General features: G+C 43.6%; 1 protein-coding gene, 1 long non-coding RNA gene and 1 pseudogene across 7 annotated transcripts; all 3 read right to left on the bottom strand.

The window, feature by feature from the left end:
- Window positions 1-17,033: 17,033 nt before the first annotated feature.
- On the bottom strand, window positions 17,034-18,175 carry LOC121840569. Its single transcript, XR_006079692.1, has 2 exons — window positions 17,740-18,175; window positions 17,034-17,120 (listed from the first exon to the last, which is right to left on the bottom strand). It is a non-coding gene; the product is annotated as an uncharacterized LOC121840569 (long non-coding RNA).
- A 2,140-nt stretch (window positions 18,176-20,315) lies between these two features.
- Window positions 20,316-30,500, bottom strand: LOC112223187 (regulator of chromosome condensation). 6 transcript variants are annotated; one of them, XM_024386234.2, is made up of 12 exons: window positions 30,359-30,499; window positions 29,358-29,489; window positions 28,973-29,166; window positions 27,548-27,727; window positions 25,501-25,597; window positions 25,160-25,282; window positions 24,862-25,008; window positions 24,366-24,485; window positions 24,084-24,236; window positions 23,877-23,924; window positions 20,718-20,920; window positions 20,316-20,368 (listed from the first exon to the last, which is right to left on the bottom strand). In XM_024386234.2, the coding sequence occupies exons 2-11, from the start codon at window positions 29,431-29,433 to the stop codon at window positions 20,763-20,765; spliced, it is 1,296 nt and encodes a 431-aa protein (XP_024242002.1). In that variant the 5' UTR covers window positions 29,434-29,489; window positions 30,359-30,499; the 3' UTR covers window positions 20,316-20,368; window positions 20,718-20,762. The 6 variants fall into 6 exon arrangements, with proteins under 6 accessions (XP_024242002.1, XP_024242004.1, XP_024242001.1 ...); XM_024386236.2 differs by lacking the exon at window positions 20,316-20,368 and having other exon boundaries at window positions 20,484-20,920; window positions 28,973-29,160; window positions 30,359-30,500; XM_024386233.2 differs by lacking the exon at window positions 20,316-20,368 and having other exon boundaries at window positions 20,485-20,920; window positions 30,355-30,499.
- Window positions 30,501-45,636: 15,136 nt separating this feature from the next.
- Window positions 45,637-60,948, bottom strand: part of LOC112223188 — a 24,692-nt pseudogene continuing 9,380 nt past the window's right edge.

The raw sequence follows: 60,948 nt of genomic DNA, 5'->3' as shown, positions 1-60,948 counted from the left end.
GGCCCATGTCTCAATTCTGCACCCCTTACCCTTAGGCCTGGACTGTGATCCAGCTCATCTAGGTGAGTGTATGGCGTGTTCTGGTTTGTCTGCTCTGCTACGCGCAGATCCACCCGATTGCGACGATAGAGGGAGCCACCAACATCCACCAGGTAAGAACGTGGTGCAACTCTCTGCAGGCATGTGCCCAGCCTCCAAAGTCCTGTGTGGTCTCCCGGCAGCGGTTTCATCCTTATCGTTTCACCCACCTCCAGCTCTAGTAGGTCCCGAGCAGTCCGGTCGTAGAAGCACTTAGCGAGCTGCTTTCTGTGACGCAGTTTGTCCGTGACGCCAACCTTGACGCAGGGCTCAAGTAAGCTTGTTAGCTACGGGGATGGTAGTCTTCAGACGTCTGGACAGAAGGCGTTGTGCTGGGCTGCTGTCCATGTTTTCAGTGGGTGTGTTCCTCCACTGTAAGATCGCTTTCCATGGGTCGTTGCTGTCGCGCAAGGCCCTGCTTAACAGGTTTTTTGCAATCTTGACAGCTGATTCTGCCTTGCCATTTGCTTTTGGGTGTCTTGGAGAGGAGGTCACGTGGTCAAACTCCCATTCTGAGGCGAAACGCTTGAACTGTGCAGTGAATTGTGGGCCATTGTCCGTGATTACCTTGTCAGGCTGACCTTGCCTTGCAAACTGCGCCTTGCAGCGCTTTATGACCGTCTCTGCAGACAAGTCAGGGAGCAGTTCAATTTCCCAAAAGTCAGAGTAGTGATCAACGATGAGAAGATAGTCCTTTTGTCTGTGGCTGAATAAGTCCATGCTGACGATTTGCCAGGCCCTTGTGGGCAGTTCGTGTGACATCATGGTTTCCTTTTGCTGTTCATGAGCGTACTCATTGCAAGTGGTACAGTTGCTGACAAAGTCTTTAATTTCTGCTTGCATGTTTGGCCAGTATAATGTTTCACGAGCCTGGCGGTAGCATGCATCACCTCCAACGTGACTGGAGTGTATGGAGTGTAAGCATCTCTGGACGTAGTGATTTGGGAATAATGACCTTCTGACCTCTGAACAAGACGCCATTTTGCACGCTGATCTCATCTCGAAAGGTCCAGTATTCTCTCACTGTGAAAGGTGTCTCCTCTTTCAGGTATGGCCAACCTGCGAGAGCCATGGACTTCAGTGACTGTAGGCGTTCGTCCTTGTCAGTGTGTTGCCTTATCTGGGCTAGGCGGTGATCTGTGACGTTTAAGTAGTCTGCCTGATTGATCTGTTGAACATCTTGTTGTTCCTGCTGTAGCGAACAGATGGCCTGCCGCTGATAGACAGTGCCTCTGCCTGTACATTGTGTTGTTGCCCTGCTTAGTGTGTCGCTGATGTACATCTCTGGTCCTGGCTTGTAAATGACCTTCAGGCTGTAGTTTTGCAGAGTCAGGAGCATGCTTTGAAGCCTCTTGGGCGCATTGAGGAGAGGTTTACTAAATATGGCAATGAGTGGTTTGTGGTCAGTTTCAGCGATGACCAGGTCTCGCCCATATAAGTAGTGATGGAATCGCTGGCAGGAGAAGACGATGCTGAGGCACTCTTCCTCAATTTGTGCATAGTTTTGTTCGGTGGGGGTGAGCGCTCTCGAGGCAAACGCAACGGGCTGGCCTTCCTGCATAAGGCAGCCTCCAAGTCCCCTTTGGCTGGAGTCGCTCTGGATTGTGACAGGCTTCATGACGTCGTAGTAGCGCAACACTGGCACCAGAGATTTCATCTCCTGCACTGCGGCCTCGTGCTTGGGTAGCCAGTGCCATGGTGTGTCTTTGTCCAGCAACCGGCGCAGAGGCTCACAGACTGCTGATAGGTGTGGCATGAACTTTGCAAGATAGTTTGCAAAGCCGATGAGACGCTGTACTCCTTTTGCATCAGACGGGTTTGGCATGTCGAGGATTGCTCTGACCTTGTCTGGGTCCGGCTTCAGGCCTTTTGCCGAGAGAATGTGGCCATGGAAGTGGACGTCTTTCACCTTGAACTGCAGCTTCTTCAGGCCAAGGCGAAGCTTAACTGATCGGCAGCGCTCCATCAGTGCCAGGAGCTTCACATCGTGGTCGCGTACTGCTTCTTCGTCTGTGTCACCACAGCCTACGATCAGGACATCATCTGCGATGGTTTCAATGCCCTTGAGCCCAGCCAGTAACTCGTGCTGCTTACGTTGGTATATCTCAGGCGCCACCGAGACACCAAACGGGAGCTTGAGCCAGCGTTTCCGACCCCAGGGGGTCCAGAAGGTAGTCATGAGGCTGCTTTCTTCATCCAGCTTGCATTGAAGGAATGCATCTCGGGTATTCACCAAGGTGAAAATCCTGGCCTTGGGAAGCTTATAGAGGACATCCTCTAGTGTCGGCATGATGTAGTGGGATCGTTTCAGTGCTTGGTTCAGATGCTTTGGGTCGATGCAGACCCTCAGCTTCTCTGGTTTTTTCACTATGACCATATTGCTGATCCAGTCAGTTGGTTCAGTCACAGATGTCATGTGGCCATCAGCCTCATACTTGTCCAGCTGGGCCTTCACAGCCACTTTCATTGCAATGGGCACATTGCGAGGAGCACACTGGACTGGAGTGATGCTCTCATCCACTTCAAAGTGTACCTCCCCAGGCACAGATTCAACGGGCATGTTGAATACATCGTCATATCTGCTAAGTAGTTGTTCTTTGGACAGGGGTCCATGCTGGACATGATCCACAATGTGCAGGTCATTTGGTACAGTGAACTGCATCAGTCCCAGGCGTTCGCATGTAGAGCTTGAGATGAGAGGATTTTGGTTTTGTCCGTGACGCCAACCTTGACGCAGGGCTGGTTTTTACAATCTCAAACTCCAGCTTGTGTTTGCGTCCCCGAATAACACATTCGGTCTCAAAGGTGCCCATAGAGCTCATTAGCTCTCTGAGTAGAGCTTTAGTCTAGTATCGCTGGGCAATAGATGTGTGTCAGGTGCCAGATTGATTTTGTCTTTGTAGCTCATTACGTTGCATGTAGCACCAGAATCCAGTTGACATTGTTGTTGCTTGTTGTGTAATCGTAGTGTCACAAACCATTTCTTCCCTCTTGAGTGTACAGCCCCAATGGATTCATGCATGTAAATGTCACTTTCACATTTCAGCTCTGAACATTGAATGACATCATCAACACAGTGAATCTTGCCCTCACTCACCCTTCTTTTGCTTTTGAGACACACTTTTGCAAAATTATTATTAGTTCCACAAGTTCTGCATGGTTTTCCGTAGGCAGGGCAGTGCTCTTTGCCACGTGTGTGTGTATTCCCACAGTATTTACATGCTACGGGGCTCTCTGTGTTCACCGTTCGTGGTGAATTGCTCTGCCTCGATTGGTTTAGTCTGAATGTCTGCCTAGCAACAGCATGAACGGTATCAACGTCGGAGCGTGGGGTTTCGATTTCCATTGCTCTCATTCTCATGTCAGTGACTTCAGCAGTGCGGCACATTTCAATGGCAGTTACTAATGTTAAGTCTCTCCCTCTCAGTAGACGCCGGCGTGTATCCTCATTTGCAATTCCCAGCACTATTTTGTCACGAATCAATTCATCTTTCAATCCCCCGTATTCACAAGTGGCGGATCTCTCTCTCAAACGGGTTACAAAGTTGTGTACTGACTCACCCTCTTCCTGTTTACAGCTTCCGAAAACTAACCGCTCGGTCAGGGAGGCGACAAAGAACCCGATAGTCACTGTGACCGAGCTCCAGAGTTCTTCTGTGGACATGAGAGAAAGTTCCAGGACAGCCATCGCTGCAGCACTCTACCAATCAGGCCTTTATGGTAGAGTGGCCAGACAGAAGTCACTCATTAGTAAAAGGCACATGACAGCTCGCTTGGAGTTTGCCAAAAGGTACCTAAAGGACTCTCAGACCGTGAGAAACAAGATTCTCTGATCTGATGAAACCAAGACTGAACTCTTTGGCCTGAACTGCCAAGCTACACATCTGAAGGAAATCTCTATGGTGAAGCATGGATGTTTTTCAGTGGCAGGGACTGGGAGACTAGTCAGGATCAAGGGAATGATGAATGGAGCAAAGTACAAAGAGATCCTTGATAAAAACCTGCTCCAGAGCGCTCAGGACCTCAGACTGGGGTGAAGGTTCACCTTCCAACAGGCCAATGACTCTAACCACACAGCCAAGACAACGCAGGAGTGGCTTCGGGACAAGTCTCCGAATGTCCTTGAGTGACGCAGCCAAAGTCCGGACTTGAACTGATTGAATATCTCTAGAGAAACCTGGAAATAGTTGTGCAGCGATGCTCCCCATCCAACTTGACAGAGCTTGAGAGGATCTGCAGAGGAGAATGGTAGAAACTCCAAATACAGGTGTGCCAAGCTTGTAGTGTCATACCTAACAAGACTTGAGGAAGTAATCTCTGATAAAGGTGCTTCAACAAAGTACTGAATAACAGGTCTGAATACTTATGTAAATGTGATATTTCACTTTATTTATTTGCAAAAATGTATAGAAACCTGTTTTTTCTTTGCCATTATGGGGTATGTGTGTGTAGATTGATGAGGGGGGGAAACAATTTAATACATTTTAGAATAAGGCTGTAACTTAATATGTTGGAAAAGTCAAGGTGTCTGAATACTTTCCGAATGCACTGTACAACATGATTGACATGACCGTAATAATCATCATGAAACGGCCTTGGAAGTGCCATAAGTGTAAGCCAACAGTTCATTATTTTACATTAACCTGTTTAACTGCACTAATAAGGCTTAATTGATCAGTTGCACCAGGGGAATTTAAAGCAAACCAATTTTTTTTCAGTTCTACTGTTTCTACTGATGACTTTAATCCCCATTCCCCATTCAAATACCTTCATTGATTTCACAAAAAAACCTGACAAATACAGCTTTTACTCCAATCTGGGAACCCTCATAAAATCCGACATAGCACTAGAATCCCAAAGTATTAAGCAAAAACAAGCATAGAAAACAGCATTGGCATTAATAAATATAAACGTATGGCTATTATATTATACATTTTTCAGTGACAACCTGCATGATTAACACGATTATTTCTTAACATAAATGTGGGACACAAAAAGAGTGTAGAACATCATTGCCAAAAATGCTTTATTCCAATAACTTTCATAAGATTGTTCCAAAGTTTGCCACCAAAAAAATAGATTTTCATATTAATGAAGTCACATTAAAATGTGTATTTTCCTACGAATTAAGCCACAGTAAAAACACACAAAAAAAATGCACGAAATCTGCTGAAATACTTTTTGTACATGTTTGCACAAAATGAGTGTGAGATTGTGTGGTCTGAATGGTACACCTACACAATCCATGTCTCAAGGTTTAACAATCCTTCTTTGTCCTGTCTTCTCTTCATCTACACTGATTGAAGTGGATATAACAAGTGACATCAATAAGGGATCATAGACTGACCAGGTGAAAGCTGTCATGGAAAGAGATTATGAGTGGCTGCTGCCAACACACTGACTCAACTCCAGCCACTTTAATAATGGGAATTGATGGGAAATTATGTAAAATATATCACTAGCCACTTTAAACAATGCTACCTAATATAATGTTTACATACCCTACATTATTCATCTCATATGTATACGTATATACTGTACTCTATCATCTACTGCATCTTTATGTAATACATGTATCACTAGCCACTTTAACTATGCCACTTTGTTTACATACTCATCTCATATGTATATACTGTACTCAATACCATCTACTGTATCTTGCCTATGCCGCTCTGTACCATCACTCATTCATATATCTTTATGTACATATTCTTTATCCCCTTACACTTGTGTCTATAAGGTAGTAGTTTTGGAATTGTTAGCTAGATTACTTGTTGCTGATTACTGCATTGTCGGAACTAGAAGCACAAGCATTTCGCTACACTCGCATTAACATCTGCTAACCATGTGTATGTGACAAATACATTTTGATTTGTTTTTAATATAATACATAAATATCTATTTAGTCTCAAATAAATAATGAAACGTTCAATTTGGTTTAAATAATGCAAAAACAGTGTTGGAGAAGAAAGTAAAAGTGCAATACAGTGGGCCAAAAAGTATTTACCGTAATTGCTGGACTATTAAGCGCACCTGAATATAAACCACACCAACTGATTTTTTATTTTTTATTAATATTTTGTACATAAATACGCCGCACATGTCTATAAGCCGCAGGTGCCTACCGGTACATTGAAACAAATTAACTTTACACAGCCTTTAAACGAAATACGGCTTGTAACAAAAATTAAAAACAGTAGCCTACCAGTAAAGTCATTGGTCACTATCTTCCTCCTCCTGTGCACTGAAACCACTGAAGTCATCTCCTTCGGTGTCGGAGTTGAATAGCCTCAAAATTGCTTCATCCGATGTTGGATCGTTTTCATTGTCGCTCTCGTCACTTTCATCCGGAGGCAAATTCCCCGCTGAACTGCCCTCAACAACACGCAGCAGTCCAGCCTTTCAAAACCCGTTGATGACAGTGGATTTTTTGACAATGCTCCACGCTGTCAGGACCCACTGGCAGACTTGACCATAAGTGGCTCTTCGCATGCGGCCCGTTTTAGTGAAGGATTTCTCCCCACTTGTCATTCAAGCCTCCCACCGAACACGGAGCGCCACCTTAAATGCAGATTTTTGGCGGCATGAATCTTGTGAAAGCGGGAAAAATCCATAAATTAGCCGCGTCATTGTATAAACCGCGAGGTTCAAAGCGTGGGAAAAAAGTAGCGGCTTATAGTCCAGCAATTACGGTAGTCAGCAACCAATTGTGCAAGTTCTCACACTTAAAAAGATGTTTTTAAAAAATCCAGAAAAATCACATTGTAGGATTTTTTATGAATTTATTTGCAAATTACGGTGGAAAATAAGTATTTGGTCAATAACAAAAGTTTCTCAATACTTTGTTATATACCCTTTGTTGGCAATGACAGAGGTCAAACGTTTTCTGTAAGTCTTCACAAGGTATTCACACACTGTTGCTGGTATTTTGGCCCATTCCTCCATGCAGATCTCCTCTAGAGCAGTGATGTTTTGGGGCTGTTGCTGGGCGCACGGACTTTCAACTCCCTCCAAAGATTTTCTATGGGGTTGAGATCTGGAGACTGGCTAGGCCACTCCAGGACCTTGAAATGCTTCTTAAGAAGCCACTCCTTCATTGCCCGGGCGGTGTGTTTGGGATCATTGTCATGCTGAAAGACCCAGCCACGTTTCATCTTCAATGCCCTTGCTGATGGAAGGAGGTTTTCACTCAAAAGTTATATTTTTGTTTCATCTGACATATGACATTTCTCCCAATCTTCTTCTGGATCATCCAAATGCTCTCTAGCGAACTTCAGACGGGCCTGGATATGTACTGGCTTAAGCAGGGGGACACGTCTCGCACTGCAGGATTTGAGTCCCTGGCGGCGTAGTGTGTTACTGATGGTAGGCTTTGTTACTTTGGTCCCAGCTCTTTGCAGGTCATTCACTAGGTCACCCCCGTGTGGCTCTGGGATTTTTGCTCACCGTTCTTGTGATCATTTTGACCCCACGGGGTGAGATCTTGCGCCCCAGATCGAGGGAGATTATCAGTGGTTTTGTATGTCTTCCATTTCCTAATAATTGCTCCCACAGTTGATTTCTTCAAACCAAGCTGCTTACCTATTGCAGATTCAGTCTTCCCAGCCCGGTGCAGGGCTACAATTTTGTTTCTGGTGTCCTTTGACAGCTCTTTGGTCTTGGCCATAGTGGAGTTTGGAGTGTGACTGTGAGGTTGTGGACAGGTGTCTTTTATACTGATAACAAGTTCAAACAGGTGCCATTAATACAGGTAACGAGTGGAGGACAGAGGAGCCTCTTAAAGAAGTTACAGGTCTGTGAGAGCCAGAAATCTTGCTTGTTTGTAGGTGACCAAATACTTATTTTCCACCATAATTTGCAAATAAACTCATTAAAAATCCTACAATGTGATTTTCTGGATTTTTTTTCTCATTTTGTCCGTCATAGTTGAAGTGTACCTATGATGAAAATTACAGACTTCTCTCATATTTCTAAGTGGGAGAACTTGCACAATTGGTGGCTGACTAAATACTTTTTTGCCCCACTGTATGTGCCATGTAAAAAAAAACTAACGTTTAAGGTCCTTGCTCAGAACATATGAAAGCTGGTGGTTCCTTTTAACACGAGTCTTCAATACTCCCAGTTAATAAGTTTTAGGTTGTAGTTATAGGAATTATAGGACTATTTCTCTCTATACCATTTGTATTTCATATACCTTTGACTATTGGATGTTCTTATAGGCACTATAGTATTGCCAGCCTAATCTTGGGAGTTGATAGGCTTGAAGTCATAAACAGCGCTGTGCTTCAAGCATTGCTAAGAGCTGCTGGCAAAGGCAGGAAAGTTCTGTTTGAATGAATGCTTATGAGCCTGCTGCTGCCTACCACCGCTCAGTCAGACTGTTCTATCATAGACCTAATTATAAAATAATAAAACGCACAGAAATACAAGCCTTAGGTCATTAATATGGTCAAATCCAGAAACTATAACTTTGAAAACAAAACGTTTATTCTTTTAGTGAAATACGGAACAGTTACGTATTTTATCGAACGGGTGGCATCAATAAGTCTAAATATTGCTGCTACATTGTTATGTAAAATTCTGGCAAATTATGGTCTTTGTTAGGAAGAAATGATCTTCACAGAGTTTGCAACGAGCCAGGCAGCTCAAACTGCTGCATATGACCTGGCTCTGCTTGCACAGAATGCAAGGGAAGTGACAATTTCCCTAGTTAATATTGCCTGCTAACATGAATTTCTTTTAACTAAATATGCAGTTTTACAAATACATACTTGTGTATTGACTTTGAGAAAGGCCTTGATGTTTATGGTAAGGTACATTTGTGCAATGAGTGCTTTTTTCGCAAATGTGCTTATTAAATCATCACCCATTGATTATATGCAACGCAAGACAAGCTAGTTAAACTAGTAATACCGTCAACCATGTGTAGTTAACTAGGGATTATGTTAAGATTCATTGTTTTTTTATAAGATAAGTTTAATGCTAGCTAGCAACTTACCTTGGCTCCTTGCTGCACTCGTGTAACAGGTGGTTAGCCTGCCACGCAGTCTCCTCGTGGAGTGCAATGTAGTCAGCCATAATCTGCATCCAAAAATGCTGATTACCGATTATGAAAACTTTAAATCGGCCCTAATTAAATCGGCCATAATCGGTCGGCCTCTAGTCTCAGACAAGTTCTGTGTCACTAGGTTCACAAAGTGGGAGCTAATGGGGTCACGGTAGAGGCTGCACCAAATATTTGATGTATTATAATAATTGATTATGCTTATGTTGTATTAATAGAAGGGTAAGGGCTGTAAGACCCCTCCCCCACTACATTTATAGGGTCCTGGACTACAGATTAGCAATATATATATATATATGCATTATAGTCTCTGCCTCTTATAAGAAACTGTCTGAGAGATGTGAGAGTTATTGCAGTCAAAACAGGGCGTCTGTGAGAAAACGCCTCAAGGCTAAAAGAGATTCATAGATACAGAACCGACATATCTATAAAGCAACTTGGGGAGTGGAAAATTGCCGCTGAGCCCTCAGAAAACACTGGAACTATTGTTCTCTCCTGCAAGTTTGTATAACTGTATATGCATGGGCTTGGTTTCATGAGTAGAAAGTGTTGACGTAGGCAGTTACATCACTAGGGGTTGACTGTAAGCATATTAAAGCAACTTGGACCTTTCCTTTTTTGCACTACTCAGGAGAGACTTGTGATTGTTTGATCCTTGACTTCTGTCTGCAGCTGTATTTTTGTTAAAATTGATATGATTTATTTTGAGTATTCATTACTAAATAGAAGCCCAAGAAAAGACGACCACAGAGCCATTGTCGCTGGTTAATTTAGATGGTAACCCCCACCTTGGGATGATCTCCCTAAGGAGATTCTTGGCTACTGCCATAGCAGTGGAATGTCGACAGGGGAAAGCCTCTACCCACTTGGAGGCATCCACTATCACCAGACAATATTTGTAGCCCTAGCAAGGGGAGAGTTCAATTAAATCCGACATTATGTGTTCAAATTGTCCTTCAGGGGTTGGATGAGCCGACATTGGCATGAGAATACCTCTTCCCATGTTGTTAGTCATACAAATCACACATTTAGCAGCAAACACAGAAAACCCAGGTGCAAATCAACATGTATTTACAAAATCAACTACTCCTCTGATATATGATCCTCGCCATGTGACAACTTAGCTAAGTAAGGGAAACAAGAATGTGGTAGGACTGGTAGCCCAGCCAGGGTTTCTGCACCTGGTCATAGGTGCATAGTTTTTTTCCACTTCCTCAACTCAACAGGACCTACAGAGGATTGTAAGTCAGAGATATCAGTGGGAGAGAAAAGGTTAAGCAAGTGAAAGAGCAAGTGAAACCATCTGTAACACAGGGGCCTCTACAGAGACAGCCACCGCCTTAGCATTACCTTGGGAGACAGGGTCAGAAGAGTTAGTTTGAGCGAGGCACTTCCAAACATCAACTTCAGAAGGGCGCAAAATAGCCTTTAGTAAGTTAACAAGTTTTTAATGAGAGCTTGTCTTACCTGACTTAGTCAGGAACCCACGCTGTAGCCACAGAGTACCAAAATCATGTACCTGTATCGATAGTAGCAGACTGGCCTTTAGCTAATATGCAAGCTCTGGTGAGTGCAAAGAGTTCTGCTGCTTGAGCAGAAAGGTGGGAGGGTAATTTAGCATTTTCCAGTGTGGTTAAGGCAGTAGTAACCGCATACGCAACCAATGGTTCTCCTTTCTCAGAACGCTGAGCAGAGCCATCTACAAACAGTTCCAAATCAGCATTTTGCAAAGGGACATCAGTTAAATCTGACCTTGGTTTAGATACAAGCTCCACCAGAGCAACACAGTCGTGCGGCTCTCCATCATCCTCGGTAGGCAACAAAGTAGCAGGATCTAACACAGTGCACCTCTTCAGTGTCGCATGAGACATTGTCAAAATAACATTCTGATAATGGAGCAGTCGAGCTGGTGTTAGATGGGCCATCTTTGCCTGTGAAATAAGAGAATGTACAGCATAAGGAACGTGTACAGTGAGTTCACACATGGTAACAATGTCTGCACAAGCCATCACAGCTTCAGTAGCAGCAGCCACAGCTCTCAAACAACAAACCAGACCTCTTGCCACACTGTCCAGCCGTTTGGAATAATACCCAACAGGACGCTGCTTTCCTCTTTGATCCTGTGTTAGAACAGAAGACATAAAATCATTTTTCTCAAAAACAAAAAGGTTAAAGGGTTTAGAATGGTCAGGGAACCTCAAACAGGGAGAAGTAGTCATGAGTTGTTTTAGTATGGTCAGAGCCACCAGTCCCTTGGATATTCACTTAATTTTGTCATTCATAGCCATTTTGTGGCCATAAATAAGGTCAAAAAGAGGCTGCACCATCTCACCATAGTCAGGTAACCACACCCTACAATACCCTGCCATACCAGTCATGTGTTGTTTAGTAACCGGCTGTGGGACGGAGAGAATAGCCTGTATCCTCTCTGTACCCAGTTGCCTGCCATTGGGAGTGATGTCATGACCTAGATACTTCACTATCTGTGAAACTGTTACGCACGCCTCTATGAAGAGGGAACGCAACTCCCTGCTACAACTAAACTCTCCGTGAAGTGAAAAAGGTATGGACTGTAGGTGCAAGTAAGAATGACAACAGGCAGAATGTGGTACCGTTTACAAGGACTTTATTCCTTTACACGGTAATATGGGGAAAAGGGGCTGGACGGAACCAAAGCAAAGAAAGTAAATCTCAAAGCCCCCCCCTCTCCTATCTTACCTGCCTACCCACTACTTACCTAATTTAGCACTACCTGGTGCCCTAACCAAAATACAGGGGGTGGTCCGCCCAGGTCTTACCTAGTGTGCCTAGACAGTGAATATACTACGGGTATATGTATGCCCGCGGGCCTCTTGCCTAGGCACTCCCAAGGTGCCTTCCCCTTCTCCCCTGGGAACAAATGAAACAGAATATTAAACAATTTCACAAACAAACTAAGAAACAAAGGACATCAAATAAGCTCCATCTGAGCAACAAACTCAAAAAACATACCAACTTCCCAGCAATGAACTCCCAGCAAGATCAACCTCTAGCAAAATCTCTCTGCCATGACCTCCCAGAAATCTCTCTGCCATGACCTCCCAGAAATCTCTCTGCCATGACCTCCCAGAAATCTCTCTGCCATGACCTCCCAGAAATCTCTCTGCCATGACCTCCCAGAAATCTCTCTGCCATGACCTCCCAGAAATCTCTCTGCCTGACCTCCCAGAAATCTCTCTGCCATGACCTCCCAGAAATCTCTCTGCCATGACCTCCCAGAAATCTCTCTGCCATGACCTCCCAGAAATCTCTCTGCCATGACCTGACCTCCCAGAAATCTCTCTGCCATGACCTCCCAGAAATCTCTCTGCCATGACCTCCCAGAAATCTCTCTGCCATGACCTCCCAGAAATCTCTCTGCCATGACCTCCCAGAAATCTCTCTATCACAATCAATCTCAGCAACCCCTACCTCCAAATATCTCTAGCAAATCTCTCTAGCAAAATCTCTGCAATGACCTCCCAGAAAATCTCTCAGCAACCCCTACCTCCAAATTCTCTAGCAAAATCTCTCAGCAACCCCTACCTCCAAATTCTCTAGCAAAATCTCTCTAGCAAAATCTCTCTAGCAAAATCTCTCTAGCAAAATCTCTCTAGCAAAATCTCTCTAGCAAAATCTCTCTAGCAAAATCTCTCTAGCAAAATCTCTCTAGCAAAATCTCTCTAGCAAAATCTCTCTAGCAAAATCTCTCTAGCAAAATCTCTCAGAAAATCTCTCCCTCCTGAACAGAACACTGGCTTTTATATAGCTTCTGAAGGAATGGGTAATTGGAGACAGCTGTGTCTTGACGAGGGGGCGGGGTCAGCTCTCCAATTAACCATGGAGTCGACCAATCAGCTGCTTGAGGGATTTCAGGAAGCCATTTCCTGAAATAAAACACATGCAAATACACAAACTACAACACATAAACTGGGGAACGTAACAGAAACCAACAGCAACTTTTTCTTTGAAACTTCGTGGCCATTTTCAGCAAGGAATATCAACAGAGCATGAGTATCAGTTTCACAACCTTCCATTGAGCTGGAGCACAACAACATATCATCTACATACTGAATCAGAGTGCTGCCCTCAGGGGGTATAAAACCATCCAGATTTTGCGCTGAAAATAATTGCAGTGGATTCCACGTAGCCTATAGGCATCGCTGTCCACATAAATCTCTTATTGAGAAACATGAAGGTGAACCAGAACTGAGACTCTGGTGCCACAGGAATACTGAAAAACGCATTAGCCAAATCAATCACAGAGAACCACTCTGCTGTGGGTGGTACCGCCCCCAACAGAGAACATTAGGAACCACCGGGGCACGGGCAAAAACTGCAGCGTTCATAGGCCTTTAAGTCCAGGACAAATCTCCAATCACCTGAAAGTTTTCAAACAGGCAAGATAGGGATGTTACAGGGTGATTCTGGACAGGGAATTAAAGCGCCATTAGCTAACAGGGATGCATGAACAGGAGTAATAACTGCTATTGCCTCCCTACAAAGTGGATACTGTGCTCTAGATGGGCGCCTGGTATCTTCAGGAGTGACTACCATTGGCTCAGATCCCTTCATCCTCCCAAAATCATACTTGTCCCCTAGCCCATAGGCATTCAGTCTTCACTCAACAACATGATATTGGCAGAAAAAGAAACCTGATCAACACCATGCACACCCCTCTCAGTTGGCATTTCCCAACGGTGTGGGTAACAACTTGTCAGTGTGCTCGGTGAATACGTTGAGCCATCAGGGCGCATCTCCCAGTCAATAGCATCAACCAAGCATTTCATCCATATACCAGTACCCGCCCATTCTACTCTGATTTTGCCAGGGACACACGCAGTGCGCTATCGTCAAACAGGTAGGGCTCTTTCTGTGCAGGGGTTAGATTAACCCATAAGGCACAGAAATCACCGCTACAGTATAAACACTCACACTGCACTGATTCATCCTGTAATGTAGCACACAGCCATTGTTTCTCATAATGGCGATCTCTTGTCAATGGTGAAAAATGGGAGGTGCAATGTAAGCCTGCTTCAGACATGAAAAAATCAAATCAAATTTTATTTGTCACATACACATGGTTAGCAGATGTTAATGCGAGTGAAGCGAAATGCTTGTGCTTCTAGTTCCGACAATGCAGTAATAACCAACAAGTAATCTAACTAACAATTCCAAAACTATTGTCTTATACACAGTGTAAGGGGATAAAGAATATGTACATAAGGATATATGAATGAGTGATGGTACAGAGCAGCATAGGCAAGATACAGTAGATGGTATCGAGTACAGTATATACATATGAGATGAGTATGTAAACAAAGTGGCATAGTTAAAGTGGCTAGTGATACATGTATTACATAAGGATACAGTGGATGATATAGAGTACAGTATATACAGTGCCTTGCAAAAGTATTCGGCCCCCTTGAACTTTGCGACCTTTTGCCACATTTCAGGCTTCAAACATAAAGATATAAAACTGTATTTTTTTGTGAAGAATCAACAACAAGTGGGACACAATCATGAAGTGGAACGACATTTATTGGATATTTCAAACTTTTTTAACAAATCAAAAACGGAAAAATTGGGCGTGCAAAATTATTCAGCCCCCTTAAGTTAATACTTTGTAGCGCCACCTTTTGCTGCGATTACAGCTGTAAGTCACTTGGGGTATGTCTCTATCAGTTTTGCACATCGAGAGACTGAAATGTTTTCCCATTCCTCCTTGCAAAACAGCTTGAGCTCAGTGAGGTTGGATGGAGAGCATTTGTGAACAGCAGTTTTCAGTTCTTTCCACAGATTCTCGATTGGATTCAGGTCTGGACTTTGACTTGGCCATTCTAACACCTGCGTATGCATATGAGATGAATAATGTAGGGTAAGTAACATTATATAAGGTAGCATTGTTTAAAGTGGCTAGTGATATATTTACATAATTTCCCATCAATTCCCATTATTAAAGTGGCTGGAGTTGAGTCAGTGTCAGTGTGTTGGCAGCAGCCACTCAATGTTAGTGGTGGCTGTTTAACAGTCTGATGGCCTTGAGATAGAAGCTGTTTTTCAGTCTCTCGGTCCCAGCTTTGATGCACCTGTACTGACCTCGCCTTCTGGATGATAGCGGGGTGAACAGGCAGTGGCTCGGGTGGTTGATGTCCTTGATGATCTTTATGGCCTTCCTGTAACATCGGGTGGTGTAGGTGTCCTGGAGGGCAGGTAGTTTGCCCCCGGTGATGCGTTGTGCAGACCTCACTACCCTCTGGAGAGCCTTACGGTTGAGGGCGGAGCAGTTGCCGTACCAGGCGGTGATACAGCCCGCCAGGATGCTCTCGATTGTGCATCTGTAGAAGTTTGTGAGTGCTTTTGGTGACAAGCCGAATTTCTTCAGCCTCCTGAGGTTGAAGAGGCGCTGCTGCGCCTTCTTCACGATGCTGTCTGTGTGAGTGGACCAATTCAGTTTGTCTGTGATGTGTATGCCGAGGAACTTAAAACTTGCTACCCTCTCCACTACTGTTCCATCGATGTGGATAGGGGGTGTTCCCTCTGCTGTTTCCTGAAGTCCACAATCATCTCCTTAGTTTTGTTGACGTTGAGTGTGAGGTTATTTTCCTGACACCACACTCCGAGGGCCCTCACCTCCTCCCTGTAGGCCGTCTCGTCGTTGTTGGTAATCAAGCCTACCACTGTTGTGTCGTCCGCAAACTTGATGATTGAGTTGGAGGCGTGCGTGGCCACGCAGTCGTGGGTGAACAGGGAGTACAGGAGAGGGCTCAGAACGCACCCTTGTGGGGCCCCAGTGTTGAGGATCAGCGGGGAGGAGATGTTGTTGCCTACCCTCACCACCTGGGGGCGGCTCGTCAGGAAGTCCAGTACCCAGTTGCACAGGGTCTCGACCCCGCCCTGAGCTTGGAGGGTACTATGGTGTTGAATGCCGAGCTGTAGTCAATGAACAGCATTCTCACATAGGTATTCCTCTTGTCCAGATGGGTTAGGGCAATGTGCAGTGTGGTTGAGATTGCATCGTCTGTGGACCTATTTGGGCGGTAAGCAAATTGGAGTGGGTCTAGGGTGTCAGGTAGGGTGGAGGTGATATGGTCCTTGACTAGTCTCTCAAAGCACTTCATGATGACGGAAGTGAGTGCTACGGGGCGGTAGTCGTTTAGCTCAGTTACCTTAGCTTTCTTGGGAACAGGAACAATGGTGGCCCTCTTGAAGCATGTGGGAACAGCAGACTGGTATAGGGATTGATTGAATATGTCCGTAAACACACCGGCCAGCTGGTCTGCGCATGCTCTGAGGGCGCGGCTGGGGATGCCGTCTGGGCCTGCAGCCTTGCGAGGGTTAACACTGCCATTGAATGTGGCTGAGTGTTTGGCATGCCATCAGAGGGTACTGTTGATACATATCTGGTGCTGGATCATATGGTGAGGGTGTCGGCGGGATTATCTTCCTTCGCAGACGGCTCTTGAGTGGAGGGGAAGAGAGTAGGGGAGCTACTGCTCCATTCTGAAAGGAGGTTTCACTGCTGTCGTCATCATCCTCCACAGGGGTGGCTGGGGGTGGTTGTGAGAAGGGGTTGCTGCTCCTCCTACCCGCTGCACCCTTTCTGATTGGTTTTGACATTCCACCCAGCATAGCCAGTCCAGAGAGCATTTTGTCCACCGCTGCTGCTAGGGGAGATTCATATGGGAGGAGAGGCACAGGAGTGAACTGTGGAGTTGGGGGAGGAGACAGCAGAGTGCAGAGCAAGGGCATCCACTGGGTCGTTTGGATCAGGCGGAGGCAGGAGAAGGAGGCCGACAGCTGCAGCAGGCATCGGCAACACTGGGTGGAGATTGTGAGGAGAAGAATAGGGAGGGGGGAAATCTCTCTCATCGTCTCTTGCCTATTCTTCCTTACTGTCTCATCTGTCTGTGTTCCCTTCTTTCTCAGTCTGTACTACCATATTTTAACGGGGCTTTCCCTGAATGGGTTAAATCAAATCAAAGTTTATTTGTCACGTGCGCGGAATACAACAGCTATAGACCTTACAGTGAAATGCTTACTTACAGGCTCTATCCAATAGTGCAAAAAAGGTATTAGGTGAACAATAGGTAAGTAAAGAAATAAAACAGTAAAAAGACAGGCTATATACAGTAGCGAGGCTATAAAAGTAGCGAGGCTACATACAGACACCGGTTAGTCAGACTGATTGAGGTAGTATGTACATGTACATGTAGATATGGTTAAAGTGACTATGCATATATGATGAACAGAGAGTAGTAGTAGCGTAAAAGAGGGGTTGGCGGGTGGTGGGACACAATGCAGACAGCCTGGTTAGCCAATATGCGAGAGCACTGGTTGGTCGGCCCAATTGAGGTAGTATGGTCCTGCCTTTGTGTGCGCCTGTCTGCCTCTCTTTCCCATTTCCGAAATTTAACCCAGTCTACCTTATCTTTCTTAGTTCCCTCATGAGCTGTTAATCTCTCCCTAACCTCATCCAACAGTGTCACACTCAGTGTCCCTGTCAAAGGAAAACCTCCTTCGAAATGCCACAATTTCGTCTTGTCCAAAATATCCCCCTTCCACTTATCTACTATAACCTTCAGGGCACCCGTTGGGGGATGGAAAATGCTGTGTCCTTTGCTCCCGTGTGCTCCCATGGTTCCTGCTCTTTCAATCATACACACTCACAGAAAACACAAACATGGACACACAGAGGACGAGACAGACAAGATGAAAAAAACAGTTAGCGCTGTTTTTAGATTTCAAACCCTGTCTATATGAGCAGGATACCCCATACCAGTTATCAAAATGATTGCCTAATTAGTGGTCTCAAATAGAGGTAGACCGATTAATCGGCATATTTCACTGAAAGAATAAATGTTATGTTTTCGTTATAGTTTCCGGACTTGACCATATTAATGACCTAAGGCTCGTATTTCTCTGTGTTTATTATATTATAATTAAGTCTATGATTTGATACTTGATAGAGCAGTCTGAGCGGTGGTTGGCAGCAGCAGGCTCATAAGCATTCATTCAAACAGAACGTTCCTGCGTTTTCCAGCAGCTCTTCGCAATGCTTGAAGCACAGCGCTGTTTATGACTTCAAGCCTATCAACTCCTGAGATTAGGCTGGCAATACTATAGTGCCTATAACTACATCCAATAGTCAAAGGTATATGAAATACAAATGGTAGAGAGAAATAGTCCTATAATTCCTACAATAACTATAACCTAAAACTTATTAACTGGGAATATTGAAGACTCGTGTTAAAAGGAACCACCAGCTTTCATATGTTCTGAGCAAGGAACTTTTTACATGGCACATATTGCACTTTTACTTTCTTCTCCAACACTGTGTTTTTGCATGATTTAAACCAAATTGAACATGTTTCATTTTTTATTTGAGACTAAATAGATATTTATGTATTATATTAAGTTAAAATAAAAGTGTTCATTCAGTATTGTTGTAATTGTCATTATTACAAAATACACTGCTCAAAAAAATAAAGGGAACATTAAAATAACACATCCTAGATCTGAATGAATGAAATATTCTTATGAAATACTTTTTTCTTTACATAGTTTAATGTGCTGACAACAAAATCACACAAAAATTATCAATGGAAATCAAATGTATCAACCCATGGAGGTCTGGATTTGGAGTCACACTCAAAATTAAAGTGGAAAACCACACTACAGGCTGATCCAACTTTGATGTAATGTCCTTAAAACAAGTCCAAATGAGGCTCAGTAGTGTGTGTGGCCTCCACGTGCCTGTCTGACCTCCTTACAACGCCTGGGCATGCTCCTGATGAGGTGGCGGATGGTCTCCTGAGGGATCTCCTCCCAGACCTGGACTAAAGCATCCGCCAACTCCTGGACAGTCTGTGGTGCAACGTGGCGTTGGTGGATGGAGCTAGACATGATGTCCCAGATGTGCTCAATTGGATTCAGGTCTGGGGGACGGGCGGGCCAATCCATAGCAACAAATGCCTTCCTCTTGCAGGAACTGCTGACACACTCCAGCCACATGAGGTCTAGCATTGTCTTGCATTAGGAGGAACCCAGGGCCAACCGCACCAGCATATGGTCTCACAAGGGGTCTGAGGATCTCATCTCGGTACCTAGTGGCAGTCAGGCTACCTCTGGCGAGCACATGGAGGGCTGTGCGGCCCCCCCAAAGAAATGCCAACCCACACCATGACTGACCCACCGCCAAACCGGTCATGCTGAGGATGTTGCAGGCAGCAGAACATTCTCCACGGCGTCTCCAGACTCTGTCACATGTGCTCAGTGTGAACCTGCTTTCATCTGTGAAGAGCACAGGGCGCCAGTGGCAAATTTGCCAATCTTGGTGTTCTCTGGCAAATGCCAAACGTCATGCACGGTGTTGGGCTGTAAGCACAACCCCCACCTGTGGACGTCGGGCCCTCATACCACCCTCATGGAGTCTGTTTCTGACTGTTTGAGCAGACACATGCACATGTGGCCTGCTGGAGGTCATTTTGCAGGGCTCTGGCAGTGCTCCTCCTGCTCCTCCTTGCACAAAGGCGGAGGTAGCGGTCCTGCTGCTGGGTTGTTGCCCTCCTACGGCCTCCTCCACGTCTCCTGATGTACTGGCCTGTCTAATGGTAGCGCCTCCATGCTCTGGACACTACACTGACAGACACAGCAAACCTTCTTGCCACAGCTCGCATTGATGTGCCATCCTGGATGAGCTGCACTACCTGAGCCACTTGTGTGGGTTGTAGACTCCGTCTCATGCTACTACTAGAGTGAAAGCACCGCCAGCATTCAAAAGTGACCAAAACATCAGCCAGGAAGCATAGGAACTGAGAAGTGGTCTGTGGTCCCCACCTGCAGAACCACTCCTTTATTGGGGGTGTCTTGCTAATTGCCTATAATTTCCACCTGTTGTCTATTCCATTTGCACAACAGCATGTGAAATTTATTGTCAATCAGTGTTGCTTCCTAAGTGGACAGTTTGACTTCAAAGAAGTGTGATTGACTTGGAGTTACATTGTGTTGTTTAAGTGTTCCCTTTATTTTTTGAGCACTGTGTGTGTATATATATATATATATGTCACAATGCTGTAGACACCTTTGGGAATACGTAGAAAGCGTAAGCTCGTTGATGGTACATTCACAGCTGAATAGGGAGTCATTGGAACACAGCGCTTTCAAAACCTGGGGCACTTCCGGATTGGATTCTTCTCAGGCTTTTGCCTGCAACATCAGTTCTGTTATTCTCACAGACAATATCTTTACAGTTTTGGAAACGTTAGAGTGATTTCTATCCAAAGCTGTCAATTATATGCATATTCTAGCATCTTATCCTGACAAAATATCCCGTTTAAAACAATAACTTTTTTTCACAAAAATGAATATACTGCCCCCTAACACCAAGAGGTTTTAAGAACACTTATCAACTCAACTCAGTCCTGCTAGTTAACCCAGCTGTGGCCCTCTTAATGAAGACCTCACTCTGAGTGTACCCTCAATACAAGATTATTTTTTTTATTGTTTTCTTATCTTTTCATCACTTACTGATATTGTCCAAGGTCACCTCTCTCACCTTTCTACTTTCAGGATCATGGCATCCACCCATGCACTCTTCCTCTCAGATCATTAGGCGGGTCCAGCTCCTCAAAAATTTGTGTGGTATTCCCTGGGATCCCAATTTCTGATCCCCTGTGCACAGTTTACCCAGATCTTCAGGAGCGGTCCACAGGTGAAGTTGCATATCCCATCCTCGTCGACAAAATTGTGGTGGAGACTCTAATCAATAATGAGGAGAGGCAAGGTCAATCACCAATCAGTATATTAATTTATTCAAAATGTATTAATAAGGAAAGCATAGAGCAATTGCTTCTATAATGATGAGGCTGGTCAGCTCAACACTTCCAAGTGTTGTGACGAGTAGCTCTAACATACAAAGAATACAAATATCTTTTATAGAAAAGATACGCTTTTTTAGTCTTCATGACAAACAGCATGGAATGTATGGAATGGGTCACAAGGTGAAACTTGATATATGAGAAAGGAGTATCCCGCAGCCAGATAGCATTTGCTATGAAGACTGTTCTTATTGTTTAGTCTGGCCCTAAGACGAAGTTCCGATCCCATTCCTGGTACTTCATAGCACAGAAACACCAATTAATTATATGGCATAAATCAATTGTCAACTCCAGATACTACCATCTCAAGTAAAACCCCTTCTTGACCACACACCTGGACAAGCTCACTGAGGGGAATGAGCCTCTAGGTCATACACTACTCCAGGATAGGTGCAACATCAGAGAGAACATCCAATGGTTCCAGACACTAGCCCACATCTTTTCTCAGACCGTATCTCCCCCAATACCAAAGGAGGGAGTGACTGGTGCACAGACATTGTGGAGACAAGTAATTGGTTCCCCATTAATCACGCCACCCCTTCATGTGGTTTAGAACATTCACATATGAAGACAATGTTCCCTCCTGTCTTCTCCTTCTGATATTCAACAAGTCAGGCTTGTGAAAGACTAGCCTGACTTATCCCCTCTCTGGGCCCCAGGTACAAAAATATACATTCTAATAACAAGCATATCATAAGCATATTAGCAGATAAGCCATCTTAATTATATATGTTACCTAATTATTTCTGATTCTTCCGCCACACTACACAAAACCCAAACCTTATTTTAAGTGTTTCCAAAATCCCGTGTGAAAAATAAATGGTGGAAAAACAATTAGAACCATTTCCCTGTTTGTCTTAATATTCAGTTGTCACACAACACCACAGATGTCTCAAGTTGAGGGAGCATGCAATTGGTATGCTGACCAGCCGAACAATTAGCAGCATGTCCACCCCGTCGAACAACCGCAAACCACGTGTAATAAAGCCAGTCCAGGACATTCACATCAGGTTTCCTCACCTGCGGGATCACCTGAGGAGTATGTCTGTAATATAGCCTTTTTGTTGGGGAAAACCTAGGCCCTCCCAGGCCCACACATAACTGCACCCCTGCCCAGATGTGAAATCCATAGATGGGGGCATAATAAGATTTATTTCAATTGACTGATTTCCTTATATGAACGGTTTTATTTATTTTACTAGGCAAGTCAATTAAGAACAAGTTCTTAATTACAATGACGGCCAAACCCGGACAATTCTGCACCACCCTATGGGACTCCCAATCACAGCCGGTTGTGATACAGCCTGGAATCAAACCAGGGTCTGTAGTATATTTTGGGTCCAAAGTTTATTACTAATCTCACTCAAAACAGTATCGGCTGTAGTCACCAATCTAATTTTTATCTACCCTACCGAGTACTGTGAAATCCAATAGCCAGAACCTTTTCGCGACACCGTTGCTTCATCTACTAACCAGGAAGGGTGAGGGTCACCTCATATTTGATCACATTGGTTGATGAGTTAAGAGATCAAGCTGAGACACTAAGGAGGGAGAGATCTGAGGCATCATAGACTGGTGAGACTGTCAGTCTTAGATGGTCAGGGCAACCATTAGAGAAGCACAGGAACAGTGTGAAAGCCCCCCTAATAGTGTCATAAACTGCTAAATGAAATTTAAAAGTGAAGGACACTGCATATTGCAAACGGAATGGATTGCCCACCCATCAAAATCAAATTCTGTCAAAGGAGAACAGGCACTACAAACAGTGGGATGAGGCCATGCTCGTCAATTAAGTGCGTAGAAAAGGCTCTTTAGCATTTCTGGGCTTTTTAAGACGATTTCACATCCGAGTCATTAGTCAGATGAAAGCCAGTAGAAAAATCCAAGGACGCAACATTTCCCTTCTCACTAGCACAAAAGTAGCCTGTAGCATTGCTCTCTGCCCCAGAACAATCATTTGCAACTTCAAGTGATTTTAATTTATGTTGGCTGCCTTATAGAAATATACGTTGGCAGACTGATAAATGTGAGGCTGTTGTACTCAAATCATCACTATGGCCATCTACTAATTGGGCCCTCAATGTATTACGAGCACCAACCCCTGAACAAAGTTTGTCATTGCAGTACGCAAACCAAAAGAAAGATCAAAACAGTAAAATTGTACTTTTATTTCCAAGTTGGACCAGCAAATAATTGTGCAAGGGGATACAGTGAACAGCTGTCTAAACTACATGGTTCAAGAACCCTTAGGCCAGACTTTCAAATGAAAGGACCTTGCTGACAAGAAATACTAGTACTCATCTTACAGATGCCAGGGGGGTATTCTTAAAAGGCTGTGACTTGGGATTTCATTAAAAGGCTCGTCCATTATTTCTCCCACAAACATACCAGACTGGCATCCTAAAGATTCTCATTTTAAAAAATAACTAAGCATAAACTGGATTTAAAATGTTTTGTTTCTCTTGCTTGTTGATCACAATCTACTGAACCACATCAAAAACATTAGGGGATTTTTGCACTGAGCGGGACAGATCAGAGCCCTCTAACATAGACTAGCCTCTTTCCCATCACCACGTTCCCACTCCGGGTTACCTGGCTCAGCACAGGAAGTCACATTCAGCCACAAACCCCTCCCCCACATGTAGGCATTTAACACAGATCATTCTGGTACAGACCAACAAGGGCAACCTTCCCCTGCCTGAGGATACATCAACTCTCCTGCTTGTCTTTGACCAGTAGGATTGTGTGCTGCCCGCCGCTGGCCACCATCAGTACTATGCGGTTCTCCAGCTGCTTGCCCGTCATCTCTACAGGGCTCCATTTGTCATCCTCCTCACCTGTGCCAAGCTGGAGGTTAGTGCCCATACCCCAGGCATATGCAGACCCTGCAATAAATACACACATCAGTGGACCATATACAGACACAATGGCCTTGGAGTCATTCCTATCACAATTACACACCATAATGTAGACATGCACAACATCAGCAGGTTAAGCCTTTAATTTTTCATAAACCAGAAGAAACACACTAGCAATGACCTCACCTTGTTTGGTGACAGCATAGCTGACCGACGCCCCACAAGCCACCACCTGGGCTAGATCCAGTCCTTCCACAGGCGTGGGCTCGCTTTTCTCCTCTGCCCCCTGGCCCAGACCCAAACGCCCATACTCCGCCCGGCCCAGGCTGTACACCTTCCCTATAGGGGGACAGAGACATCTTCCCAATTTGTGCTGCACTATGCAGTTGACAGATTCTTGAACAGTCCAAGTTCTGACATAGTTGATCAAGAGTGTTTAAAATAAAAGATGGGCCCCAATACGCTTACCGGCAGAGTCGAGGCAGACTGTGTGGTGCTGTCCCCCTGAGAAGCCAATCCAGTTAATGGTGGAGTTTTTGAAGGAGGTAAGTTTTATTGGAACAAAGCATGTGTTGATGAGTTTGGTCCCTGGAAACAGTACAGAAGTCTATGGTCAATGGGTACTGTGTGACACTCTCCAACCCACCCAACTGCAATTCTAGAGCACATAGACTCAGAGTGTGCATAAATAACCAGGTTCCAGCCAACCTTTTTCTATGCAAGTAAAGTACACGTCTGATAAAATGGCAATCCCTTTATGCACATACTGATATAACCATATCAAAGTAAAAACGTGCATATTCTTTATAAAGATCTTTAAATATCCCATGAAAACCTTGCCAAGTGGATGGAAACCTATAGTTGAAGATGAATTAAGCTCAAATTGGAAGATTAATTTGGAGGATAAAACAAGTTGTTACAGTATTTCTGAAAGTTATCAAATACATTTTTATCTAACACTCACCAAGCTGATGGTAGTTTGACAGTCCAAATCCATAGACGTGGCCTTCTTTTGACACAGCAATGGTCATATAAGCCCCACAGAAGGCATCTGTGAAGTGAACCTTGCCCCTAGACTGGACCTTCACAATCTGAGGTATCAGCAACCGCACTGTAAGCATACAGAAACACATGTCCTGTCACCCACAGCAGTCAAAACAGAGAATAATGGTGCAGATATCCATTCATCATACAAGTGCTCACACCTAAACTACAGCTGAATGAATACTGTGTCAAAATAAATGGTTTCAGTTGGTACATACACAGCCCTTTCCTGCCCCCTCGGTTGGCAAAGAGCTCCGGCACCCTTCCCAGCTGCCCCTGCTCTCCGCAGCCTGATGTGTAGAGGTCACCGCTTGCTGTCAGCATCACCAAGTGGTCATTACCTGGCGGTCAGAGGTCATGAATATTGTCTTATTACCAGGACAGCATTGAGCAAGAAACTATATGGTAGCTGTAGGACAAACATGCCTCTGACCTGCAGAATAAGGAATCAAGTCAGTTCTAATCATTATATTTTTGTGGAATGTGGTCAAAACCTCCGGGAAAGCAGAACTTCTGCAGAGAAACCTTAAAGCTTAGGGACAGATCCCCCATTTCTCACCTGATGCTATTTTCATCACAGGCACTTTCATGGGGACCTTGACAGGCACAGTAACCTTCTTCAGGGGCTCTAGTAGACCAATGACTCCGCTGTTATCCTAAAGCAAACGGGACAATGTGTGAAATTAGTGAGAATTGCAGGTTACCTTAATTTGGTATATGATAAGTAGCATATGCTGCTGCTATTGTATATTATCTGTTACTTTATTCCTAATTATACAGTGCATGTACTGCTGAAGTCGGAAGTTCACATGAAACTCATTTTTCAACCACTCCACAAATTTCTTGTTGAGAAACTATAGTTTTGGCAAGTCAGTTAAGGACATCTACTTTGTGTATGACAAGTAATTTTTCCAACAATTGTTTACAGACAGATTATTTCACTGTATCACACACCAAGTTGACTGTGCATTTAAACAGCTTGGAAAATTCCAGAAAATTATGTCATGGCATTAGAAGCTTCTAATTTGAGTCAATTGGAGGTGTACCTGTGGATGAATTTCAAGGCCTACCTTCAAACTCAGTGTCTTTGCTTGACACCATGGGAAAATCAAAAGAAATCAGCCAAGACCCCAGGGGAAAACATTTTTTGTAGACCTCCACAAGTCTAGTTCATCCTTGGGAGCAATATCCAAACGCCTGAAGGTACCACGTTCATCTGTACAAACAATTGTAGCCAAGTATAAAACACCATGGGACCACGCAGCTGTCATACCGCTCAGTAAGGAGACGCGTTCTGTCTCCTAGAGATGAATGTACTTTGGTGCGAAAAGAGCAAATCATCCCCAGAACAGCAAAGGACCCTGTGAAGATGCTGGAGGAAACAGGTACAAAAAGTATCTATATCCACAGTTAAACGAGTCCTATATTGACATAACCTGAAAGGCCGCTCAGCAAGGAAGAAACCACTGCTCCAAAACCGCCATAAAGAAAGCCAGACTACGGTTTGAGAAATGTCCTCTGGTCTGATGAAACAAAAATAGAACTGTTTGACCATAATGACCATCGTTATGTTTGAAGGAAAAAGGGGGAAGGCTTGCAAGCCGAAGAACACAATCCCAACCATGAAGCACAGGGGTGGCAGCATCATGTTGTGGGGGTGCTTTTCTGCAGGAGGGGCTGGTGCACTTCACAAAATAGATGGCATCATGAGGGAGGTAAATTATGTGGATATATTGAAGCAACATGTCAAGACATCAGTCAGAAAGTGAATGCTCGGTTGCAAATGAGTCTTCTAAATGGACAATGACCCCAAGCATACTTCCAAAGTTGCGGCAAAATGTCTTACGGACAACAAAGTCAAGGTATTGGAGTGGCCATCACAAAACCCTGACCTCAATCCCATAGAATGTTGGGGGCAGAACTGAAAAAGCGTGTGCGAGCAAGGAGGCCTACAAACCTGAATCCTTTACACCAACTCTGTCAGGAGGAATGAGCCAACAGTCACCCAACTTATGGTGGGAAGCTTGTGGAAGGCTAACCGAAACATTTGACCCAAGTAAAAAAATGTAAAGGCAATGCTACCAAATACTAATTGAGTGTACGTAAACTTCTGACCCACTGGGAATGTGATGAAAGAAATAAAAACACTATTATTCTGACATTTCACATTATTAAAATAAAGAGGTGATCTAACTGAATTAAGACCGGGAATTCTTACTAGGATTAAATGTCAGGAATTGTGAAAAACTGAGTTTATATGCATTTGGCTAAGGTGCATGTTAATGTCCCGACTTCAACTGTACATATCTACCTCGTACTCAGTACAGATACCCTGTGTATATAACCAAGTTATCATTACTCACTGTGTATTTATTCATTTTTTAATGTTAATTTCTATTCTTTCTCTGCATTGTTGAGAAAAGCCCATAAGTAAGCATTTCACGGTTAGTCCACACCTGTTGTGTACAAAGCATGTGACTAATAAACTAATCAAATGGAATACAATTTTAAGGCAGATGCAAGTCAATTTAAGATTATTTGAGTAACGGAATGGCACAACAGTTTCCAGGGTGTTTGACAGCGGTTAAACCCTGTCCCCTACTCACCCTGAAGGAGCCCCAAATGTATACTGCACCATCATCTGTGAGTGCAGCTGTGTGACTGTCCCCAGCAGACACCTGAACCACCCTCTCGTCCAGGGCCACCTTCCCTGGCACCATCTCGGAGCCCTCTTCTGTCGTCTCTCGACCCAGAGCACCCTCATCATTGCAGCCAAACGTGTAGATCTACACCAGTGACAAGCATCTGGTTACTAAGTCATATTTCATTAAAATACGGTTTCCCAGCCCCAGATTAATCCCCAGCATGTATATTCACAAAGTATCTCCCAAGTAGGAGTACTGCTCTAGGATCAGTTTTGCCTTTTAAATAAGAGTGAGGTGACTTTATCCTAGATCAGCACTCGATGGGCCAGTGTTAATTTTGACAGCCATTTTAGATTTAGCCTTGTAGTCTTAGCTATCAGGCGGTTTAGAAATGTCCTCTTTTGTCACATTTTACTCTACATTTTTTCCCTCATTTTCCCTCATGAAATAATTAATTAATTAAATTAATTTACCTCCAACTTCAATAAATGTTCACATTAAGATAGTAGGCCTATTTGGACAAGGCTATTTCCACATAGCTGGCAACATTGCTTGTGGCAGATTGTAACCAATGCCAGCCATAATTTATCATATAAACAATTTAGGCCCATACAACTCATATTTTCTCCCCATCACAACCTTGTGATGTGGGTAAATAACAGTAATCCCCCCCCTTTTTTTAAAGTGGGAAAACCTGAGCTTTCCAACAACTCCAAAATTATTAATGTACTCCTAACACTTCAGCAAATAGCCTTAGCATTTCCAATCAAGAAAAAGCAACGGCCCTCGCAATTGCCGCATGCGAGAGCATCACAGATGAATAACAGAGCACAAAGTAAGAGCTTCTGATGTGATCAAAGCAAAAATAGCCCATATGAAAGTAAGAGTGTAAACATTGGTTCTAGTTGAGGTTAGTTACAATTGAAGGGTCCTCAAAAGAGAGGAGTTACTGGAGTGTCCTCCTGGTAGCTGTGTGTGGTAGAGCCAGACAGATCAGCTTAATCAGCCAGCGCAACTGAAAGACCACAGAGGATTGCATTATATTCCAAAGGCATGCATGCTCATGATTGGACACAATCATAAGAGTTCATGGAATTCTCCAAATGAAAAATATTTTTTCAATAGTTTGTTTTTCTTCAGGGCATCGCATATCGTTATCATCACTTGGTTGTCAGGAAAAATAAGTAATTGACAAGTATTTTTTGTAATTGTTGATGAAATAAACACGGCGCCGAGACAATTCATGAATACAGGGCCTGAACTAAAAAGCTCTTAGATATTCTCAATTGAGCATGCTTTAAAAGACCAGTAGCATGGTTAATCTGAATTTATGAAATTGGATGCAGTATCTTGACAGTTGTAGTTGGATCTGCCGCCTTCACTCACATTTCCAGTGTCACTGAGACAGACTGTGTGCATGCCCCCCGCCGCCACCTGCACCACACCCTCAGGCAGTGTCACCAGGGCCGGCCTCTTCCTCTCCATTATGTCCTCTCCCAGACCCAGCTGTCCTACGTCCCCTTGGCCCAGCACTAGAACCAGACCCTTCTCCTCCCCATGGCTGCTGTGGGAAACTGACACTAACAGTATTGTTTAATCCAAACTGTAGTATCTTTATGAAAACAGCAAAATTAACAAGCAGAGACGCTGATGAAGATTTTATTTCAAAAGGACTCATACTAGGGTGTGTTCAAGTAGTCAGCTTGACAAAGAGATTGAACATCTCACAATAGACTTCATATTGGCTTAATGGAGTTAGTCCATGGCTTACCTTTAACTTTCTTAGGATCCTTTACTTCCTCTTGTTTACTTTCCTTTTGTCTCTTAGGAGCCTTCTTTGCAGGCATGGCTGCAACAGACCCTGCACAAAACTAGTGTGAGAAGACTTGAGGGGGAAACAAGCCTGTAATGAACAGAAAATGAAGACTGCATTTAAAATAGCAAACAATTGTTTTAGGAAGGTCATTAGAGGAAGAACTATTCCAGATAACAGTTCCAATACTGGGGTACAGTAATATTGCTGCAGTAGGATATCAGTTACAAAATAAATGTGACCTATGAAAGAGGGCAGTGTAGTTTGACTTGAACAGATGTCAGGAACTAGCTATTCATTCAACCAGTGCGGACAGCTGTTCCACAAGTTGTACGTGCAGCGAGACTTGGACTAGAGTAGGGAGGTGTGCAACGTTACGACCGAAAAGGCGCACAACAATAACGTTAGCTAGTTGTTCCCGGCTGCAAACAACCACCCTGTTAACTTCAGCCATGTAGATGATAACGTTACACGTCCCAAGAACATGATGATGGCTATAGCTAGTACTGACCTCAATTATCGGTACATGTGTTATACTGGTGTAACTTACATTGTTAAAGTAAATACAGAACTTCGTCAGCTAGAACTAAGCTAATGTTCGCATACAGGCGCCTGTTACTGCAATGACAACGTTAAGTTATCTAGCTAACATTAGCTGGCTAATATTTGGAAAATTAGTTTGTTTAAACCATAAAGTGTGCTAACGTGTTCGCTATTTTACCAACACAAAGCTAACGCGATCTAGCTACATTTTAAACGGGAAGGCTAGGCTAGCTAACAAGTTCAACAGGAGTTGGATAACGTTATCTGAAAGTTAGCTTGCTAGCTGATTCATTGGTACATGGATGAACATATCAGACTAAACTAATAAAAATAACTAAACATCTCGTAGTTATTTTAAGATAACAGGATATACGAGTTTTCCCCCAAGTAAAAATATTAAATATCCACATACTTGCCTGTACCGTGGATCACTTTGGTAGCTGACAGAGACGAAACCACACTCGTGCGGTGTACTGTATGCTATCCCAGTCTACAACTGTTCCACACAGAACACGCGCCATCAATTTTTAAAGAGACAGTGGCCGTGTTAGACGTCTGTCTTACTTATTACTGCACACTGTATGTACCATTTAGAACGTACCGTTAAGTAAAAATGAATGCAGTCTTAACGTATGCATAGACTTGACAGAATTAGTAGCAAAAGGTAAATGTTGAACTTTTGTTGCACACAATATCCATTAAAAACAGTTTGACTGCAGAATCGATTATGCTGCAATGGCTGTCAGTCTGATCAAGGTGTTAAAGCTGCACTATACAGAAATGGCTCCACCATTTGCTAAAATTCAAATAGTTATAATACGTTAATGTGACAAAACAAGCACTTCTAGAGTAGATAATCATTGTACCAGCTAAACCGCTGTGAAATATATTTTCCATAACAAAAAAATATCGTATTGTCAGCTGTTTGAAGCTGATGTACAAAGCACAAAGTAAAGCAAAAACTCAATTTAACAGGAAGCATAGAAATAGCGCACATAAAATAGATCTAGCGCTTCTTAGACTTGCTTTGAATGAGAGAATGACAGATCTATAACTAATATTTCTATGTGAATATGGTCAGTTTGCCCCAAAAGTTACATATTGCAGTTTTAAACTTGCTTGTCACTAAAACAAATACTATCGCCATCTACTGGCTGTGGTTAATCTCTACCACATACACGCGATCTCCTTTTCTTTCCTAGATTAATTTCCTTCTTTCCTAGCGTGTTTTCATTTCCTATTTTCCTAACTTCAATTCCTTCTTCCGTTCCTTTCCTCTCTACTGGTCGTGGTTGATATCTGCCACAAAAAAAGGAAACACTTGAGTAAATGTGGGATACAAAGCATATTGATAGCAGGTGCTTCTCTAAAGGAAGCTATGAAAGGAAAGGAAGGTAGGAAAGGAGATAAGGAAAGAGAGCGAGAAAAGGAATCTAGGAAATAAAAGGAAGAATTAAATTAATATAGGAAAGGTAGATAGGGATGGAGGTGAGGAAAGGGATGTAGGGAAAGAAAGGACGCTAGGAAAAGAGAACAGAGAAAAGGAGCTAGGAAAGGTAAGGTGATAAGGATATGGAAGGGGGAGAGAACATTTAGGTTGGGAAGGAAGGAAGGAAAGGAGGAAAGGAAAGAACGCTATGAAAGGAGGAAACGCAGGAATGGAAAAGGAGAGATGATGGGAGGAAAGGAATCTAGTAAAGAAAAGGAGGAGTACACATGTATGTGGTAGGTATTAAGGATCTAAACCTAGTCCACCTAAGCCTACACAGCCCAACCCTAAAGATCCTTCAAAGTCAACTCGGATTGATTGTATTTTAACGAATACCTTGAAGAAATATGTTCATACTGGTGTCTTTGCCCCAAGACATTAGTGACCATTGCCCAGTTGTTTGTGTTAGAGATGTGAGAATACAAAAATCTAAGCCTTGTGTCATCACAGAGAAACTTCAAAAACTTCCGTGAACTGGCTTTTTACACAATCTTTATTTAAGTGACTTTGATTGTATTTCAGCTGTCTCTGAACCAGATTTAGCTTTGAGCCTCTTTGCAGATGTCTTCAATACTATTGTGGATAATGATCATCCCTTTAAAAAAAATAGGGGTTAAAGGTAAAGGTACACTCTGGAATTACCGAAGTCATTCATAAAAGAGATACTGGGTCGAGACCAGAAACACAGGCTTCGGCCCAGACTGGCAACTGAGGCGTAGCTGCGGGAAGAAGGGGTGCTGACGGTGCTGCAGCACCCCCCCAAAAAACGATATAAAATATACAGTATATATATACTGTGTTAGCTATATTGATAAATGCTATATTATATATATTATTATTTTATTTTTTAATTCACAAAAGTAGTGCATTGGGCCTTTACTAGTATTAGCTACCAATGTAGAGTTGGGCAACAACGCTGGCCCCCCAAAAATTCAGCATCTCAGCTTTGGCAAAAAGGGTAGTTGTATAATTAAGAACAGTATCTTGCAGGATTCAATAGTTGGAATTGTAAAAGTTGTTGCCCTGTTCCTTTCTCTGCAATTGTTTAATTCTAATGGCATCCAGAAAGAACAAAACCCTGTCCTCAAACATTTACATCAAAAGGTGAAAAGTTATGGGCAAAGACACAAAACATCCACATCAAATTAAATATTTTTCTTGATCAAATAACATGGAAAACAAACACTTTTAGTAGTGTATTAATTTACCATTCTTACAAACCACTTAATGTAAATGTACATTACTGTATTGTACTGGTCATCTAGGTTTGTACCTGTTGACTTTCCATCAACATGAAGAAAAACAATGTACAATACAGTATTTGAGTACATTGAGACATGTAGTGGTTTGTGATGATGTGGCTCAGTTGGTAGAGCATGGCACATGCAATGCTAGGGTTGTGGGTTCAATTCAACATGAGACCAGTATGAAAATGTATGCAATTGCTCAGGATAAGAGCAACTATAGAAAAGTAATGAATGCATTTGCAAAGTATTTCAAGAGACTGGAAAACATATACCAAGTATTTTTATATTCCAAAATTATTATCAGATTTGGTAGCCAATCAGTCTGTCCGTTTGTATGTGTGATCCTTGAGATCAGAGTTAAGAGTTTTCATGTTTTAATGACCCTGATCCTGTTTACAGAAGCAAATACTTTTTATGTGAAGGTGGATGCTGTATATAACTATTCGTTTTAGATCTCAGTCTCTATTTTACTTGTACAAATATTTCAGATTGAGAAGGCCTTTATTTTTTTCTTCACCTTTCTGTAGTTGGAGTTTGCGTGTCAGGACCGTCGTCTGCGCGCAATACCTGCTACGTGGGCGCAGGTGCGCACTGAAGGCTAGGAGCGGAGAAGCGGTTATCGAATTGGAAAACCTACCTTGTTCTACACGTCTACTGGTTGTTGCACACCTGTGCCGAAATACCTCTTGCCTGCTCTTTATTCAATGCCATCTCGGATTAAATCGGCTGAATGCTTTATGCCATACAATTTGCAAGCACTCCGACGATACCATCATGTCAATACCACCAGGAACTTGGTGTCTCTCTGCAATTACATTTGTACCATTCTCAAACGCAACTGGACCTACACTTGATGGCATACTTCCAAAATCTCAAACTATTTAATGACTTTTTTTCTGTGTTGAAAGACAGTTCGCTTTATTGACAAATGTGCTGGCTTCACTAAATCTTCACGCATTGGGCAACAGATATATTGTTTCGCTTTTATTGATGGTAATGTGCAACCAAACCCTGGGCCAGTAGATACCATGCAATCTCAACCGAATCACTTTTTAAAAAATTGTATTTTTTTAATTAAATTTTAAATTTCATTTTAAAAACACAGCAGGTTTTGGCCTCTTACATGTTAATGTCAGAAGTCTATTTCCAAAAATAGACATGATTAGAAAATGGGCCAAAACGATGTAATGGTTTAATCAGAAACTTGGCTAAATAAATCTGTCAAATAACTCGATTTCTATTGATGGGTGGATACCCGTTTTTTTTAAAGAACGGATCGGATGAGTAAAGGAGGAGGGGTTGCAATTTATGTGATATCTGAGTTTAACACCTCTGAAATTCTCTCGAATATCATAGCCAAACATTTTGAATTGCTTGCGGTTAAAGTGAACATATATAAGGACTCCCACATCACATTAGTGATAAGTATACCCCTGTGAAGAAATTTAGAATCGGTGGAAGGGACACAATCCCTGGATTTCAGATAACTTCGCATAATTAATTAGAAAGAAAAATATATATTGGGCTCAAAGCGAGACATTCAAATGCTCTTGTTGACTGGGCCTCCTTTCAGAGCGCTAAGAAACAAATGCACCAAATGGATCAGGAAGTCTAAATCAAATTACTATTTAAATGCAGTCACAGAGAACCTAAACAACCCTACCAAGTTCTGAAAGCTAATCAAATCAGTGTCAGGTTCTAACGTATCCTCTGGCCTTCCTGACCATTTAATGATGGATTCAAATGAAGGATAAAGCTGATATTGTAGTTTTTTTTTAACAAGCACTTCATATCTGCTGGTTCAGTTTTTGATAATGGTGTGGCCCAGGATACTAATGTAAGCTCTGTTACAGTCAACCATGAAAATGCCCTCATGTGAACCATTTTAACTTTGAGCCTGTTTCTTATGCTGAGGTCCATAAAGCACTAAAGGCAATAGACACAAAAAAGTCTGCAGGTCCAGACAACCTGGACCCCTATCTCTTAAAGATAGCAGCTGGTATTATTACTGAACCTGTGGCTCACATTTTCAACTTGAGTCTCTTGACCAATATCATATCCTGCATTTGTAAATCAGCTTAGGTCCTCCCACTGCTAAAGAGTGGACATCCTTCAGGTGCTAATAACTATCGTCCTATCTCTAAACTCCCTATCCTGGCCAAAGTCTATGAATCCCCTGTGAACTCAGTTAAAAAATTGAAGAAAAAAAACATACTGAGCGGGGTTCAGTCTGGCTTTAGATCGGAGCCCAGCACCACAACTGCAGCTATGGCAGTGGGTGGCAAACGACATCATTAATGCACTTGATAAAAAGCAACATTGTGCTGCTCTGTTCGTGGATTTATCAAAGGCCTCTGATTCAGTTGACCATGAAATGTTGCTAGGTAGACTCAGAAACATTGGTCTCAGTAAATTGGTTTAGGAACTCTTTTTGACAGAACACAATGTGTAAATACTGACAATTATAGCTTTCTTGAGATTAATAGAGGTGTGCCACAGTCCATTTTAGCTCTTCTGTTGTTTTCAATTTTTATTAATGATTTGGGAAATGGGATGCAACCAGCAAAGTTACATCTATATTCAGATGATACAATTATATATTCATGTGCTCCTTCGCTGGTTCAGGCTGTTGAAGAGCTCCAGACTGCTTTTCAGTCACTTCAGGCCTCCCTTTACAGTCTCAAACTGGTCTTGAATGTACAAAAAACTAAATTCATGACCTTTACCAGAGCTAGAACTCTGCTAGAGAATGTTTGCATTGTCACATCTGGTGGCTTATCCATTGAAAAAGTGTCATCCTACAAATACCTAGGTATTTGGTTGGATGACAAGTTGTCCTTAAATAACTTTTTGTTCAAAATTGTGCACTCTCCTCAAACAATAGCATGGTATTCTTTCACTGTAATAGTTACAGTAAATTGGACAGTGCAATTAGATGAACAAGAATTTAAGCTTTCTGCCAATATCAGATATGTCTATGTCCTGGGAAATATTCTTGTTACTTACAATCTCATGCTAATCGCATTAGCCAACGTTAGCTCAACCATCCCGTGGAAGGGACACCGATCCCAAAGCAGATTTATTAAAGTTCATGTCGGTAATCTTGTGACAAAGCTTAAATTGAAATTGGGTTTTTATTTTCGTAATAAGGCTTGCTTCCCGGTTATGGCTAGAAAGAAGCTTGTTCAGGTCACTTTTCTCTTTGTAACTGATTATGGTGACATGTTGTATATGCATAGAACCTCCATCTTACAGAGACTGGACTCTGTTTATCATGCATCCTTGCGCTTTATTACAAATGCCAAGTCACTCACCCACCATTGCACCTTGTACCAAATGATAGATTGGACCTCACTTTATTTGCGCAGAAAGATACATTTGTACAGTGGGGCAAAAAAGTATTTAGTCAGCCACCAATTGTGCAAATTCTCCCACTTAAAAAGATGAGGCCTGTAATTTTCATCATAGGTACACTTCAACTATGACAGACAAAATGAGAGAAAAAAATCCAGAAAATCACATTGTAGGATTTTTAATGAATTTATTTGCAAATTATGTTGGAAAATAAGTATTTGGTCAATAACAAAAGCATTTCAAGTGAACATTCTATAACAATTTACAGTCTGGAACTCTTTTATGGCAGTGATCCGCCTACACCCTTTGACATTTCACAGGTCTAGGACAGCTCTGGGCTTGACCTCTCTTACTGACCTTGCGCGATATGATGCTGAGCATGCTTCTGTGTCAGTCAACAGCTCTTGTGGTGTTGCAGGTAAGTATGGCGTATGTTGTGCTGTGTGTGTGTTTAGTCCATCACACTCTCTTTCAGGGGAACAGTTAATCTCAGTGTGTTGTTATTTTGTGTTCAGTAGGTGACGACGATTGCGGCGATACACCGCTCCTTCTGCGGTGCGGACGTGATATGAACGTTCAGTGTCAGCTGGCTGGATGACGACTGCTGGCTTCCAGAGGCCATGCTCCTGGATTCTAACTGACTCTCCGTCGATCAGTGGTGGCAGTGGTCTAGCTGACCTGTCGTAGTATCGCTTTCGTTGTTGTTGTCTCTGTGTACGTTTTTCTTGCATTTCCTTGTAGCTGACGACCTCAGGTTGCAGCTGCTGGTTGAAGCTGGGAAGGTTTGAGCGAAGCCTGCGGCTCACCAACAGCTGGGCTGGTGATTTGAAGTTGTCAATTGGAGTGTTGCGGTATTCAAGGAGACTGAGTTAGGGGTCTGTCTCTCGTCTGCTTTTCCTTTGTCCATGAGTGATTTAGCAATCTGCACAGATTTTTCAGCAAGGACATTACTTTGCTTTTGTGAAGGATTCAAACTCATTTGATTTGTAACAGGGCCCATTGTCAGATAATAAAGTCTCTACAATGACATGCCTGGCAAAGGCTGCTTTCAGCTTGTGTATCACAGCTGCATATGTGGTGCTGTGAAGCTTGTCGAGATCGAAGTATCTGCTGTAGTAATCCACTGTTACGATGTAGTCGTTGTTCCAGGTGAACAGATCGGTTGCCACGACCTGCCAGGGTCGGTCTGGAAAACAGTGAGGTAACATTGGCTCTTTGGTGTTTGAGGGGCGTCGTTCAAGACATATGGCGCATTTACCAACAATGTCTTCTATTTGTTTGCACATTCCGGGCCAAAACAAAATGCCCCGTGCTCTCTGTTTGCACTTTTCCATGCCCACGTGTCCAGCATGGATCTTTGTCAAAATCTCTTCTCTGGGACTGGTAGGAATAATGATTTTCTCTCCTTTGAAAATTATTCTGTTGATCTGTGATAGAATTCTGGAACAATTGTGATGAACTGAGATGCTCTGAGGGCATTTTCTCCTCTGCTCAGGCCATCCATCCTTTTCTGTTTCTGCTTGGATCTCCTTCAGTTTTGTGTCACTAACTGGTAAATTGCTGTACTCAGTGTGCACTTGCATGTCCATGCCTTCACTGAGGCTGCTGTCCTTATAGGTAAGAAACTTCCTGGAGAGTGTGTCTGCGACAGGGATGTCTTTGCCTGGAAGGTGAGTGATTGTGAAGTCCTATTTTTGTAGTTGAATGATCATTCTCTGAAGCCTTGGTGGGGCTGCGGCTAGTGGTTTCCTCATAATTGACTCAAGGGGCTTGTGGTCGGATTCCACAATGACTTGTCGTCCATATACGTAGATATCCTTCTTGCAGTAGCACTGCACCTAGTCCATACTTCAACGCGTCCACTTGGAGTCTGAGCTCTTTGTTGGGGTTGTAGTAGGCAAGGATTGGTCCTGGTTTTCTTGTGATCAAGTCTTTCACATTCTGGAAAGCAATGTTGTGTTGCTTGTCCCTGAGAGACTCACTGGACTGCTTTAGCAGTTGACACAGGGGTGCATTAGCATTTGGAGAGGCTGGGTGCGAACTTGGCTAAGTAGTTGACCATGCCAAGCACTGTTTCCAGCTCTGCACGGTTCTTTGGTGGCTCCATTTATTTTATGGCTGAGATCTTCTGTGGATCTGGCTTGATTCCAGTCGCTGTGAGAAGATGTCCGAAGTAGCTGACCTCTGTAGTGCCGACTGTGCTCTTCTCGGGGTTGAGCCGGACTCCTCTCTTGCGGGACCTTTGCAGTATCGTGTGGAGGTTTCGGTCGTGCTCCTCTTTGGTTCAACCATAGACAAGGATGTCGTCCACAACACTGAGCCAATCACGGCGCAACTAGAAAACATTACCAACCCCTATTTTCCGCTGGCTACCCCACCACCACAAAGCACTAAGCTAGGCTGAAATACCTGCATTTTGGAGCTGCCTTACTCAAGAAAGCAAAAAAAGAGACCGTGTTTGTATGCAGCTTTATTAACTACATTTAAAAATATATATATTACATTCTTTGCAAACTAAATGTGACACGTATTAATGCCAAAATAACATACAAAACAATACAAAAAAAAATATTTATACACACAGAATAAATTATTATATATATTTTTTGTTGCTAAACAGTTGAACTGAATGATGGTGTCACGTTCTGACCATCGTTCGTGTGTGTTTTCCTTGTTTTAGTGTTGGTCAGGACGTGAACTGGGTGGGCATTCTATGTTTGTTCCTGTCTTTGTGTTTGTGGCACCAGATAGGACTGTTTTGTTTTTTTCACGTTTCTTGTTTTGTAGATTGTTGTACTTTCATCTTTATTAAAGATGCACAAAACTAACCAGGCTGCATTTTGGTCCGCCTCTCTTTCACCAGAAGAAAACCGTTACAGAATCACCCACCAACCAAGGACCAAGCGGCGTGGTAAACAGAGGCAGCAGCAACAGCAGCAGCAGGAGAAGCGACAGGTGCAGCAGGAGCAACAGCAGCAGCAGCAGCAGCAGCAGTGGGAGAGGCTGCACTATTTGGAAGAATGGATTTGGGAGGAGATCCTTGACGGGAAAGGACCCTGGGCAGAGCCAGGGGAATATTGCCGCCCCAAAGCCGAGCTGGAGGCAGCGAAAGCAGAGAGGCGGCATTATAAGGAGCTAGCACGGCAGAGCGGCTGTAAGCCCGAGAGGCACCCCCAAACATTTCTTGGGGGGCGGCACAGGGAGAGTGTGGGAGAGTCAGGAGCCAGACCTGAGCCAACTCCCCCTGTTTACCGTAAGGAGCCATGGATGTTATCGGAGATATCGGCGAAGCTGAGGGCTGAGTCTGAGAGGGTCGAGGAGTTATTGGACAGAATGGAGGAGAGTGAACGGATGGGAGATGAGGAGACACTCGAGGAGGTGTTAATATAATTGGGGGAGTGTGAAGAGAGAGAGCAGTTGATTTGGCGTAGTATGCAAGGCATTTGCCCTGAGGTGTGTGTCCCCAGCCCGGTACCACCAGTGCCGGCACCCCGCACCAGGCTGTCTCTCCGTCCCATCAACACAGGTGCTCCCGCCTGTCCGGCGCTGCCAGAGCTCCCGCCCCTCTGTCCAGAGGCGCCAGAGCCCCTCAGTCCAGAGGCGCCAGAGCCCCTCAGTCCAGAGGCGCCAGCGCCCCTCAGTCCAGAGGCGTCAGCGCTCCTCAGTCCAGAGGCGCCAGCGCTCCTCAGTCCAGAGGCGCCAGCGCTCCTCAGTCCAGAGGCGCCAGAGCCCCTCAGTCCAGAGGCGCCAGAGCCCCTCAGTCCAGAGGCGCCAGCGCTCCTCAGTCCAGAGGCGCCAGCGCTCCTCTGTCCAGAGGCGCCAGCGCTCCTCAGTCCAGAGTCGCCAGCGCTCCTCAGTCCAGAGGCGCCAGAGCTTCTCTGTCCAGCTCGGCCGGAGCCTTCCTCCTCTCCAGCGCAGCCGGAGTCTCCCGCCTGTCCGGCGCTGCCAGAGCTCCCGCCCCTCATTCCAGAGGCGCCAGAGCCCCTCATTCCAGAGGCGCCAGAGCTCCTCGGTCCAGCACTGCCAGAGCCTTCCTCTCCAGCGCCGCCTGAGCTACCCGTCTGCCCAGCGCCGCCTGAGCTACCCGTCTGCCCAGCGCCGCCTGAGCTACCTGTCTGCCCAGCGCCGCCTGAGCTACCCGTCTGTCCAGCGCCGCCTGAGCTACCCGTCTGCCCAGCGCCGCCTGAGCCACCCGTATGCCCAGCGGGTAGGAGCCGCCAGTGCCGCCAGTCTGCCCAGTGCCGCCAGTCTGCCCAGCGCCACCAGTGCCGCCAGTCTGCCCAGCGCCGCCAGTGCCGCCAGTCTGCGGGTAGCAGATGGGTAGCTCAGGCGGCGCTGGGCAGACGGGTAGCTCAGGCGGCGCTGGAGAGGAAGGCTCCGCCAGTCTGCCAGGAGCCGCCAGTCAGCCAGGAGCCGCCAGAGCCGCCAGTCTGCCAGGATCAGTTAGATCCGCCATTCAGCCAGGATCCCCAATTCAGCCAGGATCCACCATTCAGCCAGGATCCGCCATTCAGCCAGGATCTGCCAGTCAGCCAGGATCTGCCAGAACTGCCAGTCAGCCAGGATCCGCCAGTCTGCCAGGATCCGCCAGTCAGCCAGGATCTTCCAGATCCGCCAGTCAGCCAGGACCCGCCATTCAGCCAGGACCCACCAGTCAGCCAGGATCTGCCAGAGCTGCCAGTCAGCCAGGATCTGCCGGAACCACCAGTCAGCCAGGATCTGCCGGAACCACCAGTCAGCCAGGATCTGCCAGAACCACCAGCCAGCCAGGATCTGCTAGATTCATCAACCTGCCTGAGCTTCCTCTCAGTCCTGAGCTTCCCCTCAGTCCTGAGCTTCCCCTCACTCCTGAGCTACCTCAGTCCCGAGCTGCCCCTCAGTCCGGAGCTGCCCCTCAGTCCAGTGGGGCCCGTTGTTAGGGTTCTGTAGTGGCAAATTGGCTCAAATATGACGCACACAAGAACTTTGTAAAAATCAATATAGACTTTTAATACAACAGTATCTTAAGCCGGAGCGGTCCGCGGAACACACACATTTTCAGAGCACTCGCTCGGACTTTTTATACACACAATCCATCCTACTTAATAATAATAATAATAATTTTGCACGCCCAATTTTTCAGTTTTTGATTTGTTAAAAAAGTTTGAAATATCCAATAAATGTCGTTCCACTTCATGATTGTGTCCCACTTGTTATTGATTCTTCACAAAAAAATACAGTTTTATAGCTTTATGTTTGAAGCCTGAAATGTGGCAAAAGGTCGCAAAGTTCAAGGGGGCCGAATACTTTCGCAAGGCACTGTATGTGTGTCAGTTAAATGCATTATGAGAATTGTTAGTGGAAATGCTTTTATGCGCAAATATTGATATAATAACCATCAAAGTAAACTTGGAGTCATGCGTGTGGTCCTCCCACTATGACTTGTCGGGAGAGCGTGCAATTTATTAGACTACAGATTAAATCAATTATGAACTTCACATGGTGGTGAAAGTGCCAGGTAATGAGCTTGATGCTCCTTTCCAGTAATTATCGAGGGTCTTATTTTGTTGACATGATGATCGATGCTTAACTGCTGTTTGACAAATGCAAATATGAATTGCTTTTAGCCATAATAATCTCATCATGTAGACTAGCCTAACCCCACAGCCTACTCTCAATGTGTCTCTTATTGACTAGAACTCACATGCCAAGTCCAGAGTAGGCACGTTTGCTATTTAATGCAAAAGTTTTTGTGATCTGTAGAGTGGAAAATGCACTGGAAACACATTGATCTTTAGAGTTTTATTCCGTACATGAAAACTGAAGCAAATTCTTTTGGGGTGTGCACTATGTCATTTTTATTCACACCAAGTCCGTTAGGACACACCACTGGTGGGAAAATGCCCATCTTTTCTTTATACAGATTTTAGAACGCATGAAAATCGGCCTCCAATTGGATGGAAACCTAGCTAATGAGAGTGTCGAATTTGGTCAATAAAATGTTTTATTGCTAATTTGCTACTAAAGGCTTATTCGATCTAATACAAGCGTCGTAATGGTCAGGTTGTTACGAATGCACTGATATAAGTGGACGCATTTGGCATTTCAGCAAAGTTGACATAGAGATGGATGAAGGACTCATCATGGATATACATTGCCATTAATGGGCTTCCACCATTTTAATGTAGTCAACTGGGTGGGTTTTCGGCAGGTAGCCTAGCGGTTAAGAGTGTTGGGCCAGTAACCGAAAGGTCACTGGTTTGAATCACAGAGCCGGCAAGGTGAAAAAATCTGCCATTCTGCCCTTGAGCAAATCAGTTAACCCCCAACAGCAACTGCTCCCCTGGCGCCGATGACGTTGGTTAAGGCAGCCACCCACACCTCTCTGTATTCAGTTGAATACATTCAGTTGTGCAACTGACTTGGTATCCCCTTCCCCTTTCCTATGAATTGGGAGCAATCAGCCAATGAAGAAGAAGAAAAATGTACTACTTAAAATGGAGATAGCATGGGCTGAGCCATTGTGGCTGTCACTTTACTATCAAACGATGAGAGGCAAACTTATCACACAAGTCAGAGTAATACATAAACTAAATCTTTATTCACTTATTAATAAAGGAGCAGGTCAATACAACACACATATATTAAGTGAATCGATTGAGTGCTCTACGATAATGATGGCTGGTCGACGAATCACCCTCAGATGATTTGTTGAGAGCCCCGAGACAAAGGTACACAGGTCTTATATAGATAGGCAAGATACTCTCCCTTCAGTCTACATGACGAACAACAGAAGTATGGAATGGGTCACAAGGTTAAAATTTGCATGAAAGACACTTATACTGTCTGCTGGGAATTATCTGCTGTAAAAACGGTTCTCATTGTGTAGAAAGCCAGCTCTCCCTGGTACCTTATAGAACAGAAACATTAACTCATGGTCTGGAATGCAGTATCACCCAAAGATATCGTAAATTTGCTGTCAGTGTTAAATCTCCCAGAGGCCCTCTTTCAGTTCACACAGACACAATAGTGTTATAAGAACCCTCGATTCTGTGCATTAAACAACCATTTGATGCAATTATAGTATTATAACATCATGTTGCAAATTTGCTCTCACAAGATACAAAGATGAGTCCTCTATCTATTGTTGTTCACATGCGTATCTGCCCTCTCATTGGCTAGAATGGTTCCACCTGATCTCGCCTCCACCTGTTTGTCTTCCATGTTGGAGAACATGTATTTCCATAGACAACCTTTGTAAGAATTCAGTGCACACTATTAAGGAAGAGAATGGTATTTCAAGACTCACCTGTGTCTGACAACAGCTGAGGGGATGCACTGGCAATATTATGCAGCTGCAGCAGCCGGTGACTAAAACTAGCTTGTCACTAAAACCAATACTATTGCCATCTACTGTCCATGGTTAATCCCTACAACAAACATGTGAACTCCTTTTTCTTTCCTAGATTCCTTTCCTTCTTTCCTCTAACCCTTTCCTCCATTCCTAGCTTCCTTTCCTTCTTTTGTTCCTCTCTACTGGCCGTGGTTTTATTTGTTATTTTATTTAACCTCTATTTTGACAGGGAAGACATATTGAGACCTACAGTAGGTCTCTTTTCCAAATGTGCCCTGTATAATACATGATAAAAATACACATACACTCATGTGTATACATACAGTTGAAGTCGGAAGTTAACATGCACTTAGGTTGGAGTCATTAAAACTTGTTTTTCAACCACTCCACACATTTTTTGTTAACAAACTATAGTTTTGGCAAGTCGGTTAGGACATCTACTTTGTGCATTACACAAGTAATTTTTCCAACAATTGTTTACAGAAAGATTATTTCACTGTATCACAATTCTAGTGGGTCAGAAGTTTACATACACTAAGTTGACTGTGCCGTTAAACAGCTTGGAAAATTCCAGAAAATGATGTCATGGCTTTAGAAGCTTCTGATAGGCCAATTGACATCATTTGAGTCAATTGGAGGTGTACTTGTGGATGTATTTCAAAGCCTACCTTCAAACTCAGTGCCTCTTTGCTTTGTCAATTTCATGGGAAATCAAAAGAAATCATTCAAGACCTCAGGAAAATGATTGTAGACCTCCACAAGTCTAGTTCATCCTTGGGAGCAATTTCCAAATACCTGAAGGTACCACGTTCATCTGTACAAACAATAGTACGCAAGTATAAACACCATGGGACCACGCAGCCGTCATACCGCTATAGTAAAACAAGTTCTATATCGACATAACCCGAAAGGCTGCTCAGTAAGGAAGAAGCCACTGCTCCAAAACCACCATAAAAAATCCAGACTACAGTTTGCAACTGCACATGGGGACAAAGATCATACTTTTGGGAGAAATGTCCTCTAGTCTGATGAAACAAAAATAGAACTGTTTAGACATAATGACCATTATGTTTGGAGGAAAAAGGGGGATGCTTGCAAGCCGAAGAACACCATCCCAACCGGGGTGGCAACATGTTGTGGGGGTGCTTTGCTGCAGGAGAAATCATGAGGCAGGAAAACTATGTGGATATATTGAAGCAACATCTGAAAACATCAGTTAAAGTTAAAGCTTGGTCGCAAATGTGTCTTCCAAATGAACAATGGCCCAAAGCCTACTTCCAAAGTGTGGCAAAATGGCTTAAGGACAACAAAGTCAAGGTATTGGAGTGGCCATAAAAAAGCCCTGACCTCAATCCTATAGACAATTTGTGGGCAGAACTGAAAGAACATATGCGAGCAAGGAGGCCTACAAACCTGACTCAGTTACACCAGCTCTGTCAGGAGGAATGGGCCAAAATTCACCCAACTTATTGTGGAAAGCTTGAGGAAGGCTACTCAAAATGTTTGACGCAAGTTAAACAATTAAGGCAATGCTACCAAATACTAATTGGGTAAATGGGTAAACTCTGGCTATCGTCGTTCATCTTGAAAAAGTGGATTTTTACTGTTGTGGGCGTTTAAAGGCCCAGCTAGTCAACATTTTATCAGCTGATGAAACAAGCACTAGAGTGAAAAAATACATTCAGCGTCATTTCCTGATAGTTGCTATCTACACAGGACCTTCTAATCTGCAGGTTTGCATGAGTGGGAGTTTCAGCTTTCGATGGTGACATCACCATGCAGTAAATTGGTTAATAGACCAATAACAAAGAGGGTTCCAAACCTCATGCAAACCTGCCAATAAGAGCTAGTTTTCAGTTTTCCCCTCTGACCTGCTGCGAATTATGGCAGCATTTATAAAATAGTTCCAAAACTTCCTGTTTCCATCACACATGTTATATATTTTTTTACTCGCATAAAAACTGGATGGAAACGTGATTAGTCATAGCAAAGTAGTTCTTGCTTGAGAAATATTGTTTTGCTAAAAATGTATTTTTTAAAAACAATTTTAATGGAAATCTACTACAGTAAGGTACTAGTTACCCAGAAATTATTATTATTATTTTTAAATATGAACAAGTCTAGATCCACTTGTCGGTTCTTGTGATACAGCTATATGCCTGAATCCCAGATGAATGAGAGATATTGTCCCATTCATTTGGAATTACAGGATTTAGCTGGATCTTCACAATTGAAGATGGGAAGTGGGACTCAAAGAGTGAAAGACTCAGAGTGATTTAAGGTTTTTAATTATAGGTGACTATTTACAGGCAGTTACTAAAATCCCACATTTCGTAAAAAAACTAAGTTAAACTGAACACTTAAAGATTCCCATTGTTGTAGTGTTTAATCATACAGTAATATTTTGTGCTTAGAAAAATAGCAACCTATAATACTATTATAGTTAACATTTATTTTCAAATAATAAGGAAGAACAATATATACACAACAGTAACCTAAATGCATCTGTACATTAAAGGACTCTGTAATCTACTGGCCAGAATACAACATGTGTAACATTTCTCCAGATAAAAAAGTATTTTCCTGCCGAAATGATTCCCTGTCAACCGTAAAATCCACTAATTGTGTTTTTTTTCTCATCAAATCCTGATCTATGCCAACTGCACTTTGACACAAATCTTTACAGAATGTAACATTTTAACTTTTGTTTTATTTAAGATGCCATCATCATAATCTTAGCATTTTAAAACAGCTATTATTTGCAGCATTGCATGGTTTGACCTATGTAGAGAAGTACAAAAAACACAAATAAAAAAGCGTAAATAAAAAAAAGTGTTGATTCAATAATTGCACTGTGTGTTGGCTCATGCAGCGAAATGAAGAAATCTGTGATATTAAAACAGCATTCTACTGTCAGCATGGGGATCAGTCTGGCAAAAAAAATGACGAAACAAATAAAAAAAGAATAGCACACCAACTACCTCCTCGTTGTGTTCTTTCCTATGACTAGTTGAAGCTCAAATGCTCACCCCGCGTCACAGCCAAATATAAATACAGGCAAGGCAGGCTAGCTGTTAAGAACGTTGGGCCAGTAACCGAAAGTTCGCTGATCGAATCCCCAAGCGGACTAGGTGACAAATCTGCCGCTGTGCCCTTGAGCAAGGCACTTAACCCTAATTGCTCCTGTAAGTCACTCTGGATGAGTGTCTTCTAAATGATTAAAATGTAAAAATGCACACTATTGAAACAGGTACAAATAAAAGCAGTAATTTCTGATGTGATCAAAATATTATGCATTACAGTTGTCATTATTAGAACTCTCAAGTTTCAGTCTAAGAAATCACAGAAATCTATACAGAAGTGCACAAAAATCCCAGAGCTTTTCCAGTTAGGAGAATGGCAAATCCCAGTCGTCTTCCTCCTCATTCTCTTTCTGCAGCTTCGTCTCTAACATTTATTATTAATGTGTTTATTATTGTAGCTGTCATTATTAGGACTATTTTTACTGTAATGTTATTACATTTACATCTCTGCAACATGGGTTAACTGTGCCATACAGAGTAAAATCAGAAAAAAGGCAACATCGAAAGAGGTGGCAAAAGGTCGTTGTCAGTGGAACCCTGAAGGATAACACACATCGGCAGAGTGGCTCCCAGTCAGCCCTCTTGGTCAAGCCCCTCTGCCACCTCTTCACTTTGTTGGCACTTGGCACCCCCTATTGTCTGATAGAAATACTGCATCTGGTCCTGATAACCATGGAGTTTCCCGATCTGTACAGTACATTCAGCAACATAAAAGGGAAGTCTGTTTAGGGAGCACCGAGACCCCACGACTCCTCTCCAGAGACTCTGCTGGCCACTGGTTAATTAAGTGTTTTCCAGTATGGGGTGGATGCTAAGGCCGGTGGAACCTAAAGAAAAAGACATCAATGATAATTTGATCAATCACAACAACTCAACATATCAAAAAGGGATTTTCCAAGGCTGTAAGAGCAGCCAATTAAAGGGATCGAAACAAATGTCTTGGTATGTTAATGCAAGATCTATATTATGTAATTGTGTAAATAACTTCATGTTGTCCATAGGCTGAGGAAGTACCTTGTATAGATCCTACTGTCTTCATGAACCTCCATTTCAGAGCTCTTAAAGTCATTGAGCTCCTTCCGAATGGCAGCCTGGACAAAGGTGGGAAAGTTAATACAATTAAGACTTGCATAAGACAGCGTCTAACTGCTAAAGTAAATACAGAAATATATACTTCCATTACTGGGCAATAAGATATACTGGTGTCAATAAGTAAGCGCATTACAAGCCGTGGGCTTTAGGGAGCTATGACTGACAGCTGATTGTACCTTGTCGGCAGGTGTTAGCTTGGTCCAGGGCTTATCTGCTCGCCGGTCGTAATCATTGGCTGTGGTGACCTCCACATACTCGTGGAAGCGCAGGATCTTTCTGGCCTGTAGCTCAGCAACCGTGGGCCTCTCACTCAGCTAGAGGAGGAGTTAAATAAAGAGTTTAAAGGGATGACGCCCTTTATCTACTTCCCCAGAGTCAGATGAATTTGTGTTCTGTATGAAGGAAGTTAGAAGTAGTTTTGAAAGCCAAAATGGTATCCACAAGTTTATCTGAATCTGGGGAAGTAGATAAAGGGCCTCATTGCCAGTCTCCCTTGAAGAAGACTACCTTCTCTCAGCTTGTTTCATAACAATTCACTCGTTACTCCTCTGTGCGTAAATGTTCTGTTAAATGAGAGAAATATATTATTACAGGTAACAGTAGTGCGTGTGTGTGTCACTGGTCTTACCTTCCTGGTGAGTCTACGTTTGATCTCTCGGACCTCCGCCTGCCTGTCTACCTGGTTCTTGGCTGAAAAGGAGAGAGAGAGTCAAACCAATGTTTAGAACCCTGTATAGACATTAACCAAATTGTGCAATTGCTGTCTATTTCACAAAAATAGGATTTTCCAATGGGATTTAATAAAGGTACTAGGTACAAATACACAAGTACACACCGACTGAGATAAAATAAAATAAATCTAATCCACGTTGATAAGAAGTGGCCTCATGCTCTTGGAATGTGGCCTCATTTATATAAATAACAAGAATCCTTACTAAGAGAGAAATACCAGTGGGGATTGAGCTGTGATTAGGTGAAAACCTAGGCCCCATTCTAATTCCAGAAAAGTGCATTATACCTTCCTCCCTTCCTTTTAGTTCTCTGATTAGACATGATCGGACGGGTGAAGGCAAGCGCTCCATGCCTCCACCACAAAGCTTTCACCTGTCAGGAAAATTGTGATGGGGAGTAGGAAAGACTTACGTTGAAGGATGTTTCTCTGCTCCAGCTCCTCTGCACTGGGTCTCTGGCTGAGACGCCTAGAGGATAGAAGTTCACATCAACCTTGTGTTAGATTTGGTGTGTGTATATGTGGAGAGAAGAGGAAAGAGCGAGAAGAAAATGATAGTGAGACTGTGTGGCTTTATCTATTACCTTGTGAGTGCAGAGCCTATTTGTGTGCGTATGGCCTCCCATTGCTCCCTGCTCTGCCATGTCAGCCCTGTTGACCCTTGGTGTGTGTGACCTGGTGTGTGTCCCGGAGTGCGTCGTTCGGTGTGACTGCTGGACTTGACCTCTCGAGCATGTTTCTCTGGGGCGTGTCGGTTACTCAGTTTCAAAGCTAACGTGTCTTTCCTTCTGACCCTGCTGGCCAAAGCACCTGAACAAGAACCACAGAGAGATGTAGTCAAGTATAGAAAGATATACAATACAAGTCCAAAGTTTGAACACACCAACTCATCCAAGGTTTTTTATTTATTTTGTACTATTTTCTACATTGTAGAATAATAGTTAAAGACATCAAAACTAAAAAAACTAAAAATAACACATATGGAACCATGTAGTAACCAAAAAGAAAGTGTTAAACAAAACAAAATATATTTTTATGTTTGAGATTCTTCAAAGTAGCCACTCTTTGCCTTGACGATCTCATGGGGAGAGACATTGTTACTAATTTGTAAATAAAGCCTGTTTGTTATTTAGAATTAGAATTATTTAGAATGATTTATTTCTGTTTTTAGAGGGAGAGAAACCAAAAACCTACAGTCATCTATCTCATGGGTCTCCCACTCGAAGAAAGCACGGGTATTGAACCAGCATCTGTAGCAGCACAGCATGCGCTGTTATGCAGTGTCTTAGACAGTTGCGCCACTTAGGCGCTGTACAACGTGAACGGTCGGGAGTGGGCTACAGCACTACAGTAAAAGCAAAATAATCCTAACAAAATAAAATAATAAAAACCTTAGTGTAACAACACTTTTAGTAAGTAATATTGAAGTCGTGCACAATTATAGTTTTCTATTTAGGTTTATGTCGCCCATTCATTGTCAGTTAGAGACACAGTAGGACCCAAAAACATAATCAGTGCCCTAACTCCCCCTTGCGCTGGTCTGGAGCAATGAAGTAGTGACGCAGGGTACAGTACTAAACCACAAATTACCTCTAATCGCAAAACTTTTTGTGGAGCAACCACTGTAGGTGTGTCCAAACGTTTGACTGGTACTGTATAGGTATCCTGTGTGGCTCAATTGGTAAGAGTGCAGTGCTAACAATGCCAAATCGGGGATACATTTCCACAGGTATTATAGTCACATACAAAAAAGTATGCGCTCACGCTACTGTAAGTCACTTCTAATATGCCACCGAGTCTGCTAGGTGGCATACTTATTTTTACAGTATTTTAAAGACGCTGCTGTATCTGAGTATAAATGTTTATCCATAACCAAATTCAAGTGAGACAGAGATACATACTGGGTGGAGGCTCATCTTCCTCATCCTCGTCTGAATTTTCATCTTTATAGAGCACTGGCCCGTCCGAGTCGCTGTCTTCCCTTTGCAGGTCCTGCTCTTCTTCCTCCTCCTCCTCCTCACTGCTGTTGGGCCCCTCGGGGATGACGTTGATGCTGGGCTCTCCCACCATGCACCTCCTGCTCCGTGGCTCCAGCTCTGGCTGGGGAAGCTCCCCATCGTACTCCTCCTCTTCATCATCATCATCCTCCTCCTCCTCAGAGTAGTCATCCTCAGCCCTGATAGAGAGAGGAGGGAGAGAGAGAGAAATGGAGATCAGATGAGTTTTCAACAGAAATAGGAAAAGCCGCCAGTCACATATTATTGACGGAGCTGATAATAAATCATTGGCATCACAGAAAGATTGTGTGGCTAGATTCATTCATAAGTCCTAGACAAGGTCTTGCCAACTTTACACCTAATGTTTGAGGTGTGCGTTTCCTCAAGTCTAGAACATTGATGAAATATCCACTGGACTCACAGTTTCAGAGGCTGGATGCTGACGGCTAGGGGCCGGCCGCGGTCCCCCTGGTACTCGAGCGGCGTCTCAAAGAGCAGGGAGTGGGCTGAACGCTGGGAGCCGTCGGGATGTGGCTGGGCCTGGCCGGGGCTGGACAGGGCCCTCTGGATCATGATGTGCAGGGGGACGGGGGCCGGACGCTGGGGGTTTCACTGGTGGGGCTGGGGGTCAAAGAGCAAGGGCTGGGGGATGGGATGTTGGTAGGAGTGCTGGTGGTGGAGGTAGTGCGTGTGCAGATGCTGGCGGGGGGGGAGAAGGGGGATGTAGTTGGGTAAGGGCGGGGACGGGGAGGCATCTGGAAGCCGACTGAGTGGTTATGATGGTCCTCAGGAGAAAGCAGTGAGGGGGGTGGGAACCGACTGGGTGGACGCAGAGGGGTCCTCCGGGTTGCGCTTTGTGACAGGGGTGGTCCTCTTGGGGGGCATCGGTGGAGAGGGCTTAGTTGGCACAAGGCTGGTACCGGCCTGGGTGAGGTTGCCTGTGGGATTGAGAAACACAGTATATTGAAGGTGTCACACACACTGATAAAAACACATGTTCACTTACTTTATTAACCTAAATCTGGGCTTTCAACTGCGGATCAAGTGAGTGCACATGCTTGTTTACGTCTCCATTTACATGTCAGAACGAGCCCAAGTAACATGGGTGAGTGCACATGAATGGATATACACACCCAGATCACATGACTGAGTCCACATGAATGCATAGATCCACAAACCCAGGTCACATGAGTGCATCCGACAGGGTCTTACATTACAAACGGGTGCATGTGGCAATCAAGGTTACAGTGAGGGTTTGAATAAGTACACATGCTCTAGAACACATACAGACCATACACAAATCGATTTGGCCAGTACGCATCCCCATCGCTTCTTAGCATCTCTGAACTGAGAATTATGAAAAAAACCCTGTTCAACCAAGCTGGAATAGACATTTTGCGATTGCATGCAAACCTTTAAATATGTAAGCTTGATGCAGTTGCTGACGGATGTGTTAACATGAAATAGCATTAAAATACAAAGCCATGGACACATACTGCATTGGAGTACAATAGATCACAGCAGCTGACCAATTAAAGTGCCAGACATGAAGCATGCAGTAGACGGGATTGGACTATAACATCTGTTTTAAACAGAGTCAAGCCCTTCGTCTGCCCTTCTCTCCTTTCTTGCTCCAGAGCAGATGTGTGGATTAGCCTTTATGGGGCAGCCTGGTCTGCGCTGTGCAGCCACAGCTAGCCATCATGGGAGACACTCAGTTACTCCCCCATTCACATGCCAGAGGTGGTAGTACACATATGGTGCTCAGACACCCACATACACCCACTTAAACCCACTTACACGCACACCTCACTCTCATTCAACCTTGTTGCGTACATGCAGCCTATCGTGGCATGAGCATAAGAGAGCACTCAATCCAGGCCGTTATAGGTTAGTCCAGCAGTAGCATCCAGGTAGCATTTGGCATGAGGCATTTCAAGTCAGGATGATGCAATATGATGACGCTGGTGACCAGAAGGTTGACGTTAACAGGGGGGGCATACAGCCACACACACAACGCAGGCTCGGGAAGACGTTAGAGAGACAGGGTGGGCACCATTGCTGTGGCGATGCCAGTGAAGAGGGGCATTGGTGGGCATCCTTTGTTTTACCTGACCGCAGGCCTCTGCCGTCCCGCCGACACAGGTAGACCGGGAGGGACAGGTAGACGTCATAGTCGCCCTCGCGTTTCCAGCAGGACCAGTAGAGGGGCAGTTGGGAGTCATTCTGGTTCACACCCCCCTGTAGAGTGGAGGCTGGCGGGGGACGAGAGGTATGACACGCAGGCCATCAGCTCTCATATAGGCTGGCTGAATGTATACAGTGTGTATAGGGTGACCAGACATCCCTGATTGACAGGGACAGTCCCCAACTTTAGTGGCCTGTCCCCGGCTAGAGCTGTCCCTGAAAATATACACGATTATCCCTCAGAAAGAAAGATGCAACTGTGAAGTTACATTTAGGTTGATATTTCAATAATAAAATGCTGTTTCCAGTCAAATTTGCATGTACAAATTGTCTATCCCTGTACCAAACTTGTTTGACCATTTATGAGAACGTTTGATCATTGATACAAACATGTAACCACTGCATGAACAACCATGCCCACCAGGGCCCTCATTTATCAATGTTGCGTAGAAAAGCTTCTAAATTATCTCGTACAAATCCCCAAAAAGTTGGTATTTATCAATTGCTCGTATGCTTGATTTACAGACACCGGAAAGTATTTTGCCTTGATAAATCAGACACGTTCTAAAACACTGTGCTAGTGCACGTGAAGTCTCATTTACATAAAGAACTGCCCTAAATGACCACTAATGGTCACAAACCTTCTCTTCAAATCTGCAAGAAATGTCAGTCATTTCTGTCCGCCAACATGGAGAAAGAAAAGAACACAAAGAAAACTGCAGAAATAGAACTTTTCATCACCGAAGTGGAAGATATAAGTGTAAGAAGGGTAGAGTGACTCTTCACTGTCTGCTATGGACCAGCACATTGGCAGCATAATTGGAGAAACCTCAGTGTCTGGCATCATTTGTGATGGTGATACTGAGGATCCTCTCCCAGACCCTGAAGGAATATCAGACACACCAACTGCTGGTAAGTCAAGCTTTATTTTCGCAACCATATTCAGACAAGGACCACATCTAAATATTTTTTCTTGACAATATATATAACAAACCAAATGTAACAAAATTAATATAACCAGAATTACAAAACATTAAATCTTTACAGATGTGGGTGATTTTTCTGACTCCTCAGCCATCCCCAGGCCTACAAGAAGGGTGTCCTCTTTGGCAAGCGCTTCAGCTGCGCAACATATTTTGACTGACGCAGTCCTGAAACAACGAGATCAATAAACCAATTCTAAGATTCAAACAGCAGATGGAGTATGTATGCAACAGCCTTAGAGACAAATACTGGTGCAATGTAAATGTGTTTTCCTTGTCGATTTGATTACAATATTTGGAAGAACAGATACCTAAAACTGTTGTGTGACATTGACTCTTGTCCTCAGTGCCAGAGCTATGGGTGGTGGGAAACACTCCGTCAGGCATGGGCTCATCGAGTCTAGGTGGATCATTCAGTGTAATACCAATTTTGATTGCAATAATGTGGAGCACACTGCAATCCTTGACAATGTAGCAAACCTAAAAAGGAATTTGCACATTGTATTACATTCACGTAATGGCATTTGAAGGCACGTCATTTCAGCGGCAAATTACAGTGTGCCTCCTGTCCCAGATAAGTACAGCCAACGCCCTTTCAGCAGGCCTATGGTGCGCTCTACTGTTCTTCTGTGTACGTGGGCTTGGTTGTACCTTGCCTCTTGTTGGTTTGAGGGGTTTGTGAGGGGAGTCATCAGCCATGTTTTTAATGGGTAACCCCCGACTCCTGCAATTATGAACACAACATTCAGATATTGTTTCCCAGTAGAGGTCTAACATGGCAAATAAAACATACGTCACTTACCAATAAGCCATCCATCCCCAACAGCTCCTTCCTGGAGGTTAAGTCCAAATGAACAGTTCTGCACAATGAATGAATCATGTGTCTCACCTGGCCATTTGGCCACTACATTCAACAAAGCCAAATGTGAATCACAGATGATCTGCACATTGACAGAATGGAAACCTTTTCTGTTGACGAAGTTACATTTGCTCAATGATGGTGCTTCGATTGCGATGTGGGTGCAGCCAATTGCTCCAATGACATTGTGAAATCCAGCTATATGGTATGGAAATCCCTTTTCACTCTGGCCTGCTGCACAGCAGTGTACGGAAACTGGATGTATTGTGGGGTCAATTAAATAATGCCGCGATGGACTGCAGGCAATAATCGGCTCATGGTTGGTTGTGAAATGCCAGACCGATCCGCAATATCCCGTTGGAATGTTCCAGTGGCCAAAAATCCCAGGGTGGAGAGGACTTGGGTTTGCACTGGGGTGGCATTGGTGCGTTTCGTCTCCCAACTGGCGAGAGTTGGTTGCAGAGATACAATAAAATATGCCTTGGAAAACGAAATCTACTTATAAGCCAAGCGTCGCTCTCAGCAACAAACAAAAAAAAACTGCACACTCATTGAAAACACGCTCCCTGCGTAATGCAGCCTGTGCCAGTTCCTCCAGCAATGCAACATTTTCTATTTTGGACAAGTCACAATTCCTCAGTGTTACCTTTTATGTTATTTAACTGGTTTAACTAAATTGCCTTCAACCTTACATTCAACTCTGTTTCTAACTGACTTTATTATTCAATTAGGCTGAAATGGTTTCATGTTTATGAATTCGATAGCACCCTGAGAAAACTATTAGTAGCTGTGTCTATAGTGTCTATAATTAGCAGTTTGACTTTTCTACCACAAGGTGCTGTGTACGCATGGTCAGAGGTGTGCTTAAATTTACGCACATTCTCAAGTATATCATGTCAGATTTTCAGAATAATAGTATAGATAATTATTTCTTTCATCACATTCCCAGTGGGTCAGAAGTTTACACTCAATTACTATTTGGTAGCATTGCCTTTAAATTGTTTAAATTGGGTCAAACGTTTTGGGTAGACTTCCACAAGCTTCCCACAATAAGATGGGTGAATTTTGAGTCAGGTTTGTAGGCCTCCTTGCTCGCACACACTTTTTCAGCTCTGCCCACAAATGTTCTATGGGATTGAGGTCAGGGCTTCGTGATGGTCACTCCAATACCTTGACTTTGTTGTCCTTAAGCCATTTTGCAACAACTTTGGAAGTATGCTTGGGGTCCTTGTCCATTTGGAAGAACCATTTGCGACCAAGCTTTAACTTCCTGACTGATGTCTTGAGATGTTGCTTCAAAAAATCCACAGTTTTCCTGCCTCATGATGCCATCTATTTTGTGAGATGCACAAGTCCCTCCTGCAGCAAAGCACCCCCACAACACGATGCTGCCACCTCCATGCTTCACGGTTGGGATGGTGTTCTTCAGCTTGCAAGCCTCCCCCTTTTTCCTCCAAACATAACAATGGTCATTATGGCCAAACAGTTCTATTTTTTGTTTCATCAGACCAGAGGACATCACTCCCAAAAGTATGATCTTTGTCCCCATGTGCAGTTGCAAACCGTAGTCTGGCTTTTTATGGTGGTTTTGGAGCAGTGGCTTCTTCCTTGCTGAGCAGCCTTTCAGGTTATGTCGATGTTTTACTGTGGCTATAGATACTTTTGTACCTGTTTCCTCCAGCATCTTCACAAGGTCCTTTGCTGTTTTTCTGGGATTGATTTACACTTTTCGCACCAAAGTACGTTCATCTCTAGGAGACAGAACATGTCTCCTTCCTGAGCGGTATAACGGCTGTGTGGTCCCATGGTGCCCTAACCCATCTGGACAAGAGGAATACCTATGTGAGAATGCTGTTCATCGACTACAGCTCGGCATTCAACACCATAGTACCCTCAAAGCTCGTCATCAAGCTCGAGACCCTGGGTCTCGACCCCACCCTGTGCAACTGGGTACTGGACTTCCTGACGGGCCGCCCCCAGGTGGTGAGGGTAGGCAACAACATCTCCTCCCCGCTGATCCTCAACACTGGGGCCCCACAAGGGTGCGTTCTGAGCCCTCTCCTGTACTCCCTGTTCACCCACGACTGCGTGGCCACGCACGCCTCCAACTCAATCATCAAGTTTGCGGACGACACAACAGTGGTAGGCTTGATTACCAACAACGACGAGACGGCCTACAGGGAGGAGGTGAGGGCCCTCGGAGTGTGGTGTCAGGAAAATAACCTCACACTCAACGTCAACAAAACTAAGGAGATGATTGTGGACTTCAGGAAACAGCAGAGGGAACACCCCCAACCACATCGATGGAACAGTAGTGGAGAGGGTAGCAAGTTTTAAGTTCCTCGGCATACACATCACAGACAAACTGAATTGGTCCACTCACACAGACAGCATCGTGAGGAAGGCGCAGCAGCGCCTCTTCAACCTCAGGAGGCTGAAGAAATTCGGCTTGTCACCAAAAGCACTCATAAACTTCTACAGATGCACAATCGAGAGCATCCTGGCGGGCTGTATCACCGCCTGGTATGGCAACTGCACCGCCCTCAACCGTAAGGCTCTCCAGAGGGTAGTGAGGTCTGCACAACGCATCACCGGGGGCAAACTACCTGCCCTCCAGGACACCTACACCACCCGATGCTACAGGAAGGCCATAAAGATCATCAAGGACATCAACCACCCGAGCCACTGCCTGTTCACCCCGCTGTCATCCAGAAGGCGAGGTCAGTACAGGTGCATCAAAGCTGGGACCGAGAGACTGAAAAACAGCTTCTATCTCAAGGCCATCAGACTGTTAAACAGCCACCACTAACATTGAGTGGCTACTGCCAACAAACTGCCAATGACACTGACTCTACTCCAGCCACTTTAATAATGGGAATTGATGGGAAATTATGTAAATATATCACTAGCCACTTTAAACAATGCTACCTTATATAATGTTACTTACCCTACATTATTCATCTCATATGCATACGTAGATACTGTACTCTATATCATCGACTGCATCCTTATGTAATACATGTATCACTAGCCACTTTAACTATGCCACTTGGTTTACATACTCATCTCATATGTATATACTGTACTCGATATCATCTACTGTATCTTGCCTATGCTGCTCTGTACCATCACTCATTCATATATCCTTATGTACATATTCTTTATCCCCTTACACTGTGTATAAGACAGTAGTTTTTTGGAATTGTTAGTTAGATTACTTGTTCGTTATTACTGCATTGTCGGAACTAGAAGCACAAGCATTTCGCTACACTCGCATTAACATCTGCTAACCATGTGTATGTGACAAATAAAATTTGATTTGATTTGATTTGATGGTGTTTATACTTGCGTACTATTGTTTGTACAGATGAACATGGTACCTTCAGGCATTTGGAAATTGCTCCCAAGGATGAACCAGACTTGTGGAGGTCTCCAATTTGTTTTCCTAAGGTCTTGGCTGATTTCTTTTGATTTCCCATGATGTCAAGCAAAGAGGCACTGCGTTTGAAGGTAGGCCTTGAAATACATTCACAGGTACACCTCCAATTGACTCAAATTATATCAATTAGCCTATCAGAAGCTTCTAAAGCCATGACATAATTTTCTGGAATTTTCCAAGCTGGAAAATGTACATTTCTGATCCACTGGAATTGTGATACAGTGAATTATAAGTGAAATAATCTGTCTGTAAACAATTGTTGGAAAAATTACTCATGTCATGCACAAAACTATAGTTTGTTAACAAGACATTTTTGGAGTGTTTGAAAAACAAGTTTTAATGACTCCAACCTAAGTGTATGTAAACTTCCGACTTCAACTGTAAGTACAAATTGTTGAATCCCACACGCATGTTTTACGAACATTTCTGTTCGTACGCAACATTGATAAATGAGGGCCCAGGCTACTAAACAGGTGATTCTAAAATGGCTAGCCTAAGAAAACTGTGGAGGGGTAATCAATTTCTGTGTTATAATTAGTACAGGTATTTGAATGGAATATTTCGAAATTTGATAGTTAACTATAGTTGTTTTTTCTAAATTTTTGCAAAACTAGCCCCGTGTAAAAAAAATCCCAAATTTTCATTTCCAATATCTGGTCACCTTAACTACACATACACTAGGGTGATGTTCATTAGGGCACACCGTAGCACACCATTTAAAAAAAAGTCCGGGAAGTCCTTCCTGGTTTCAGACATTTAAAAAAAAACGTGTGGTGTCTAATGGACACGACCAAGGTGTATATGCTTACACTGAACGCACTACCAGCACCTAGAACAAGAGGGTCTGTGTAATTAGAGTGTTACGCTAAGTGTCTGAGAGGCTTGTCTGGGCTGTGAGAGGGGCACCAAGTGTGGAAAGTGAAGAGAGGAAATCAAAACTCCTTCCGTTTCGGGCCCTCTAGGTTAGCCATTGGAAGTAATCACTCTGCACCTAGCTAACTGTTAGGAATATTCCTAACTAACTAGTGGAATACCTTTGAAAACAGTCACTACAGGCTCAGCTAGCATTCATATACAGTTTGATATGTTTCAACAACAGCTGGGGAAGCAATGATTGCATATTCAGTACCATGCCGGATGAGATTTTAGATCTACAAGTTTTCCCAGTAGTTTATGAACACCTTGGTTTGAACATTACCTAACAAAATGTACTGGCTAAAATGTATTGTAGACAATAACTGAACGTATTGTAATTGTACCAAATTAAGAATGCAGAAAGTTTATCAGCGAAGCAACTTCTTAATGCCATTTCTCCTTCCTGCTACATCATGAAAAGCCCCATTCTATGCCCCATTTGTTAACATATCCGACATGGTTTTATACATCGGAATTGTTTACATAATATGACAGCTGAAATGTCTACACACATTCTAGAACGTACATATGAAATAGCTTGACAGACTATAGATGGCGAATAGGTGACAAACGAGTGCACGGCAAATGACTTCCAAGCCTACTAGCTCCAGGCTAAACCAACCAACCTACATGTAATAATGATATAGGAATTATATACAAAAAAATGTGTTTAAAACAGTCCTAACAGTGAATAAAGTCAGACTCCCCTGACGAGAAACGCCCCTGGTAACAACAAAAACAACAATATTGTCTTCGCATGGAGCTGAGCAGCAACAGGCTCAGAGCCACCAGAGTCAGTGGTGTCCTGGGAGAGTACAATGCCAGGGAAAATCTGCTCTGCTGCTGCTGTCTAAAATAGTTCAGTCTTATTAAATCATCGGCTGGGGAACAGCTGCTGGAGCCGCAGGGATAACATCATTATAAGGATGAGAGTGGCAAAGTGTGTGTGTGTGAGAATGCGTGCAACGTGCATGTGTCCCTTGTAGTAACCCCTATGCATGTGACATGAGTCTTCTGCAGACATGTATGCATATGACACATGACTAAAAGTTACATGTAGAAGCTCCACTAATTGTGCATGTGCACGTGTGAATGTGTGTGTGCATCGATGCAAACTGCACCTGGTCTCCCCGGGCATCTCATTGGCTAATTCTGCCATTCTGTGATTAAACAGGCCCCTACTACTACAACCACCACAACTAGTACTACTACTCACCCAACATGGCAGCATTAACGCCCCTGTTGACGGGCTTGGGCAGGGGGAGGGGTGGCTGCTTGGTCGCCTGGGGGGTGGAGGATGGCGCAAGGGACACTATTGCTGAAGATTGGGTGTTGGCGCCTGCAGAGGAGACAGTTTGGGCAGGCTTTGCAACTGCAGAGGAAGAAGAGGAGGAGGAAGAGTATGTGGTTGCAGGGTTCGGTTCGCTGCCGGGCTCGGGGGTGGAGCTCATCAGCCACTTGGGGGGCATAACGGACTGTTTGGGGGGCAGTGACTCTCGAGGAGTATCCCGCAGCGAATCTGGGTCAGGAACAAAATGGCTATCTGATTCTGCAAAACACACAGCACACAAAAAATATGTTACATAACATACATGTGTTAAAGAGCACTATACATTTAATCACTAATCATCATCATGAGAGACACATGGGCGCATTCGTGTCAAAGACCGTACACACAGCAACTCGCTACACACTGCTAGGCTTTTCGGAGTGTGTTTGTTTCTTTCAATAATAGTATATTTTCCATCTCATCACATTATGCATCTCCCTAAAAAACATAAATGTTTCAGTCTTGGGTTGGAGCACTGAGACAATTTGTGCCATTCACTCAGCCACTCTAGTGTGTGTGTGTGTGTGTGTGTATTGTCATTATCAGGGGATCAGCTGTATAGACAAACAGTGCTGTAATTACCAAACCCCCTCCCCCCATTCCCCTAACCCGCCACCCTGCTTCTTATCCCACGCCATTTCTCAAAGCTGAAGTTTATTTATAGACAAGTCTTTATCACATGCTGATGTCACAGAGAAAAGAGGAAACACAGTGCCTTCAGAAAGTATTCACACTCCTTGACTTTTTTCAAATTTAGTTGTGTTACAAAGTGGGATTAAAATGTGTCCTTTTTTTTTGTCAATGATCTACACAAAATGCTCAATGTCAAAATAAAACCGCAATATATCTTCATTAGATAAGTATTCAACCCCTTGAGTCAGTACATGTTAAAATCACCTTTGGTAGCAATTACAGCTCTGACACTCTTAAGGGCTTAGGATGGGACAATATTTGCCCATTATACTTAA

Source organism: Oncorhynchus tshawytscha, linkage group LG23 (assembly GCF_018296145.1).
Source record: "Oncorhynchus tshawytscha isolate Ot180627B linkage group LG23, Otsh_v2.0, whole genome shotgun sequence".
Classification (NCBI taxonomy): Eukaryota; Metazoa; Chordata; class Actinopteri; order Salmoniformes; family Salmonidae; genus Oncorhynchus; species Oncorhynchus tshawytscha.
The sequence above is the reverse complement of the archived record's forward strand: the minus strand, read 5'-3'. Positions and strand labels throughout refer to the sequence as shown.

Bases quoted from the DNA above. Each gene is read 5' to 3' on its own strand.
- LOC112223187 (XM_024386234.2), bottom strand. From the start codon at position 29,433: ATGCCTGCAAAGAAGGCTCCTAAGAGACAAAAGGAAAGTAAACAAGAG. The intron at 29,167-29,357 runs GTAAGCCATGGA...CAATACTGTTAG, and splicing joins GGATCCTAAGAAAGTTAAAG to TGTCAGTTTCCCACAGCAGC. The intron at 25,283-25,500 runs GTGAGAAATGGG...TCTGACCGCCAG, and splicing joins TGTGATGAAAATAGCATCAG to GTAATGACCACTTGGTGATG.